This window comes from Mesoplodon densirostris, chromosome 18 (assembly GCF_025265405.1).
Source record: "Mesoplodon densirostris isolate mMesDen1 chromosome 18, mMesDen1 primary haplotype, whole genome shotgun sequence".
Lineage (NCBI taxonomy): Eukaryota > Metazoa > Chordata > Mammalia > Artiodactyla > Ziphiidae > Mesoplodon > Mesoplodon densirostris.
In genome coordinates, this window is record NC_082678.1 from 19649958 (window position 1) to 19717869 (window position 67912).

At 57.1% G+C, this 67912-nt stretch overlaps 4 protein-coding genes across 4 annotated transcripts in view; 1 reads left to right on the plus strand and 3 right to left on the minus strand.

The window, feature by feature from the left end:
• Window positions 1-16732: 16732 nt before the first annotated feature.
• On the minus strand, window positions 16733-19288 carry GPR142 (G protein-coupled receptor 142). Its single transcript, XM_060081567.1, has 3 exons — window positions 19236-19288; window positions 18238-18396; window positions 16733-17604 (listed from the first exon to the last, which is right to left on the minus strand). The coding sequence occupies exons 1-3, from the start codon at window positions 19258-19260 to the stop codon at window positions 16733-16735; spliced, it is 1056 nt and encodes a 351-aa protein (XP_059937550.1). The 5' UTR covers window positions 19261-19288.
• Window positions 19289-24335: 5047 nt separating this feature from the next.
• BTBD17 (BTB domain containing 17) lies at window positions 24336-28848 on the plus strand. Its single transcript, XM_060081566.1, has 3 exons — window positions 24336-24420; window positions 26005-26281; window positions 27580-28848. The coding sequence occupies exons 1-3, from the start codon at window positions 24336-24338 to the stop codon at window positions 28652-28654; spliced, it is 1437 nt and encodes a 478-aa protein (XP_059937549.1). The 3' UTR covers window positions 28655-28848.
• A 1062-nt stretch (window positions 28849-29910) lies between these two features.
• Window positions 29911-54706, minus strand: KIF19 (kinesin family member 19). Its single transcript, XM_060081565.1, has 20 exons — window positions 54599-54706; window positions 52779-52859; window positions 42473-42583; window positions 41754-41841; window positions 41294-41430; window positions 40088-40213; window positions 39540-39734; window positions 38041-38187; window positions 36561-36683; window positions 35147-35312; window positions 34299-34473; window positions 33995-34193; window positions 33133-33403; window positions 32914-33035; window positions 32312-32445; window positions 31952-32057; window positions 31691-31787; window positions 30646-31043; window positions 30274-30433; window positions 29911-30041 (listed from the first exon to the last, which is right to left on the minus strand). Exons 1-20 carry the CDS (start codon window positions 54635-54637, stop codon window positions 29911-29913), a joined length of 3006 nt encoding a protein of 1001 aa, XP_059937548.1. The 5' UTR covers window positions 54638-54706.
• A 7836-nt stretch (window positions 54707-62542) lies between these two features.
• The window catches only part of DNAI2 (dynein axonemal intermediate chain 2), a 19990-nt gene continuing 14620 nt past the window's right edge, over window positions 62543-67912 (minus strand). Inside the window, exons 8-13 of the mRNA XM_060082714.1 lie at window positions 67410-67633; window positions 66506-66641; window positions 65694-65840; window positions 64653-64880; window positions 62736-62829; window positions 62543-62568 (exon numbers count right to left, since the gene is read on the minus strand). Coding sequence (XP_059938697.1) covers window positions 62543-62568; window positions 62736-62829; window positions 64653-64880; window positions 65694-65840; window positions 66506-66641; window positions 67410-67633 — 855 coding nt within the window. The remainder of the gene's footprint in view (window positions 62569-62735; window positions 62830-64652; window positions 64881-65693; window positions 65841-66505; window positions 66642-67409; window positions 67634-67912) is intronic.

The window sequence follows — 67912 nt, forward strand, 5'->3', positions numbered from 1 at the left end:
TCACCTGTAATTTGTCTATTGATAAATAGTTTGTTCCCAAACTTCCTAGCCCAGTGATTGGAGCTTGGGCCTCTGGCAGAGGCTACATGGACAAAGATTTCGATGCCTCTGTGTGAACGAGGGGCACAGCCGGAGTGCAGGAGGAGGCTGGAACCCCAAGGTTGTGGGTGAAATCAGAATCATGCCTTTCCCTTCTCACTTGGGTCAACATGCATGACCTGGAACCATCACCGTGTAGACACTTATATTGTCAAGTAACAAGTCACCACAAGCTTAGAGGCTTAACAAGCCCCATTTATTAGCTCCCAGTTTTGTAGGTCAGAGGTCGGGGTGGGCTTGACTGGGTCTCTGCTTAAGACTGAAGGCCAAAATCAAGGAGTTGGCCAGGCTGAGCTCTTACTGGAGGTTCTGGGAAAGAATTCGCTCCCAAGTTTATTTAGGTTACTGGCAGGACCAGTTCCCTGTGGTTGTAGGACTGAGGTCCCTGTGCTTTTGCTGGCTGAGACAGAGTCTCAGTTCCTAGAGTCGGCTCTCAAGTCCTTTCCTTGCAGCCCTCCATCTTCAAAGCCACTGACTGTGCATCAAATCCTTCTTTTGCTTAGAATCTCTGACTCTCCCTTTGCCATCAGACGAACTCTACTTTTTTTTTTTTTGGCCACACTTCGCGGCATGAGGAACTTCCCTGACTAGGGATTGAACCTGCGCCACCTGCAGTGGAAGAGTAGAGTCTTAACCACTGGACCACCAGGGAAGTCCCAAAACTCTCTTTTAAAGGGCTCTTTCCCTGGTGGCGCAGTGGTTAAGAATCCACCTGCCAATGCAGGGGACACAGGTTCGATCCCTGGTCCGGAAAGATCCCACATGCCACAGAGCAACTAAGCCCGTGCGCCACAACTACTGAGCCTGCGCTCTAGAGCCCCCAAGCCACAACTACTGAAGCCCACTCACCTAGAGCCCATGCTCTGCAACAAGAGAAGCCACTGCAATGAGAAGACTGCGCACCGAAGAGTAGCGCCCACTCCCCGCAACTAGAGAAAGCCCACGTGCAGCAACGAAGACCCAACACAGGCAAAATATATATATATATATATATATATATGTATATATATATATATATATGTATATATGTATATATGTATGTATGTATAAAGGGCTCTTTCAATTTAGGTCAGACCCACCTGGGTAACTACTCTATTTGAAGGTCAACTGATTAGTAATCTTAATTCCACTGAAAATCCCTTTTGCCATTTAATGACAAATAATCTCAAGGGCAACACCCAGGGGACATCTTAGAATTCTGCCTTCCACAGTGCCTGTTGCTTTGGGTCTGGGATTCAGAGTGGTGTCCTTTAGAGCTAAAGAGACTCGACTTCTGGCCAAAGAGCTGCCCCACTTGGTTCCACCCAGCCATGGTCGGGCGACCAACGTGCCTGGCCCCAGCTCTTTCCAGATACACTCTGGAATCTGGGAATAGAGAGGAAAGGCACTCCTCTCCCTCTGCTGCAAATTCCTTTCTCTGAAAGCCTCATGGAGACAGGACCGTCTTCCACCCCCCAAACAGAAGCTCAACATTGCACATAGCTCTCTGCCCTCCAAGAGAAAGCTGGGCCTTGCCTGTCGGCTCCAGGCTTCCTTGAAGGTCTGCCCTTAACTTGTTCCCATTTCTAGCTCCTTTCAATGCCTGTTCCTTGTAGCAAGGCCAGGTGAGGTGCCTCTCCCTGCCCCCAACATCTGGGGCCTGCTCCCCTTTAGCTATTCAGGAATGTAGGTGCCTGCAGCAAAAACCACTAAAAATGTTTTCTTAGCTGCAGGCCTCCCCGCTGGGGCCCCTCGTTGCAGAAGGACGCTTTGTGCAGATTTCTACTCCTTCCTGCCCAGGAGCTGGCATCTCAGACTCACCTCAGATTCGACCTTGCTCTCTACTCCTGTTGGTGAGTTTCAGGGCCTGGAGGACTCAAAGGAGGCCCTGTCCAGGTAGTCAAACAATGTAATCCAGAGCTCCCATCAAAAGCCATCTGTTGGGCCTGCAGCCCTTCCTTTCCTCTGGGACCCCATGGAGGGCAGCCAGCGACAGACAGGCAGCAAGGGATGGGGGTGGTTGAGGCTCAGGCGGCCACCCAGTTCCCTGGGGCCCAGACACTCTCTGTAGCGTCACTGGACAGAGTAACACAGCAAAGGCGCTCAGGCTGGTGTGCATGCAGGTGCCGCCTGCCCTGCCCGGAATTCCAAAATGAAAAGGAAACTCTCCAATTGGCCAGATTTCTTGTTATCATTTGTGCACTTGGTACGAATTTAATGGATAGTAACATCCATTTGTCAGGCACTGAGGAGGTGTTGGGGATCCGACAGCTTGGCTGGAGTGTGGTTGGGAGGGAGTATGTGGGGAGAGATGGGCTGAGAGGCTGGGTGCCAGGCCCCGGAAAGGGCAGGACTTCACCTGAGGCAATGGGAAGCCAGCAGAGGGCTTTGTGCAGTGACTATATGCAGGGTCAGGACTGCATCGAGAATAATGACTTGGGCTTCCCTGGTGGTGCAGTGGTTGAGAGTCCGCCTGCCGATGCAGGGGACGCGGGTTCGTGCCCCGGTCCGGGAAGATCCCACATGCCGTGGAGTGGCTGGGCCCGTGAGCCATGGCCGCTGAGCCTGCGCATTCGGAGCCTGTGCTCCGCAACGGGAGAGGCCACAACAGTGAGAGGCCCGCGTACCGCAAAAAAAAAAAAAAAGAAAGAAAGAAAGATGACTCTGGTGGGACTTCCCTGGCGGTCCAGTGGTTAGGACTCCACGCTTCCACTGCGGAAGGCACGGGTTCGATCCCTGGTCAGGGAACTAAGATCCCACAAGCTGTGCAGTGTGGTCAAAAAATTAAAAAAAAAAACTAAAATAAATAGGTGACTCTGGCTGCAGAGAGAGGAGGGGACACACCTGGAGGAGGGAGGCGAGGGGACCCACTGATGGAAACCTGGAGAGGTGACAGAGGCCTGTGGACCACGGCTCCCTTCTCTCCATCAGCACCAATAATCCACAACTGAGTCTGTAATGAAAACTGCGTGCCCTTTGCCAAATCTGATTTGGCACCAAGCAGCTCCTCTGCCGAAGGAGAGGTTTGTCTCCCGAGTCCAGTTTCTTTTTGCATCTTCTCACCCTGTCTCCTCTTCGCCTCTCTGGCTGCTAAACGGGTTACAACTTCCTTTTCTCCCAGAACTCCACCCTCAGCATCCTCAGCTTGTTTTCTGTGTCTCTCCTCCGTCTGCCCAGCCTACATGATGCTTTTTCTTTTCCTTTTCCAAAAAGAAAAATTTCTTTTATTGAAGTATAGTTGATTTACAATGTTGTGTTAATTTCTGCTCTACAGCAAAGTGACTCAGTTATACGTATACGTACATTCTTTTTATGTTCTTTTCCGTTATGGTTTATCCCAGGATGTCGAATATACTTCCCTGCGCTCTACAGTAGGACCTTGCTGTTTATCCGTTCTATATGTAATAGTTTGCATCTACTAACCCCAAACTCCCAATCCTTCCCTCCCTCCCCCTTCCCCCCCTTGGTAACCACAAGTCTGTTCTCTATGTCTGTGTCATAGATACTTTCATTTGTGTCATGTTTTAGATTCCACATACAAGCGATATCATATGGTATTGGTTTTTCTCTTTCTGACTTACTTCACCTAGTATGATAATCTCTAGTTGCATGCTTTTCTCTTTCCTTAGCTTTTCAGGGACCAAGCCCTCTGTGGGATGCCTTTCTGGAGAATAGAAAGAAGAAAGTTGAAGGCGGCAGAGCCACTGAGATGTCTAAAGGCGGCTGCTTGGAGGGCCCCGTCCATTCCCTTTCTCCTGCAGTGAGTTGTGTCCACCCGGAAGTCAGAAGGGCCGTGAGTGAGGGTCGCCGAGGGGTCAGTCACCTCCCCGGCCTGTGCTCAGGCTCCCGACGCACGCACAACCTTGTGTGCGGTGAGCCAGGTGCCTGGATGCTCCCCAGGCTGTGGGATTCAGAAGTCTTTATCAGGGGACCTCCCTGACGGTCCAGTGGTTAAGACTCCGCGCTTCCGACGCAGGGTAAACGGGCTCTATCCCTGGTCAGGGAACTAAGATCCCCCATGCCGAAAGGCGTGGCCAAAAAAAAAAAAAAGTCTTTATCACACCCCTCCTCCTGCAGAGCCCGGGAAGAAAGCAGAACCAAGCCCTGGGAAAGATCAACGGCCACACATTTTTTTTTGCTTCATACGTGCGGCCCTTCTACCCTGAGGTTGTAGAGTAACTGAGGCTGCAGAGGGCGGGGTGGGGGGCTGGGGCGAGGGGATGAGGGGCCCTGAGGGAATCACGCGGGCCTGCGGATGCCACACCCACATCCGGAAATGATTTCTTCTGCTTGTCTCTTTCCCCGGGGCCAAGGAGCCACCCTACACCCACCTGACCCGAGTAACCCAGGGGAGCTGGCCTTAATCCTGGCCTCAAAGGAATCTGGATCATAATTGGTAAGGTTAGATTACTCAGGCCAACGCCTCCCTTCACAGATACAGAAACTAGGGCTCGTGGAGTCTCAGGGCAAGTACAGAACCCGCTGGCAGCCAGGTCACCTGACACCCCCCCCCCCCATGTGTCCGAGCACCCCCATCACCTGACCCATCAGGCCACCTGCCCTCAGGCCACTGCCCTTGCCCTGCGGTAGGGTTCTCTCCACACTAGGAATCTCTCTGACTGTGTAACATGATATAATTATGGAATAACTCTTGAGGACAGAGACGGAGATCACGAGGCCACTTTAGAATTTTGCCTCCAGCAGGCCCCCAGGCTCCCATCCCCACCACCTGGCCATGCCCCCAGGCCAGCTCCTGGGAGGAAGTGTCCTTCTCATCTCTTGGCTGTCCCTTTCACTCAGTGAGGTTGGACCAGACCCCCCCAGTACGCTGATTATAACGGGGGTGGACAGGCCCGTGGGCAGACAGCTCTTGTCTCCCAGAGGCCGGTTCCCTCCCGGTCCAACTGGCCCAGACTCACAAGTCTCAGCCTGTGGTGTCAGCTTCCAAGCAGGGAGTGCAGAGATGCTTGCGGGATACCCGAGGGGAAGATGGCCAAGAGCTCGGCAGTTCTAACTCAGGTGCCTCTTCAGCCAGGATCCCCTACTCTTTACTATTTTATTCTATTATTTTATTTGTTTGTTTGGCCATGCCACATGGCTTGTGGAATCTCAGTTCCCCAACCAGGGACTGAACCCGGGCCATGAGAGTTAAAGCCCGGAATCCTAACCACTGGACCGCCAGGGAACTCCCCGCCCCCCGACTCTCTCTTTGCATTTCTGCTTGGTTGCCTCAAACATTAGTATGAGTTCCTTTAATAAATATTTATTGAGAGCGTGCTCAAAGTACTGGCATAGGAGCTGGAGGCTAGGGGGCAGGACCCTTGCCTTCAGAAGACTGAAGGGGAAAAAACATCAGCACAAAACCAGTGGGCTCCTGTCCAAGTTCTGAAACTTACTGGCTCTGGGACTTCGGCAGGTCAGTTAGCCTTTTCGACTCCTAGTTTGTTTGCCTGAAAAACCAGAGTGATATTCACGGGTTGTTGTTGAGAGACTGACTATACAGATGGATAATGGCCAGAGCATCTATAAAAATAGAACTCTGACCCACAATCAGCGGCAACCAAGCCAGGAAGCTGGCCTGCTAGCTGTAAGTCAGACTTGCAGGAAATCAGACCGCCATCTCGAACAACCGGTCCAGGAAGCCAAACAATAACCCCTGTAGCAATCGCCCCAAATGGCCAGAACTGATTAATGATTGACAGCTTCCCTAACTCTCATCCCTGCTTCCAACTTAGGACCAACCAGAGAAAACCAGGTATGCACCTCTGACCAGTCACATAGGACATCCCATTTCTATTATTATTATTATTATTATTCTTTTCGCCCGGCCGTGCAGCTTGTATGATCTTATTTCCCCGACCAGGGATTGAACCTGAGTCCCAGCAGTGAAAGCACCAAGTCCTAACCACTGGACCTCCAGGGAGGTCCCAAGGACACCCCACTTCTAGTGAGCCCCCCCCTAAGCTTCCCTGTGCCCATAGCCTCCAATCAGGTCACACCTGACACCTTCCCTTTGCCCCACTAGGACACCTTTCCCCTCCCTGCCCCGCAATGGTGACCGACTTCTTGTGTAGCACACTCTGGATAAATAGCCTCTGCTTACTCTCATTTGAGTGGCCTTCGTTTTTTCCCATATTGGGGTCAAAGGAGCTAGGGAATGTGGCTGAGTTGGGGAATTCTGGGCTTCTGAAGAGCCCAGAATTCTAGGCACGTAGGGTAGGAAGATTCAAGGTGGAGAGGGTCATGGCTAGGAGAGGTGCTCAGAGAAGGGAAGAGGCTCCAGCTTCTTGATCTCAGCGGCCGGCCCTTCTCCAGGCCACTGTTCTGAGCTCCGAAGGGGGCGGTGTTTGGGTCAGTCTCCCCCGGGCCTGTGGCTCCTTATGTGTAACCGTCACATGAGCCCTATAAGGACAGGTCCCAGCGCCACCGGCACTAGTAATGCCAGCTGTGGCAAAGTGAGCAAGGGGAGGTGAGTGGGGGGGAGGCCAGGCCGCCAGGGCTGTCGGGGGGATGGATCTCTGCTCACCCCCAAGCATCCCTTCCCTTCAGACCACCTCTAGGTACCTGTCCAGAGTCTGGAGGGACACCTTTGAATGCCTGGACTCAGGGCTAAGCCCTGACAGGCACAGGCTGATAAGTGGGGAGGGGAGAGAGCTGAACCCCCCAACTTATGTAGCGGTGGAAACCCAGGGTGTAATATAGGGACCGTCTTTGGGGGATTATGTCACAACACAGGCAAAATATCCTCCTCTGTCTCCACGTGCAGCCTCTTCCACAACCTTCCTTCTCCCCAGAAGTGTTCCAGGGGCCACAGAGGGGGTGAGCTTTCCCTCCCTCTGTCCCTAGGTCTCCTCCAAACTCAGCATATTCTGCAGGAGCACCTGGGCCTCTGTCCTGGACTCACACTTTCTAGCCTGGACCATCCCAGTGGTCTCCTAAGGGGCATCCAGCCTCCTAACTCATCGATCCCTTGTCTAGGATGCCGTCGGTGAGATCTTTCTAGAACTTGATCCTAAGAACCTTTAGAAGCTCAGCCTGCATACGAAGAGCAGCCTCCATGCCGGCACCAACCCACCTTTCCAGCTTCATCTCCCACTGCCGACAGCCCCCTCCCCGACCCACCAGTCTCCGGCTGCACCAAACTATTAATACTCCCTGTTCTTACCTGACTCCAAGAGTGAGAGTAAAGAGATGTGTGCTCGTGTGTGTCTGGACGTGCAGACTATGCGCTGTACCTCCCTTCTGGACCTGGGCTCCATGCTAACTCAAGCGTCTCCCTGAGCCTTGCACAATGGTTAGATATACAGAATGCAGAGGTAAAGGGGCCTTGATCCGAGTCCTGCTTCCTTCACTAACCAGGTATGTTCTTTAGGCCAATTGCTTTAACTCTTTGACCCTCAGTATGTCCATCTAGAAAATGGATGCAATAATTCCTCCCTCTGAAACAGGAGGGAAGGGGGCAGGGTATAACCTTCGAAAGAATGACACAGTCTGAGGACAGGACGTAAACTGATTAGAACCAAATAGGTCCAAGATGGCAGAGGAGTCGGCTTCCACTAGACCTTGAGCCTCAGTATACACTCATTGTAACATGTCAGCTAAATGACACACCCGTAGGTGCCATGACAGTTCCAAGGCCAACCATCAAGGTCAAAAAGTGAGTGGTGGCCCAATTCCTGGAAATCCCACCCCTTCCCCAAAAGAGCTGGAATACTCCTCCCACTCATTAGCCTATGAAATTACCCACCTCTATAAAAACTGACAACCCGTACCCTGGGGCCGCTCTCGCCTTCTGAGATGGCCCACACTCTGTCTGTGGAGTGTGTTTCTTTCTGAATAAATCTACTTCTTACCTATCACTTTGTCTCTCACTGAATTCTTTCTGCGGTGAGACATCAAGAACCTGAGCTTCATTAAGTCCTGAGACCAGGTGTGCGATCTCAGTTAAAAGAACATGGGTTCAAGTCCTAATCTGAGTTCCACGGTTTCACCTCCTGCAGGTTATTGTGAGTAGTCTATGAGACGGTGCAAATAAAATGTGAAGTCTGGTGCCTGGTCCGTGGAAAATGCTCAGAAGATGCTGCCTATTCTGTGAGATGCCTCCCACCCAGCAGGCTCTTCTACGTTGAACTAAGGTTCATGGAGAACTCAGGAGTTTGCCAAAGGACTTGAGCGTTGGTCCCATCTGGTCCAACCTCCACATTGTACAGACAAAGTAACTGAGACCCCCGGGGTTGGAAATGACTTTCCCAAAGTCACACAGTGCGTTGGTGTCAGAGAAGGGCCTGGAACCCAGGTCCCCCGGTGCCAGCCCAGTGGCTTCCCCACCGTGTCCCACCGCAACACTTGTGTGCTCTTTGCATGAAACAGCAGACCAGCTCACTTGCATCCATCTCCCTACCTTTTTTTTTTTTTGCGGTACGCGGGCCTCTCACTGTTGTGGCCTCTCCCGTTGCAGAGCACAGGCTCCGGACACGCAGGCTCAGCGGCCATGGCTCACGGGCCCAGCCGCTCCGCGGCATGTGGGACCTTCCCGGACCGGGGCACGAACCCGTGTCCCGTGCATCAGCAGGTGGACTCTCAACCACTGCGCCACCAGGGAAGCCCTCATCTCCCTACTTTTACAGTCTCCCCCCAGAAAGAATTATCAGGTCAAACCGCATCCTCATAGTTTGTAGAGAGGGCACTCTGGGGAAGGGGTTTGGGTTAGTTAACTTCACGAGGGTTCATGACACAGAAAGTTCTAGAAGGGTGGTGACCCCTGGTCAGGGGAATCCAAACAGACTAAGACCTGTAACCACTGGCATGTCTTGATGGCAGGTGACCCCTGGATCTTTTCTGGAAGGGCCCATTTCTCTGCTGGCTGAGGGGGCCCCACCCAGAGATGCGTGTCCCCCAGGCCTCAGTGGGTGTCAGTGGGTCAGGGAACTGAGTTCTAGGCCAAGTGGGAGGCTCTCTGGGATCTGGCTGGACTGCTCCATTGACCCAGGGAAGAAAGGAGGGCCCCTGGTAACAAGCCCTGGGGATGAGAGGTAAAGATCTGCAGAATTCTCCCTGGGTCTCTGGGAAGGGTGCAGACACTCCGATTAAAAAAACAAACAAACATGCAAACAAAACACAGTCCCCAAGAACAGAATGTTCCAGAGGTTCTTGGGGGAATTGGATTACTTGCTTCACAGTTTCCACCCTCTCCAAGTCAAAATACTCTGCCATCAGCCCACCTCCAGTTATTTCTCAACATTACGCTCTCGAGGGCAGGGCCCTTGGAAGTGCTCTCTGTGGAGAACTTAGAAAAACTCTTCTGTTCTAGCCCCACCCCATGCAATGTCTGGTGGCAACGTCCGCTATCCCAAAGTGGACAGGCAGCTCCCGGCACAGTGCTCCCCAGCCATCTCACCTCTGGCCACATCCAGCCAGCCGGGGGGTTGCCTGGACCAGAAGGGGCACCCTGCCAGAGACCCTCCGTTCCCACGGCCCCCTGGCCGGGGCCAGCACTGGGGCTCAGTAGGTGGAAGGAACTCTCCCAGCGAGCCCGGCCCCAGTGCCCCGCCACAGTGAGCCCTCTGATCCCAGTCCTCTTTTCCACAATCCTCCCGTGTCCCTGGGAGACCTGGTCACTCAGTCCTTCTCCCTGGAAAAAGAGCAATGTCCTGCCCTCTCCTACTGGGGCCTCGAAGTCCTCTCTGAGACCACAGCCTTCCATTTAAAGCCAACTCACACATCCCTTGCCCTCCATCGCCCCTCCCCCGCCCCACCCAGGAGTGGTGTGGCAGATCAGGGGCTACAGTGCCAGGGCATCTGGGCATTCCTCTCCCTGGGCCTTGCCCTGTCTGCTAAATATACATCCAGGAGGAGCCCGGAAGGAAACGCCACAGACCTCATTGTTAACTCTTTCACCTCCAGCAGCTGTAGGGGGTGGGGACTGGCAATCTGGTGGGAGGGGCGCCCAAGGCCAGACTGGGGCGGTGGGGGAGGACCCAGCCCCTCACACCTGGCCATGGGGATGGGGACCTGGGCTCAGAGGTCAGGGGTGACCTGTGGGAAGGAGACCAACTGTGTCCTCACCACCCCTCCCCACTCCTGCCCAGAGGAGGAAACGGAGGTCAAGGAGGGCAGGTCAGCGGGACTCCGGGCAGCCCTGAGGCTGAGTCAGGCCCTCAGCCACTTTCTCCAGGAGGACCTGGAGGATGGCCTGAGCTCTCCTTTCATGGAGAAGGTGAGGGAGTGCCAGGCGGGCAGGTCCCCTTCTCCCCAGGGTGGGTCCCCTTTCCAGGCTCCTTGAGTAGAGGTGTGAAGGCCTGGGAGCTGGCCTCAGACAGGAGGATGCTCTGGATTCGCCCCCCACCTTCCCTTCCTCCTTCCCCTCAGCGTGGCGCCCCTCAGCCCAGGCCTGGCTTCCTGCCCCTCAAGATGCTCCCAGAGCCTCCCCAGGTCCTCCTGGCTAGAGGACAGGGAGCGTCGTTGGAGCCCCACCCTGGTTCCCTCCGCCCTGGGTCCCAGCTCTGCTCATGACTCACTGTGGTGTTTGGCAGGCTCCCTCCCCCCTCACCTTCCCAGCCCCCTTCCATCCATCCTTGTCATGTGCCGCTGGTGGCAAAACTCAAACTCCCTTAGGGGGCAGGATGCCCAAGTGGTTGCTGTGGACAGGAATCGCTGGTGGAACTTGGGACCCCAGAGGACTGACTGGAGCCCTGGCGCTCTGAACCCCGGAGGGCTGAGTTCCGCACAGTGGGGAAGGCAAGCAGCTGAATCTGAGACCAGGGGGAGGGGCTGGCCGGACCCTGCCCCTGGAGAGGGGAGGGACGAGGGTGATGAAAGGGCCCTTCATAGAGTGCCTCGAGCAGGAAGCCTTTCCAACCACCAGAAGGATCTGAGAAAACTGCAGGGACCTGCCGCCCGCCTCCACCCCCAACCCCAGCTGGAGGAAGCATGTGGCTTTGTGGCTTCAGGGTGGAGGGGGCTGACCAGGGGAACAGTGGAGTCCTCCCACCCAACTGCTCCCAGCCGGTTGTGGCTCGCGGGCCAACACAGTTTCTTTGCAATGACTCGGATCTGCCTAGAAATCTGGCTTAAAGCCCCGCCCCCAGGCTCCCAGGCCAGTCTGTCCATCCCTCCAGTCCTGCAGCGCCCTCTGCTGTCTGAGCCCATAGCGACAGGCCAAAGGGGGAAGTTGGGCCATAAGGTCCTCTAAGGAGCCCAAGCTTCCCCACTGACAAAGGAGCCAGGGCTTTGGGGCTGGGGGAGCCAAGATCCCCAAGACACTCCCATGTCAAAGACTGTCCCATTGTTTCTGCCGGCACATCTATAACCTGGCCGACCAAGGCGCTCAACGTTTAATTCAGTGGAAAAGTATAGTTTTGCTCTCTGGGGGGGAACCCCTTCCCTGGGCCAGGTTGCTGAAAACAGCAGATCCTCCAGAAGCCTGGCGATTTGTCCCCTCCCACCCTTCCCCATCCCAGGAGGACGTGGACAGCTGTGACGCGCTTTACCCAACTAGCCCAAAGCGGGCTGGACGGGAATGTAAATGGGGCGGGGTGGGGGTGGCGCTGGGGGAGTGAGATTGCGCCTCAGAAGCCCCTGGGAGCACTAAAACGCTATTGGAGGCGAGAGCACTAAAGGGAACCCAGGAAATGTGGCAAACAACGCATTTATTCTCCTGCCTGAGGACAAATAAGAGCGGTAGAGGGAAAAGGGGGCCAGCAGCCCAATCACGATTAAGAAAATGAAAATTCTTCTGAACGAAAAGGTACTCTCAGTGTGGAATTTAAAAGCTCTGTAGCGGACTTCGGGAAAACTTCTTGAAGGAAGACACTTGTCCTCAGATACATCGTCATTATGGTTTAATCAAGATCTTCCAAGAATCCAGGGAGAAAGGAGAGGTCGTGTTGAAAGATACAAGACTGAGGCTGAATCCTGCTACACCAGCCAGAAGAAAAAGTGGAGGGACATTTCCTATAAAGCTAAGAGAAAAATTCCTTTCATCAGGAGCTGGATATGCAACCAAATTAACATTTTTCTTTAAATTAACCATAGTGGGGAGTTCCCTGGTGGCCTAGCGGTTATGGAGGCCCAGGTTCAATCCCTGGTCTGGGAACTGAGATCCTGCAAGCTGTGTGACACGGACCAAAAAAAAAAAAAAAAAAACAAAAAAAGAAAGAAGAAGAAGAAGAAAAGAAAAGAGAAGAAAAATAACCTTAGTGTATGGGTCAGATTGTGTCTCCCTAAATTCACAGATTGAAGCCCTAACCCCCCTGGACCACAGAATGTGAATTTAAAGAGATGATTAAGTTAAAATAAGGCTATTAGGGTGGCCACTCATCCAATATGACTGGTGTCCTTAAAAGAAGGAGAGACACCAGGCATGTGCCCGCAAAGAGGAAAGAGCTTTTTAAGACACAGATAGGAGACAGCTATCTGGCAGCCAAGGGAAAAGGTTTCAGAAGACACCAAACCGGCCAACACCTTTCTCTTGGACTTGCAGGGTCCAGAACCTTAAGAAAATGAATTCCTGTTGTTTAAGCCACTCAGTCTATGGCTTTTTTTGTTACGGCAGCCCTAGGAAACAAATACACATGGATGTAGAGACCAGAAAACAGAAAAAATCATATATAGACTTGGAAAGATGTGAAAGACACTAGAAAAATAATTGTCTTTAAATATTAACAAAGAGTTAAAAATAGAACATAAGATCAACTGTCAAATTATGTGTGGGGCAGGGGTTGGGGGGGTACCTATAAAGAAAAAACTTAGAATTCCAAAAAGGATTTCCGTTAGCCAAGCTATTTCAGCAGATGGGATGGAGGTGGGAAGGGTAACACACACCCCTGCTGTCTTGTTCTCCAGAAGCCATTGAGAGTTTAACAATAGAAATGCATAAAGGAAACACGAGCAGTTTTTTTTTTAAGATTTTTAGAAATTTCATGTAATGTCGAAACATTTATATTAACATATTTCTATACAAATAACCCAAAGAAAGTTTAGTATTAGTTGTTTTGTTTGTTTGCTTTTTTATACTGCAGGTTCTTATTAGTCATCAAGAGCAGTTTTTTTTTGTTTTTTTGTTTATTTATTTTATTTATTTATTTATTTTTGGCTGCGTTGGGTCTTCGTTGCTGCGTGCGGGCTTTCTCTAGTTGCGGCAAACAGGGGCTACTGTTCGGTGCGGTGTGCGGGCTTCTCATTGTGGTGACTTCTCTTGTTGCACAGCATGGACTCTAGGCGCGCAGGCTTCAGTAGTTGCAGCACGAGGGCTCAGTAGTTGTGGCTCGCGGGCTCTAGAGCGCAGGCTCAGCAGTTGTGGTGCATGGGCTTAGTTTCTCCGCAGCATATATGGGATCTTCCCGGACCAGGGCTCGAACCCGTGTCCCCTGCATAGGCAGGCGGATTCTCAACCACTGCGCCACCAGGGAAGCCCAAGAGCAGTTTTAAGAATACTTTTCATTCCCATTTCAGTGACATGCTTATCACAGTGATGATCTCGTCCTTTTATTAAAAGTTACAAAAATATTAAAAAGGAACTGCTACCTAATGCATCTTATTAGAGAAATATGATATTGGTTCCTGAATCTGTTAAGTCCAGAACCAAAAATTGTAAGTGATGCAAACAGCCCTGAAGCTGCCCTTCCTCTAATCTTCTGCACCTGAGACCACCTGCAAGGTGACGGGTGGACTGAGAACGAAACAGGGACCAGTAGACATGAATTTGAGTCTCAGTGTTGCTCTTGACCAGCTTAGGGCCACGTGCATATCATTGAACCTCTCTGTGCCTCCGTTTCCTCTGTCTGTAAAATGGTTGCAATACTCAGGATACTGGGTTATTTGAAAACACTGATGTCGTGCCACCTGTGGGTACAAGTGAGGTCACATTAATAGGGACACCCACATTCCCATGGCTTGAATTCCCCACCAGTGCAAAATGCTACCTGCCTCAATAGAGCCTCCTTACCTGTTTCTGGAACTACCTGGTTTCCCTGGTGTTTGGGAACAAGTGAGTGAATCTTTCTGTCTCCTTGAAGACAGCCCAACAGCCAGTTGAAAGAGGCTTCCCATCTTCATTTTTTTTTTCTTGGCTGCGCTACATAGCACACGGGATCCTAGTTCCCTGCCAGGGATTGAACCCATGCCCCCCTGCAGTGGCAGCACGAAGTCCCAACCACTGGACCACCAGGAAAGTCCCAGGCTTCCAGTCTTTCCCCACTGTAGTTGCCTTCCATGTCAAGGGTACCCCCTGGTACTGGGCAGCATTCCTGCAGGGCCCCACAGGTTTCGTATAGAGGGGGAGGGGGGGTCTCTCCCTCAAGACATTCCATTTGATTCTGCATCAAAAGCACCTTTCCTCTGTAGGGTGGACATGGCCCCTGGGGCTGGTATGGGGAAGGCATCATCTCACCTTCTTGTGCCCCTTCTTGGGATACCTGGACTTGCACCCCCTCCCCCTTAAGCAAGGAATGAAGCTCTGGTGCATCAGCTCTACCCATGGACACATCTGTGTGCACATAATGTTACCGAACCAAACTTGATTCCACTTGCCTGCTCACAGTAAAGCCAATCTACTGACACTGGTTGTGGTGAAGGAAAGTGCAACGTTTATTGCAGGGCACCAAGCAAGGAGTCCAGGCAGCTAGGGCTGAAAAGGCCCGAACTCCTTATCTGGTGTGTTAAATTACATGGAAATACATTTGTTGGAAAAAAGGAAAATACTCAAACAAGACAAAATAATAATAGTTTAGTCGTTAAACAAAGTCAAGGACCTTTAGTTCCTCCTCAAGGGCTATAGATAATATTCTGTGCCAAGTCCTTTGAGCTGTTTTGCAGATACTGAAACCCCTACCAGGTGGAAGAAATTAACTGTATGCTGCCCACAAGCATGTAGACTCCAGACCAACTGGAAACAGAAGGTTGATGATGTTGACTTCTGATTACCTCACTACCCACCAATCAGAAGAGTGTCCACAAGCTGATCACTCACCCTGCAACCCTCTCCCTCACTCTGTCTAAAAACCGTTCCTTAAAAGCCATCAGGGAGTTGCAGCCTTTTGAGCATTAGCTGCCTGGACTCCTTGCTTGGCGCCCTGTGATCAATGTTGCCCTTTCCTTCACCACAACCAGGTGTCAGTAGATTGGCATTACTGTGAGCAGGCAAGCGGACCCAAGTTTGGTTCGGTAACAGTGGGGGAATCTGCCATGCCCCAGACCCACTCAGGGCCCGCTGAGACCTTGTTGTGGCAAAAGTGATGGGACTTACAGGTCCTCAATCCTCTCTCTGAACTCTTGGGACCAGAGGTATCTCAGGATTCAGAATTTTTCAGAATAGAGGAAGGTAATGTGTGGTTTAGATAAAGTAACAGATCTCTATTCTGGCAGGGTGTAGGGCGTTGTCACAAAATCACACCTGCTGAGAGTCTGCAGCGAACCTATGCAGTGGGCAGCACCAAGACATACGTGGTCTTGTATCTATCCTGGTGTGTTTGTGGCAAACTCAGGAAAACTGTCTTTGTTTTCAGAGTTTTTGGAGTTCAGAACTGTGGATAAAGGATTGGGGACCTGCCTTTTCCTCCTTCTGGGTGTGGCTGAAAGTCCCTTCCTGGACATTTCTGCTGTGGGGAGAAGTAGAGAGGAAAGCCAAGTGCATTTATTTTGCACCGACTGTTTGCCCAGCACATAACTGGCTCTTTCCCTTCTGTGATCCCATTAAGGGGTTGGGTGCAGGTGGGGGCCCACCTGGACCTCACATTCAGGGGAAAGGTCAGCTCAGTCTGATCTAAAAGCAGAAAGGAGACTGCTAATGTGTTTACCCAGTGCCTGGAGCAGGTGGGAGGTTTGTCTGCTAATCTCTCCCAGCTGCCTCTCCCGGATGGCATGGCTGAAAGGAGAGAGGCTGGGAGGGGCCGAGCAGAGCCCCTCATAGTCTCAGATGGGCTGAGCCATCTCCCTTCCTCCCCTTGGTGGAGAAAGAGGTTTCTTCTCCAAGAGGAGTGAGCTCAGGGGTGTGGCCGGGATCCCCCTTCCCGCTCTCGTGGCCCCTGAGCTAAGAGGGCATTTTCTTTCTTAGTCCTGGCCCTCAGCAACCATGAAAAGTGCAGCCCCAGGGCTGCTCTGGGCCCCTGAACCTGTTCTGGCTCCAGGGCAGGGATTTAATCAGTCCAGGATGCTAGAGACCCCAGAGGTTATGTCGCCCCAGGGCTGGGGCATTGAATCTGCTTAAGACCACTCCCTTTCAAACAAACAAAAAAAAGACCACTCCCTTTCCCAGGCAGCCCCTCTCCCATTGTTCGGCCCCCTGCATTTGGTTCCCGCAGCCCAGGAAAGGCCTGGAATCCTGCGGACATCTCCCTTTCTTTCTCCCTGGCATTGCCACTAGGAGCCAGAGAAGTCATCAACTCAGGGTATGAGAGGTGGGCTCCAGGAAGGGGTGGCCTGGAAACAACTCATATTCATCCATCCATCCATCCATCCATCTATTCATTCACTCACTCATTCATTCATTCAACCAATGTTAATTTAGCTTCCTGGGAAGCCACCCCTGAAGGAAGGGGCCTCTCCTTCCATCCCCAGATTGCAAAGTAGGGTGTTGATAAAGTTTTGTGGGAGCAACCACAAAGACCCCAGTAATCTGGCTGTGAACCACCCCAAGCTCCCTGCATGGGCTCCTCCTCTACAGTTCTGCCCCTTTGGGGAGTCCTGCAGGCTTCAGCACAGGTTCCGCCACCACGCCCGCTGGCTGTGACCGCAGGGTGCAGGGCAGGTGGGCGTCATGGACGACCTCGTGGACAGTGGCCCGGAAGGTCTTGCTCACAAGGCAGTAGAGCCCGAGGTTGACTGCTGTGCTGAGCATGGCCGCCATGTTGGCCACATCCAAGGCCAGGTGGACCCTCCAGTCCCGGTAGACGGGGGCCACGTACAGGTGGTAGAGCATGACAAAGGTCCGGGGCGCCCAAAGCAGGGCGAAGAGCGTGGTGACACCCAGGAGGATGGCGGTGCTCTTGCCCACCCGGGGCCGAGGCCCACTCTGGCCCCTTCTCTGTAGCTGGCAGACAATGGCCGAGTTGGCGACCAGGAAAACGCCACAAGGGATGAAATAGACGATGAGGCAGTGAGCCCACTTGAGGACCTCGTCCAGTGTGCTGGGGGGGTCCTCGTCCCTCCACACGTCCATCCACCAGTAGAAGGGGATGCCAGTCAGCAGGGCAGCACCAAGGACAGCAGCGATGGCCCGACGGGTCCGGCCTGGGGATGAGGTGGCCCGATGGTGCAGGGGGTGGCACAGGGCGCTGTACCGGTCGACCGTGAGCAGGACGGTGATCCAGACTGAGGCGTGGTTGGCAGCAAACTCCAGGATGTTAGCCACGCGCACCACAGCCTGGGGCACCTTTCGGGCCAGCACCGCTCCCTGCAGGAGGAAGCCCACGAACACGATGACTACCTGGGTGATGACATCCGAGGCCGTGAGCGCCAGAAGGTAGTAGTAGGAGGGTTTCCTGGTCCTGGTGGCGAGGCGGGCCAGGGCCACTGTGGTCAGGAGGTTGACTGGTGACAACCGAGGTCAGGGGAGGGAGAGGTCAAAGGCATTAGAAGGGCTCCTCGGATCTGCTTTCTCATCGTCCCTCCCCACCTGCTAGTTCTGGCTTCTCTTTTCCTCTTTCCAGACCCTTCTTAAACCTCACTTTGTCTGGAAGGTTAACCAGATCAGCCCTGCCTTGTCCAGTCATGCACCGTAGGCCACTGCCTTACACACCAGCTTCCCTGGCAACGGGCAGGGATGGGCAATTCCCTAATTCCACCCGTCCTTTCCTGCATCCACACCCCACCCGACCCCCAGCTCTGCTCTCTGAACGCAGTGGATGGTACAGGAAGCTTTTGATGGAGCTGGGGGCGGTTCTGTACGAAGTCAGTCATCCTAGAAGATGCCCATTCCTGGGGGTAGAAGGGGGCTGTCTGCTGTGGTGAAAACTTGGGTTTAGCTATAGAGCACCCCAACTCCTGGCCCCTCACTTTTACTCCCCACTATGCTTGGCTTTCCAGTGACCCAGATCACCCCACAAAGGCAAGGAGAGCCCTGGGGTCTATGACCCTGGGTTTCAGGGGTCAGCCCAGAGGATTGCCACCCATTGAAGGAGGCCTCCAACTTCTGGGCGACCCCAGACCCAGCTCCCCACTCACCAGGCAGCCCCAGGCCCAGCAGGACGCTGTAGTAGATGACAGGGATGACCCCGGCCACACATGGGGACCTCTCCGGGATCTCCGGCCAATGGCCTTCAAACTCCTGGCTCAGCCCACTGCCATTGGGTGTGAGCGGCGGCGTCACCTGTAGCTGGCCAGCTAGGAAGCGCAGAGGGTGGGTTAGAGCATTTGGTTCCTTTCCAGCCTGGCCTGGCAGCAGCCCTACCCTGACCCTGACCCTGACCCTGACCCTGAGGGCTTTACTTACCCCCACTCTGTGCAGACCCTCTGGTCAGGCCCAGCCAGACGGTAATCCTTCTTGCCAAGCGCACTCCACCCCAGCCCACCCCCGTAGTGGCCCGGTTCCCCCGTTGATGCTGACATAGAGATAATTTCTCAATCATATTGTTCCTGGTGGCTCTTCAGCCTGCAAAGCAGGGCCCTAAACGGGCTGCTACTCACGGTCGGGAGGGGGTTTGGGGGTGGGGCGCTTGTGAAATACCGGGGCCCTGGGCCTTGCTCCAGGCGGCCTGAGCCAGAGGGTCTGCACCGGCGCTTGGGCAGCTGTGTTTTTAAAGCATCCCGGGTGATCCTGACCCACAGTAACTCACGGCAGCTGCACTGCTCTGCCAAACAGCCACCCCCCTCTTTAAGGAGAGATGTTACTAAGTTCTGCTCCTTTCTACGCTGGAGAGCACCCTCTTCTGGTGCTATTGGAGCTGGAATGGCCCCGGTTTTCAGATGGGGAAACTGAGTCTAGAGGGGGTAAGGTCACATGCCTGCCATCACACACAGCTGGCAGGTGGCCAGTCTGGGATGAGGACCAACCCCATGCTCTGGTCCCTGTCCCTCTTAGCCCACACTTTAGGATTTTAGGTTTCACCTTCCAGCTTTTGATGTTTCCATATCCGCTTCAAGCTCCCCACTCCCGGACTCTAGATTCCTTACTGGCTCTCCCACCTTACTCTCCCCACCTGCCCTGGCCCTAGACGCTTTACCTGTCTCTTGTCCTGCAAGCCTCATGCTCCTGGGTCCTGAGTCTTGGGTCACCCCGTGGCTTTTTCTGGTGGTCCCAGCAGCTCGCTCTCATCACCGCCAGCTCTCTGAGCGGTTGTTTGCCCCAGGATTATTCCAGCGGTCCGGAGCCTGCCTGTCGGTGCAGAGTGGTGGGGTGGAGGGGGGAGGGAGGAGGAGGAAGGGGAGGGCGGGGCAGAGGCTGAGGGGAAGGAGTCTGTAAAGTAGTCGCTGCCTGGAGCAAACCAGGATGGGGAGGGTGCCCAGGCAGGGGAGGGGCGAGGCTGGGAGGCAGACCTTGGGGCGGGGGTAGCATCAGGGCTCTGGTTGGGCTGCCTCGTGCTCCAGGGCACTCTGGGAACCGGCCTGGCCTCAGTCTGGCGGTCAAACCCTGGGCGTGAGGCCTTTGGGGAAAGGCAGACAGATTCCAGGAGCTGACACAGAGGGGGCTGGGGGGAGGGAACCAGTGCTGGGGAGGGAGAGCTGAGGCTGCCCTGGGCAGGACCCAGATCTGGAGCGAAGCCTCACGGGCCAGGTCTGAAGGAGTCAGTGCCGTGGTGGCTGTGGGTGGTAGGACGAGAAGGAGACTACCCAGGGGGGCTGCTGGCCTGGAAGGGTGGCAGGAAGCCATGCCCAGTGCCAGCCGTGACGGCCAGGCCAGCAGAAGCCTGACCAGGCTGCCAGCAGCGCTGGGAAACCCAGACCCAGCGGCTCCTTGCAACCGTTGTTTTCCTGGCCCTGGTGAAATGGACCATCCTTTAAGGAAAATTAGTCACCGGCAAATCAACAGGCAAATCAACACCATCCGGCGTGGCTTGCGCTCTGGAGAGGCTGGAACCTGCACCCGGCCGGCTCCCCAGCCCCATGAGGGGAAGAGAGACCGGTGCAGCCCACAGAGGGCACCCAGGACAACGTGTGGAGTGGCTCGCAGGAGAGCTGAGGCCCAGCCAGCACTCGCTTCCCATGCTCACCCTCTGGGAATGTCCCAGAGCTGGTTTCCCTACGTTAGACCCCAATTCCGGGGCTGGAGCTACCTGGACGCCCACCCCCAGCCTCACCTCCACGCGCAGCCCTGGAACTCACAGAGGCCTTGCTGACCCCTGCTGGCTGGGGCCTGACCCTGAAGTCCTCGGAGAGTCCTCTGGCTTTGGCCAGGTCCCCTGGGAGGCACAGTGGGACCAGAGTAGGCACTACCCACTCAGGTCCCCAGGCAGAGTGTCCAGGACTCCAGCCCCAGAGGGTGCAAGTAGTACAGATATTTCCTCAGGCCACCACCTCCCTGCGCCAGGAGGCTGTGGATGAGCAGGGGGCCGTTTACAGCCGGGTGTGAGGGTCTCTGCTGACATTTCCTGAGGACCTACCCTGTCCTACATGTGTCACCCTCCCGGCAGCCCCTCAAGCTAACTCAGGTTACCTCCGTTTCACACAAGAGGGGACCGAGGCTCAGAGAAGTCCAGCAACTATGCTAAGGCCACAGAGCTAGCAAGTGGAGGTTGGAAATTGAACGTGGCTTTGTCCCTCCCCCAGAGCTGTTCGCTGGTCACTCCCTCCCACCATCTGCTCTCCGGAAGAGCAGGGGCTCAGGCAGCACGAGGCCACTGTGAGCTCGGGCTTTACGGGGAGAGGAAGGGGCCAGGCGGACGGCACTCAGATGCGGAAGGTCCTCCAGTCGGGGGACAGCAGGGTGGAGGCAGGAAGGCAGGAAGGCAGGTGTGCCACCGCGGGACAGCCCGGCTTCAGGGGAAGCTTTCAATATCATGTCAGTTACTTCAGGGAGCAATTCCTTCCTGTTTAGCTTTGCTGTGCCCCCCTGAATCCATGTGGCCTGGAACCTAAGCTCAGGATTCCCTCTTCCCCAATCTAAGCGTTTGGGGGCTCCCTAGCTCAGGAAGGGAGATGTCACAGGTGCAAGGGAGGCTGCAGCTGGGGTGGGGCTGGGGCTGGGAGCCCACCCCTCCGCCATCCCGTGTCTGATCACTCATGCCACAGATCCAGAAACTCTACATCCTGCCCCAAGCGTGCTTTTCCAGCACTAGAGATTCCTTGCCCCACGGGGATCATCTATGGCTACTGAAACATTGGGTTGGCCAAAAAGTTCGTTCAGGTTTTTCCATAAGCTGTTACCCAAAGGGCCGAATGAACTTTTTGGCCAACACAGTAGCTTCCCAGAAAAGACAGTACGGGGCTGTGGAAAGAAAAGTCAAGCAGCGAAGCAGCACTTGAATCCTGGTTCTGCCCATTCTGAGCCGTGAAACCTCAGACAAGTCACTTGAGTTATAGATACCCTTGCCTCGGGTGGGAAGTAACACTGCTCTCTGTTCTAGCTCAGACTTGCTTTCAAGGAATTATGGAGCTTCCAGATCGACAGGGCAAAATGAAACGGATTGTCTCAGATCTTCCATCTCCAAGACTGGGCAGCGCGAACGCCCTCCTGCTTCTCTCCAGCTCCAAGACTCTCACGCACACCACGCGCACAAACACACGCATGCAGGGAATTCCCTGGCCGTCCAGTGATTAGGACGCCGTGCTTCCACTGTAGGGGGCACGGGTTCGATCCCTGGTCGGGGAACTAAGATCCCACATGCTGTGCGGTGTGGCCAAAACAAAACACATGCATGCACACCTACACACCACACATACATACACGTGTGCACACATACATAGCGCACACACATACACACACACGTGCATGCACACACTCCAGAAAACCTCAGACTAAGAAAATGAGAACGGAGAATGCGTATTCCTGGAAAGCCAGTTTCTAAATCAGTAGAGGGGTTTCAGGGATGACAGAAGTTAGAGCTAGTAAGAGGTGGAGCCTCTCAGAGATGGGGAGTCAGAGGTGACCCTCCTGAGTCTTCTTGGTAACCTGGAGCCTCCCCGATCCCTGCACACTTTTTTTTTTTTTCGCGGTATGCAGGCCTCTCACTGTTGTGGTCTCTCCCGTTGTGGAGCACAGGCTCCGGACGCGCAGGCTCAGTGGCCACGGCTCCCGGGCCTAGCCGCTCCATGGCATGTGGGATCTTCCCAGACCGGGGCACGAAACCGTGTCTCCTGCATTGGCAGGCAGATTCTCAACCACTGCGCCACCAGGGAAGCCCCGATCCCTGCACACTTGAAATGCCATCCATGTAATTCTAGCAGGTAGACCTTAGCTTGGGGTGTACATGACAATCGCCGAGATGCTGAGAAGACACAGGTGCTCTGGCTCCTAGGTGGTGTGGGAGATTCCAGTGCAGGCAGCCACACCTCTAGGGGCTGATGCAGAGCCTCAAGGAGGCTGGAGTTAAGAAGTTAAGACCATTTTCTGAGTAGTGGGTTCTCTTAGCGTCATCTTTTTATCATCATTCCTGTCGGAAAGCATTGCACGTGGAAGCCGGGATGCCCTCAGAGGCCACGACCCCCGTCACACGGAGGCTCTGTTTTTCTGAGCTGGGCCAGGGTGGTGGTGCAGCCCACGGGAAGGGCAGGCGGGCAGCCAGTGGGCAAGGGATGGTGGATCTGGACAAGGGGAACCAGGCGTGAAGGTCAGGACAGCCGGGAGGGGTTTCCGCTGGGCTGGACAGCTACATCTTTGCCAACCCGGACGAGGCATGTGCCAGACCCAATTCCTGCTCTCTCTGTGGCTCCAGAGAGGGGGGTGGAGCTGTTGGGTCTCTCTGTGCCAGCCCGGGGCAGAAATCAATGCATGGAGCTGGTCCCTGGTAGCCAGAGAGCAAGGGAGGGTGGGCTCCCACCCACCCCCAGTTAAAGACCCAGCCTCAGGAGAAACTCGGAGCTGATCTCTCAGGAGCACACCCCACCTCCACCATTTCAATTCATCAACTTGGAAGGACTCCCCCCCATGAAGATCGGGGCCAGGGCCTACTTGCTTCTGGAAAAGGTGAGGCCTCCCCAGCACCTGCCCACCCATAACACACACCCCTTGGGCTCTAGACGCCACCCTCCTCTCTCTGTTCCTTTGTCCTTAGAAGAGCTCTCCTCTGTACTAACCCAGCTGAAACGGCCATCTAGCTCTCTGCCTGTTTCTCCAACTGTCAGGGTGGGGTACTGGGTCTGCTGTGTGTCTCCTTGGAACTCTGAGATGGGAAAAATTACACTAGGAGGTTGGACAGAAGCTGGTAAAAGAAGCCTTCCAACAAGGTGAACCAAGAGACCTGAGACCTCTTGGGAAGGTGAATTAAAGGAAGGAAGTGACCAGGCACCTCCAGTCCCCATGCCTGGATTTGGGCTGCTTGGGCGGGGGGTGGGATGCCTGCCGAGGACCAGCCTCCAGCGAGGCGGCCAGCTCTCTTCTGGGCAGGGGTGCTCCGTGCAGGGGTGCACAGGCTCGGATGCAGCTCCTCTATGCCCAGCCCTGCCATCTTAGCTCACCTTGACCCTGGGTGAGGGGTGTGATGGTCACAGCCCCCATCTCCCTAAAGGCCCATCACCGTCCCAGGAGCATTCTTCAACGAAGAACATGAAAATGATATCAGTTACCCCGTGGGCCCCTATTTGAGACCCTTGCCCTCCTTTCTGGAGAGCTAGCCCACCCCAAAATGGGAGAGGGGGAGGAGTGGGAGCCTGAGCTGCCGCCATGTTCCTCTTCCAGGCCCTTCCTTTGCAGCCGGCTCACCATGGCTCCCCAGCCATGACGCTGGCAAGCTTGTGCTCTGTGCCAGGGTGGAGGCTGAGCCTGGGATCCGGGGAGGGGGCCGGCGACCCTCTGGGCTGGTGGCGGCCACTGGTTTTGGAGCCCTCTGCCTGCCCTTTGAAGAGCCTTAAACTTCCCAGGAGAGGAATGACTAGCTGTGCCATGTGGTAGGAGCTATGGGGGAGGGTGCCGGATCTGTCCCCCTCAGGGGCCCACAGGCAGCACAATAGCCCCTGGGGCTGCTGCTCTCTGGCTTAACTCGTTGCCTGGGCAACAGCTGGGGCCCATTTCCACCAATCCACGGCAGAGGCTGGGTGGTGGGAGGGAAGCCAGCCAGGGAAGGGAGGGCACCATCCCCTTGGGCGGGACCCTATATAAGGAGGAGGAATGTGAGTGGAGAGGTCTGGGCTTGCTCTCCCTCCAGTGGGCTTGGGGGCAGGGCACAAAGATGCTTAGGCTGGGCTACACCAAACCTGGGTCCTGGGCCAGCTTCTGGGCCATCCTGACCTTAGTGGGCCTGGTCACTCGTGCAGGTGAGTGGGCAGGGGGCAGGGAGAAGGGACAGGACCTTCCGGCTTTAGCCACACACGGCCAGGAGGGGGCGGTGTCCAGCCAGCCAGGACGGTCGCAGAGTGGATTTGATCACACAGCTCCGTGGAGGAGGGCAGCCTGCCTCCGAGGGGACGAGGGTTGGGCAGGCAGGCAGGAGTCTCAACGACAAGAAGACCCTTCCACTGTCCATTGTCCCAGGCAGCTGGGCCCAGTTAGAGGCGAGTGGGGTGCCATCAGCATTCAGGGCGTTCAATGTGACAGCTTGGAGAGGCGGGGCTGGGAGATAACCTCGGGCTCCTCTCTCACCCTTTCTTCCTCCCTCTGTCTCCCTCTTGCCGACACAAAGATGCTCTGCTCACCTGTGTCTCCTCTCCAAGAGCGCACATGGGCCTCGGGACTGTGAGTGTGTGTGCACGCGCGCGTGTGCGAGTGCATGTATGTGTGTGCACGCACGCGCCCTGGGGGGTGGGTGTGCCATCTGCTGCCGTCAGCTCCTCACACTGTGGTCCGCCTGGAGAAGCTGCTGGCAGTGTTTTCTGTCACTGAGTTTTCTGTCGCCGAGGGCATGTCCCCAGCTGACCCTCACGGTATCCCTGGAAACATGAGAGAAGGGCCCAGCGCGGCCAGCCTGCAAGGGGGGAACACCAGCCTCAAGGCACAGGTACCCCGAGAGTCCTGTCCAGGACAAGCTGGCCCTCTGTGCTTTCTCTGGTCTCCTGCAGGCCAGTGTAGACGGGACCCAGGAGGGCTGCTGGGCCTGGAAGCAGCTTCCCCTCCAGGCTGCAGCCTCCTCTCACAGCCAGCCCCTCCCCTCCCGCTCAGCGCTGGGGCGGATCCTCGCCCCCCACCCAGCTTGCCAAGCCCATCCTCTTCCAGGGCTTCTGGCTGGCTTCTCACTGCTTCCTCAGGGAGCCTGTCTCTGATTCCTGCACCTAAAGGAGCTGCCCCCCCACTACTGGCACCTCCCTTATTTACCACAATCTAAAACTAGAGCGCTTATTTGTGTATTTATTGCCTAAGGAGCTAACTTGTGCTTTTATGAGTGTAAGAAGCTGGCTTGTTTTGTTCACTGTGCTATTCTGAGCTCCCAGGAGCGTGTCTGGCTTGTAGTAAGTGCTCAATTTGTTAGCGACCGCACTCCTTTGGACAACTCTTCCGAGGGGTGAGGTGCACAGTTCTTCAGGAGGTGAGAAGGGTGGGAACCAAGAGGTTCCTCGACCCTCGCCTAGGGGTCTGGCATCATGGAGACCAGCTCTGGACATTTTGTCCCATGCTGGGTCACGAGCTCTCCCCGCCAGGAATCTGCCCACCTTCCAAGAGCATCCTCTCAGGGTCTGCTCAGCGTCAGGCTTACAAGCTTCTCCACCCAGGATGTGCTTGTGTGCACACACATGCATCCACGCACTTCATGGGCACAAACAGGTGAGCACACAGCCTCCCCAGCCTCATCTACTCTCTGCCCACATCCAACCACATGCATCTCCAGCTGGTCCCTCTGCAACCCCAGCACGCTGCCCGGGACCCGCGTGCCTTCTCAGGCTGTGCCGTGTTCCTTCCTGCTGCAGCCCAGAAAACTGATGTCGGTGGGGAATCAACGGGCACCTCCATCAACCACTCCCAGACGCTGCTCCAGCGCCTGCAGGAGCTGCTGCGGCAGGGCAATGCCAGCGACGTGGTGCTGCGGGTCCAGGCTGCGGGCACCGACGAGGTCCGAGTCTTCCACGCCCACCGCCTGCTGCTGGGACTGCACAGTGAGCTGTTCCGGGAGCTGTTGAGTAACCAGAGCGAGGTGGTGCTGCAGGAGCCCCGGGACGGTGCTGCTGTCTTTGACAAGTTCATCAGGTGGGGAAGATCAGGGGGAAGACTCCAGGACTTTCCAAGGCCCTGGCTTCTCCACTCACAGGGTGATGGAAGCCCTGGCTCCGAGCAGACATCATGTCCATTCCCTGGATGTCATTAGGATGACCGTGCAACCGCCTCCTCCTTCCCTCCTTCCACTGCACTCCTGCGAAATGCAGCGTGACTACCCTGCCCTTGCCTGGAGGCTCTGTGTGGTTTGATGTCACTTACCAGTTACCCTCAGAGCTGTTTCCAAATCTGGCCATGAGAGCTTTTAAAAACTGTAGATTCCCGGGCCCCACCCTGGATCCTGGGCTTCCCGTCTAGGGTTGGGCCAAGCAGTCGTTTCTCTCCTTTTTAAAAAAAAATTGTTTATTTATTTATTTATTTGGCTGCGCCAGGTCTTAGATGTGGCACGTGGGATCTTTAGCTGCGGCATGAGGGATCCAGCTCCCTGACCAGGGATCGAACCCACCCCCCGAGTTGGGAGCACAGAGTCTTAGCCACCGGACCACCAGAGAAGTCCCCCAAGCAGCTGTTTCTTATTTTAATGTCTCCGGGTGGCTTTGGTGTCTGGCCCCGTTTTGAACCAGAGGGCTAGGGAGCTAAAAAGGTTAGCCATCTCTCTGCCCCATCTCCTGCCTCCTGCTAGTGGGGCACCATTCACACTCTAGTCTGAGAAAGTGACCCTGATTTGACGGCTTAGGCAAGACGGCTGCGGAATTCGGGTCATTGCTTCCAACTTCCGGGCAACGGGAAGAGGGATAACACAGAAGGGCCAAAGGTTCCCCCCACCACCCGAGTCAGTTCTATTTAACCAGCCTTCCCCCAATCCCACTGTGTGCCTCTGCGGACATCTCATTGGCTAGAATTTAGTCACATGACTGCACTCGCTCTAAGGGAGCCTGGGAAACATCTTTTAGTGCCAGAGGCAAACAGCGAAGTAAAATGGCTTGCCCCCTTTCATAGCAAGCAGCTGGCGGCTTATGAGTCCAGATAGTAAACCCTGGAATGGCAGGAGCTACATCTGTCTTGTTCTAGCACAGAGCTCGGCACCTAGTAGGTGCTCAGTACATGCATGCTATTTCCATGTCCCCACGAGAAACGGAAAGAAGAGGCCGCGAAGTCGGATGGGCCTGGGAGGGTCCTTCTGTTGACGCCCTTGACCATGATGCGCTCTGACCAAGGCCGGGGCCCTCTGGACCCAGAAAGCGGCTCTGGGTGGGGTCGGGGTGGGTCGGGGTGGGTCGGGGTGGGCCCGCCCGCCCTGACCGCGCCCCATCTCTGCGCCTCTCCGGCAGGTACCTCTACTGCGGCGAACTGATCGTGCTGCTGGCGCAGGCCATCCCCCTGCACAGGCTGGCCACCAAGTACGGCGTGTCCTCCCTGCAGCGGGGCGTGGCCGACTACATGCGCGCGCACCTGGCGGGCGGCGCGGGCCCGGCGGTGGGCTGGTACCACTACGCGGTGAGCACCGGGGACGAGGCCCTGCGCCAGAGCTGCCTGCAGTTCCTGGCCTGGAACCTGTCGGCCGTGGCGGGGAGCGCCGAGTGGGGCGCCGTGAGCCCCGAGCTGCTGGCGCAGCTGCTGCCGCGCTCGGACCTGGTGCTGCAGGACGAGCTGGAGCTGTTCCACGCGCTGGAGGCGTGGCTGGGCCGCGCGCGGCCGCCCCCCGCCGTGGCCGAGCGGGCGCTGCGCTCCATCCGCTACCCCATGATCCCGCCGGCGCAGCTGTTCCAGCTGCAGGCGCGCTCGGCAGCCCTGGCGCGCCACGGCCCGGCGGTGGCCGACCTCCTGCTGCAGGCCTACCAGTTCCACGCCGCCTCGCCGCTGCACTATGCCAAGTTCTTCGACGTCAACGGCAGCTCCTTCCTGCCCCGCAACTACCTCGCGCCCGCCTGGGGCGCCCCGTGGGTCATCAACAACCCGGCCCGCGACGATCGCAGCACCAGCTTCCAGACGCAGCTGGGCCCCAGCGGCCACGACTCGGGCCGCCGGGTCACGTGGAACGTGCTCTTCTCGCCGCGCTGGCTGCCCGTCAGCCTGCGGCCCGTCTACGCGGATGCCGCGGGCACCGCGCTGCCCCTCGCGCGCCCCGAGGACGGCCGGCCGCGGCTCGTGGTCACGCCGGCCAGCAGCGGCGGCGACGCGGCGGGCGTGAGCTTCCAGAAGACCGTGCTGGTGGGGACGCGCCAGCACGGCCGCCTGCTGGTCCGCCACGCCTACAGCTTTCACCAGAGCAGCGAGGAGGCCGGCGACTTCCTGGCGCACGCCGACCTGCAGCGGCGAAACTCCGAGTACCTGGTGGAGAACTCCCTGCACCTGCACCTTATCGTGAAGCCCGTCTACCACCCGCTCATCCGGACCCCCAAGTAGCCAAGCGGGGCCCGGGGCGGGAAGCTCGGCGTCCCTGAGGCCTCTGGATCGGGAAATACAGGCCCGGCAGAGATGGGCCAGAGGGACTAGGAGTGGCATGGCCAGTGGAGATGCCCACTCTGGCCCCCTGGGTGGAATCCAGCTGAGGGGTGGTAGACCAGATGCCTGGTTTCAGGAGCTGATTTCACGCTGACTTGAAGGTAACACTCTTGGTAGAATAAACCAATGCTCAGAGAGGCGAGGGGATGATTAAACCACCCAGTTCACGGGTAAAAACCGTCCAAGGAGGGCTGCACAGGTCAGGGGCTCCCCATCTTTCTTTAGCTTTTCCCTGAGGGCCCCACCTCCACAGGGAACAGGGCAGGTAAAAGCATCCAAATGGTCAAGGCACTAGGTACCCCTGTGGGAGCTTTCTCACCTTGAAGCTGGGGGGCTTAGCTGGGCAACTTCTGAGTCCCGACTCGCAGGGGGTGGCCACTTCATTTGGGATGTGGACCACCCCAAGTCTCTGGCCTCTCCTGGGAGGGGGTCTGGGGAGGGGGGAAGGCTGGTGGGAGGGGACGTGAATGGGCCTTATAGTCCCGCCCTTCCTGGGGAAAGACCTCAGGGTCTAGAGGAAAACTGCTTTCCCCCAGGTGTTTGTAGGTTGGTGCTGTACAACCAGCCAGAGGGCACTAGGGGGTGATGGTGGTGGTGGTGGGGAGTTGGGTTGAATCTTAATCAGTCACGGCCACTCCACATTTCAGACAAGGTCTAGTTTCCAACACAACAATCAAAACTCAAATGGGATTTTATTGTTAATAAGGGGCTTGGTGGGGGCGGAAGCCACTGCTAAGTAACAAAACCAGATTCCCTCCCCGACCCCAACCACAGCATGTGAATGCTCCTGCCCCAGATGTGGGCCCAGGAGCCCTGTCCCATTAACAGTTCCCTCCCCCCCATTTCTGAGGCCAAGTCGGGCCACAGGTCTCAGAACAGGGTTTTGGCAGCAGGGTTTTCTGTCCAGGGCTGGGAGGCCAGGGAGCCCTGCCATCCCGGCCGTGCCTCCTGGGCTCACCTCCCCTTCCCAGTGGCACCGCAAGCACGGAAGTGTTGGGCAGGCGCCCTCACCGTTCCTGGGTCTCAGGAGTCCCAGCCTTCTGGGATCCTGAGCTCCTGCTCGCAGGTCACCCCCGTCTGCCCAGCCTCCATCTCCCATTTCCTGTCACACCCCATTCAGTCTTGGGGGCAGGAGGGCCGGTTCCAGGCAGGGCCCCTCAGTTATGCGCGAAGCGTCCATCTTTGCCATGGGTGCTTGTGCCATGGGGCAGGCGGGGCCCCCGGGTAGCCCGTTGGGAAACACCAGCTGGGTTGGAGGGGACAGCGAGGGGTGAGGAGTCCCCAGGGCCTGCAACAGGGGAAGGGCCACGAGCAGTGCTTCAGGAATGCCTCTCCATCCCCTCTGATCACCCAGTGGCTTTGAACTCCCTAGGGGCACAACCCCAAGGTGCCAGTCCCACAAATATTCTTCAAGAACCCGGTTTCCAGCAAGGGGCAGCCATAGGGCAGGGAGCTCAATGTGCTTCCTCCCTGGGCTGACCAAGCGCTCCCCTCCCATTCCCTCCTTTGCTGGTACTGACCTGTGTTCTGGCTTGGAGAGAGTTTGACCTTGGCCATAGGCAGGGTGACCTTTCCCAGGTGCCGGGTACCAGGGGCTGGGTGCCCGCACACTTGCACCCTGTGGTCCGAGATGCTCTGCACGGGATGGGGCCCCAGGAGGTGTGTCTTGGGGCGAGAGAGCTGTGTTGGTTGGAGAGCAGTGAGGTGAGGTGGGAGCCGCATGGGGATCCGATACAGGGGTCTGCCCCAGCTGCTATGCCAGCTTGGGGAGATATGGCATGGAGGGTGGTGCACAGCTAGGGGTACCCTGGGGCCACTGGAGCAATCCAGCCCTCAGAGACCCACCAGCAAGGCAGGGGCCCAGACCCCCCAATCCTTGCCCCTGGACTCACCCCTTGCCCTGTGACCTCAAAGGACTGGGACCTCCGCTTCCTCCTCTTTGCCTCCAGCAACTCCTCCCGTTTCTTGCCCAGGCTTTTCTTCTGGCCACGCAGCCAGGGCCCAGGGCCATCGCCACGATGCTCGACTGCCCGGGATGGGGCCTCACTCGTGTTGCTGGACAGGTTGTCCTCACTGGCAGCGTGCTGCAGCATGGGGCTGGGTGGCCGCTTGCAGGCCAGCAGGCTGGGTGGCCGCGCGTCGTCCGCCTCGCTCAGCGAGTGCAGGGACAGGCTGCTGCGCTCCATGCTGGGTGCCAGCAGGTGGCGCCCCTCGGCGCCCAGGGCCCGAGAGCGTCGCCGGGCAGCCTTCACCGAGATGCACTTGGTGCCCGTCAGGATCTCCTTCCTCTCTGCGGCGGGACAAAGGAGCACCCAACCCGAGATCAAGGCCACATATTCCTCCCCCTCCTGCACCTCCAACATCCCTTCTCTGCCAAAGCATCCCCCCTTGCTTGCTGTTTAAGAAACTTTGGGCAAGTTTCTGAGCCTTACTTTCATCTGTAAACTGGGGATGGTAAAACTAACCCCACTGAGTTGTGAGGATTTTTTTTTTTTTTTTTTTTTGGCCGAGCCTTAGTTCCCCGACCAGGGATAGAACTCATGCCCCCTGCAGTGGAAGCGCAGAGTCCTAACCACTAGACTGCCAGGGAAGTCCCAGGTTATGAGGAGTAACTGAGATAATGGGCATAGCCTATGGCCAGGGGGTAGGGATTCGGTCTATATTTGCTATTACAATTATTTCTGAGTGGGAAGGTGGGGCATGATCCTAAGTGCCATGTGTTCCCCATTCTGGTTTCTGACTGTGCCCCCAGCTTTGTGTGGACAGAGCAGGTCATTAATCCTCTCTGGGCACTGGTGCCTCTCTTTCTAGAACGGTCAGCACCCGACGCATGGGTGTATTTAGCAGTGCAGAGGGAAGGAAGGGGCTCTGGGCTGGGTGATCTGAGCAGTTTAGACGATGCCAGGCTCAGGCTGACAGGGTGGGCAGGGGGCACACCTTTGCAGGACAAAGGGATCTCTGACAGGTTCTCACTGCTGTCAGGGGAGGAGTTGATCCGGCTGCTCAGGCTGCCCAGGCTGTCCTGAGTGGGGGCCTGTGAGACGAATTGGTTGGGAAGAGAAGCCACTGGACACAGCAGGGACCCTATGTCCCCAGGGGGCTGTTCTGGAAAGGCTCCATCCCAACCACTGGGTGTCCACCCTGGTACTCCCACCTGCAGCAGAGGAGCCCATCGGGCCAGCGGTGCCCAGTGCTTACCTCCTGCGTCACCAGGCTGCCAATCTGGATGGGGGGTGGGGTGGGCACAGAGGAGCTCTTCACCTGCCAGGCCCCGTAACTGGCCTTGAACACGTGGCTGGCTTCACTGAGGTTGGCAGAGGAGGATGGGCATCTGTTGACCAGGCTGGTCCCACTGCGGTCCCACCCCCACCCTAGGGGGGAGCTGTTGTGTAAAGGGAGAGAGGACCCAAAAGTCCTGGCTCCAGACCTGTGCCACCTCCCCGCTTTCGTTCCTGCTCCATCCTCCCCAGGAAGCCCTAATCTGGGCTGGCATCTCTGGGACACAGCCCGTGGTGGCTCAGGCAGGAAGGACTGGCAGAAAGTGGCCCCTGGCCTCACCTCTCTGTGCTGATCGGAGGCAGAGAGCTGCCCTGCAGGAGCTGGGCTTCGGAGCTCAGCGTCTTCACGCTCTCTGGGTCAGACTCGGGGGTCAGCAAGGTTCCTGCTCTGCTAATTTTGGGCAAGGAGCTGTCCTGGAGACGGGGAGAAGGGGCAGTCGGAAGACTTGGTCCTGGGCCGGGTAACAGCACAGGGTGACAAAGTCACACAGGGTGTCTGGGGCTGTAATATGGGCTGGGAGCCCCAGAGGGCAGTGGCTTGTTCTGGGTCCCCAGGGACAAGCTGTGGTAGGCTAGGCATCCCCCGTGGCACTGCCTGGTGTCCTGGTGTCCTGGGAGGGCGTCTGGGGCCATTTGTCATATCTCAGATAGCCAAACCGGACCCTCAGACCCTGGGCGGGGACAAGTGCCAGAGAAGAATATGCCGAGAAAGGAAGCTTACTCAGGCTGGGCAAGCCTTTGGGTGGGATAAGAAGGAAGGAGTCAGCTCCCCGGGGACCAGCCAGCCTGGTCCCACCGCCATGCCAACGACCTGCACGCACTGCCCTGGGCATCGGCCCCTCCCTTAGCACGTGTGCACATGCTCAGGCCCGAGGCGCCCACCTGCAGGGCCCCAGAGGCCACGCGGTCCATGATGGCGGCCCGCTCCAGGCTGCCCTCGTCCTGCGCTCGCACGTACACTTCGTACAGCTCCTGCAGGCGCTGCGGGACGGCCAAGCTGTAGTCTGCCAGGGGAGGGGCAGGGCTCAGCGCGTGCCCTCGGGCCCTCCGCGGGTCGATGGGGCCCATGGGCGGCTCGGACGCGCGGGGCGCGGGCCCTACCGTCGATGATCTGCCGCTGGCCCTGGATGATCTCGTCGCAGAGGCTGCGGTGCTGCTCCAGGCGGCGCAGGGCCTCGCGGCGGTGGCGGAGCGCGCCGTCGCGGAGCAGCGCGTGCGACTGCATCTCGGTGTTCTCCACCTCGAGCTCGTGCACGCGGCACAGCAGGCTGAGCACCTCGCGCTGCTCCTCGGAGCCGATGCGCCGCGGCAGCGTCTCCTCTAGGCGCCGGCCGCGTGCACGCAGCTCTCGGCAGCGCTGCTCCAGCGTCAGCTGGGGACCAAGCGGGGTGATCGCCAGGCGGGCTCTCGCCCACCGCTGAGCCTGTCCCCGCGCCTCCAGTCCCTGGACTCTGGGCTCCCGGCTGAAGCCCCATTCCGAGGCCCACCCTCGAAGCTGCCTCTCGGGCCTTGCAACCAGGGGCTGCTCCTGAGGGGCCCGTCTGTGCCTGCTTTCTTGCCGTCCTGACCACAACCCATCCCTGGAACCAGCTCCGTGGATCTGCTGAGCCCCAGCCCAGCTGATGCCCTCTGGGCTCATGGTACCCTGAAACCCCCTGGCGAGGATATGCTCCAGAACAGAGGGCAGAGATCGGGAAAATCCTAATTATGATATTGGCTACCATTTTTTGAGTCCTTGGTATGTGAAAGGCATTTGTTTAATCTTCCCAACAACCCTACTAGGGCTGACTACTCCCATTTTACAGATGAGTAAGAGAGGCACAGAGAGGTGAAGGAGTTTAGTGAGGTCACAGGGGATTTGTGGCCTGAGCTCCCAGCTCCCACTGCTCCCACAGGCCTCCCCCAGCCCCTTCCTGCTGGGGCCTCTCAAACCCACTCTCCCAGACCCCCAGACCCCAGGCACCTTCTGCTTTCGCAGCTTCTTCTGCTCTCCCATCAGAGCAGCGATGCTCTCCCGGGCGCAGGCCACCTCGGGGGGCTCCAGGATGTCTGGCTGGTCATCGCCTGTGTCCGAGTCCTTCTCACTGTCGTCCTTGGTGTAGGACTCCTTGCGTTGCTCCTCCCTCCACTTGAGTGTCCTGCGTGACTTCTCGTGCTCCCAGCTGCCGCAGCCCCACCCCCGAGGGGGACCCGGGATTCAGGCCACGGTGGGAGGCACAGCATGCATCTCCAGCTCCCAGCCCCTGTCCCAGGCCGGGGGTGCTTACCCCGCAATGGTGAGCAGGTGGCGGGAGGTGTCGATCTGCACCTCCATGGCGTGGTTCTCCAGCTCCAGCAGGTGTCTCCGCACGTCCATCTGCTCCTGGAAGGCGCTGATGAGTTGCTCCCGCAGCTGTTCCATCTCGGCCTGCTCACCCTTCTCGCTGTGCAGTTGGACCTTGGCTGGCCGTTGAACGGCAGGTGGGGGAGGTCAGTGGAGGAGGAAGGGTCAGGCCAGGAAAGGCTGGGCTACCTGGGGCCCTCCCCTCTCTTTCTTCCCAAATGACTTCCTGTGCAAGCGCCTCCTCCAGAAAGACCTCCTAGATTACCACACCCCTCCCACATCCCACTTCCGCATTGAGTCTTCAGGCCATGACCCAAAGGTGATTCCCAGCTTCTCTGTATGAACTGGGCTTCCGCCAGCCTTTAGAGCACCTTTCCGTCAACCAATAAAAGGTGCCCTTTAGACACTTTACTGCCACCTGTTGGAAAATCATCATAGCAAATACAGAAAATGTATGAGCACCGTATCCCTTCTGGTGATGCCAGGCACAGTCTCAGAGCCCTGCACTGCAGCCCCGAGAGTGACGCCCCGCACAGCTAAACGCCCACGTGCCACTCACTCGTGTGATACCACCTAATCCTCAGGTCGAGTCTCTGAAACAGAGATCATGATTCCATTTGACAATTGAAGGACTGGAGGCTCAGAGAGGTTGATAACTAGCCCAAGGCTACCCAGCCAGAAAGAATCTGAGTCTAGCTTTGAACCCAGCCCTGCCTGACCCCTGAGCAATTTGAGACGGCCTGGACAGGCTTCGGGAGACGGGCTCCCACGGACACAGACCCACACACACACCTTGGATGTGACAGATGTCGCCCCGCTCCAGCCGGCCATGGGCCCGGCCCCGCCCACCCTGCTTGTCGATCTTGCACTTGAGCCTCTGGATCTCGCCCCGCAGGTCGGCAATGATGCTGGTGTACTGCGCGATGTGGTAGGAGACATTGAGCAGGTTCTGCTTCACCTGTGGGGATGGGAGGGGAGCAGGTACGGTCACCTGGACGCCGGGGCCTGCCTGCGGGTTCCTCTTTTCTCTTTCTTACCCCTAATCTTTCTGACAGTAATGGCCTCCTTGCCTCTGAGCCTACAACCTCTCAACACTACGTGCCTCCGCCAGAGGCATACTCCTAGAATGCTGCCTTCCCTGCTCAACCTCCAGTGGCTCCCTACTGCTTGGGGGGATGCCCTAATTCCCCCACCACTCTCTCTAGATATTCTTTTGACTCACTGCTCCATCAGGAACATTCTGCTCCAGCCAAGGAACCATTCTACTTGCCCCACTCCCACCACCAATACCATCTCCTTCCTGTCTCTGGAACCTCTACCCTTATTGTTCCCTCTCTTCCTAAATTTCCTCCCCATCCTTGTATCCCTCTCACAGTCTCCAAAGAACTACATGGGATCCCACCAGCACCCCCATCCCCGATCGTTGGCATCATTTCCTGCTGTTAATAATATTCTGAACTATCAATTCAGAGTAGTATTATTACCTGTCTCCTCCCATCATTAAGTTCCTTAAGGGTTGGGATAAAACATAAAGTGCCTGCAATAATGGCTGGTGAATTGTAGTGTCGGGAGAATGTTCATGAAATTCTGTCTTAGAATTCCCATCCCTCTACCCACACGGGTGGAACCAAACGTCCTAACAGGTAGCGAGGATTCTAACACGTTCACCGGAGAGGGTGAGAACGTGGGCTTGGAAACCAGGCAGACACAGCTCTAGTCTCAGCGTCATCACTGCCCTGGGACTGGGAGGTCACTTAACTCCCTTCAGCCTCATTTTCCTCAGCTGTGAAATGGGGATAGAAATAATGCCTGCCTCATTTGAGGATCAGATGATATGATTTGATAAAGGGCCCAACATAAGTGCGTAGTAACGGTCACCTCTATTATGTCTATTAGGATTAGGGGCTTTGGAAAGGTGAACATCTGAATGAGCATCTGAAGATGAAAACGGGAAGATGGAAGGGGATGACGGGGCTCGGGGCGCACAGACCTTGCACAAGAAGAAGGGGACTCTCAAGGGCTGTGGGCTTCCCGGCAGGCAACAGGGAAGGGCACAGGGGTGACGCTGGACTGGGGAGTGGGGCCAGTGCAATGGTGGCTGGTTCCAGAGAATGTGCGGTGCGGTGACAGGGCCTGGAATCAGTCCAGGGGCTCGAATCTTGGCCCAGGAAGGCGGGCCCTGGGGGACAGACCAGGGGTCCCTCACCCTGGTCTTGATGTTCTTGGCCCGGCCAGCGTAGGTCAGGGTGTTCCGGGATTCCTCAAAGGCACTGCTCGCTGGGCTGATGTGGGCGATCATCACCGTTCGGCTGTTTCCCCCCAGGGAATCCTGGATGGGGCCAAGGGCGGGCTGTGGTCAGCAGGGCCCTGCCTTCCTGCACGCTGCTCCTGCCAGGCTGTTCGTGATGTCCTTGTGGTGTGTGTGTGTGTGTGTGTGTGTTTCCCTCTCTGTATCTCACACTAACACACACGCACGCACACACGCACACACTCTCACAGGTGCTGAAGCCGAGCATCACAGGACTCTCCCCTCCTCCTCTGCTGTCCCCCCTTCTTCCCTCTTCCAGCTTCTTCGCCAAAGTTCATATTTGAAAATTTCGAGTATCCAGGTCAGGGTCTCCCGGCTTCCCTTCTCCTCCCCTCATACGTGAGAACGAGGAAAGGCAGCGGCCCTGGTTGGCTGGGAACCAGAGGGGAAAGAGCCCCGTGGGGCCCTGGGCCCCTCCCCCATCCCCTCTGGCTTCCCAGGTCCCCCTTTATCTGACTGCTGGTGGCACTGTTGTCTTGGCTGGAGTGAGGGGGGTGATGGGGACCTCTGTATGAAGGTTGAATTTGGCCTGTGGCCACTGCCTCCCTTGCCCTGGGCTTGCCATGCCCTCCTGGACAGACAGAGAGTGCACAGCGGGGCTGCGGGCTTGGCGGGAGACAAAGCCCTTGGCTGCAGCAGTTACCAGCTGGGTGACTCCAAGCAAGCTCTATCACCTCTCTAATCCTCAGCTTCCTTGGGTTTCGAGGGTGGCAGTAATTAACTGTCCTACCTCCCAGGCTGTAAGTGCAGTGATGCTGGCAGGCCGATGGCCAGCGAGCATTAAGCCACCTGCAGCTCTGCTATCAGCCTAGACAGACCTCTGCTGAGACCCTACGTCCAGCACTTACTAGTGTGAGGCCTTGGGAAGGTTACTTAGCCTTTTAGTGCCTCCGTTTCCCCATCTGAAAATGGAAATAGTAATCCCCTAACTCAGACTCGCTGACAAGATGAAAGGGACTGGGAAGTGGGTGCTGAGGCACCGAACACAGAGCCCAGACAGGAGCGGGGCCTCCCAACAGCAGCCTCTGGGAGCCATGATGCTGACTGACCACCTGAACCCCCAAATCCAGACGACCCCCAGTTCCCCTAGACCCACAGCCCTGGGGTGGGAAGTTAGATGCAGCCCAGTCTTTGGTGAGAGTCACCAGATAACATGCAAGACACCCAGTGAAATCTGAATTTTGGATAAATAACAAGTGGGTTTTTGTTTTTTGTTTTTTAGTATAAGTATGTCCCAAAGATGGCATGGGACATACTTATACCCAAACAGATTTTGTTTATTTGAAATTCACATGCAGCCAGGTGTCCTGTATTTTTCCTTGTGACGCTGGCAGCCCCACCCTGGGTGCCAGGCACTGGGCCCGGTGGCAGCTGGTACCTTCAGGAGCCGGGTGAGCTTGCTGTCACGATAGTTGATGTACTTGTTGCTGCTCTTGTCGCTCAGCGCGTTGATGCAGTTGCCCAGGGCCAGCAGCGAGCGATTGATGTGGGCCCCCTCTTTCATGCGCTGCCCACGGTTCTGTGTCTGGGGGGCGAGCAGTGAGCGTGACTCCCTGCCCCGGGCCATCCTGAGTTGTAAACCCCTCCCTCTCCCCCGGGGCCCTGCAAGGGAGAGATGCTGAGGGCCTGGTCCCACCCTCTGTCCTGCGGTCAAGGAGGGCATTCGAGAAGGTCAGAGAACCGGAAGGCCTCTGAACAAGAGTGGGGGACAAGAGGCTTCTGAGGAGGGCTGAGACCCTGGCACTTTGTCTGCCCTGGGGCTAGCCCCGCGGCACAGCTAAGGCAGCGCCGAGAATGCGATGGAGGTGGGTCATGGCTTCCCAGGCAGCTCAGCTGAGAGCCGGCCCGGCCATGGGCACACGGCTCTAGAGGGTGCGCCAGGCTTCAGGGATGGAAGAGGGACGTTTGTGTGTGTGTGTGGAGGCGGGGAGTGAGTGTGTGTGAATTGCATGTGTATATGTGACAGCATGTATATGGGTATAAGAAAGTCTGTGAGTGAGGAAATGGGTTGAGGTGTATGTAAGTGGGTGTGTGAGCAGGACAGTGTCAAGTCCCAGGAGGCTCTGCCTACAGCCGCCCTCGGGAGATGTCTTTGCCCAGCCTGGTGAAGCTGGGACCCACTCACTCCAGTGGCCGCGGGGCACACCCTCTCCCCCCGCGGGGAGCTGGCTGCTCCCCTGTACTCCTCCTCCAGGAAGCCCTCAGGCCTTTACTGGAAGAGAGTGGTGTGTTTCTCCAATCCCACCCTGTTTAAACCAACCCCACATGTTCAAACATGAAGCCCTGTTACATCTCCCTAGCGCTGTCCTGTCCCTTGCATTTGCTTCAGTGCTAATGGTGACATCACCCAGCCCCAGCACTCACGTGACCGTGAAACCTCCAAGTTTGCCCGCAGGAGGGGGCCTGGGCCCAGGCTCAGGGCCAGGCGGACAGGGCTTAGTGATGGGGGACAAATGCTGAGAAATGGGTGATGGATCTTTTTCTCTCCCTGATGTGGTTGGCAAGGGCCTCCTCCCGGGCTCTGCCCAGGGTGCCCCCAGTCGGGGGACGTTGTTTCCCCCCTGCCCCAGCTCCTCATTGGGCCCATTCATTCTCTTGCCTGGCCCTCCCTCCTCCGGGGCAGCCATGTCTCCTTCCCTGGAGAAATCCCCACGCTCCCAGGCCCCTTCCCACAAACAGCCCTTGAGTGCTTCCCCAGGGTCCCCCCCATCCTTCTTGCTCATCGGAGACGTTCCTCAGTCGCTTCCCCTCGGGATCCCCCTCATCCCTGCCCTCCCTGGGACAGTCCCCACCCCCACCCCTTGGGGAGCTGGGCGGCCAGCATCCCTGCCCTGTCCCCCAGGCTTTCTCCCCAGCCCCACGGGGAGCTAGCCTCACCTGGGAGGCCCGCTCAGAGCCAGCCAGGTCAATCATGAACAGGCGGCCCTGCCGCACCTCCTGCAGGATGTTCTTGACCCGGCTGCGCTGGCGCACGGACACCTGGAGCACGGCGTGGGAGCGGGAGGACGTCTGGTTGGCGGCCGTGGGCTCCTGGGTCCTCTGCCGGTTCCCCTTCAACAGCAGCTGCATGATCTGGGTGGGTGGGACGGGGGAGGGAGGCCACTCCTGGGGACCCGTGGGGATGCTCCCACGTCCTGCATCTGAGAGGTTGGGAAGGGGCCCAGGCAGGGGTGGGTCGGCCCCCTGTGTGCTGCGGGGCCTGGGAGGTCAGGGTCTGTCTGTAAACTGGGAGGCTGGTTGCCTGGTCAGCCCCCAGGGTCTGCGTGGCTGGGGGTGTGTCATCCAGGATTCTCTGTGTCTGCCCCAGCCCCAGCCCAGCTGAGCGGGCAGCTGCTCCCTGGCTGCAGGGCCCAGCCCGCTCCTGCCCATCCCCACCGGGATGTTAGTGTCCCTCCCTACTGCCCGGCTGGCTACACAAGACTCGCCTCTTTGGCATTGACGGTGGAGACCTCAGTGATCCCGGCCACCTGGATCACCCCTTTGGAGTCTTCCCTCAGCTCCAGGTACCCCAGGGCAGGGTTCAGCAGGTCCCGGATCATCTCGTTGTAGATCTGATGGGCCAGGTTGGGAGGGGCAGGGGACAGATGTTAACGGGAGACCAAGGGCAGAAGGTTCAGGCAATGGCCAGGCTCTCTGTCCCTCCCGGGCGCTCCAGGCTCCTCTCAGAGAAACCCTGGTTAAGGAGAAAGACCCCTTCCTTTCTAGGGGGTGGGCATAGGGGGCTTCAGCATCCAGAGGGAAACATCGGGCTGCCAGAGCCAAGGGTACAGAAGGCATCAGAACCAAATGGAACTCCCTTTGCAGGCTGGCCAGGCACGGGACAGGGGATGGGACCTGACCCATGGCCAAGCCCTGTTTGTTGCTAGGCAACCCATACTCTACCTTCACCTGCTCCCACCTTGCAGGCCCCCAAAGTGCATCTTGCTGGTTGAGTCAACACCACGCTGGCTGGAGCAGCTGCTGGCAGTAATATCTCACTGCCCTTCCTGAGCTGTCACCCAGGAGATTATCAGCTCCCGGAGGGAGCCGGAGAGGCCAGGAGCCAGATGGCATCTAGCCCACTGGCTCTCCTGCCTCTTCTGGCTTCTGTGTGTCCCCCGCCCCCCAGCCACCCCCGCTGACCCATCATTGCCTGGTGGTAGCATTCATACAGGTGGGTATCAGAGGCTGTGGCAAGATAGTGAAGGCTGGCAGGTCCCAGCCTGTCCGTGTACGTGCAGTTCCCACCTGTACCTATATACACTGAGTGCCTGCAGGTAGCCTGGAAGGGCAGACAGGGTTGGCTTTCAGGAGTGTGCCCAGGAGGGTGGCGTCTGGGAGGATAGCTGAGGTCTGTGCTCAGCGACAAGGCTACTTTGGAGTGTGGCACAATGGGCACGGCTCGGCTTTAAAGCCCTGGGGTCCTGAGTTTGAATCCCTGCTCCTTCACTTACTGTGTGACCTCGATCTAGTTGCCTAACCTCTCTGAGCCTCAGTTTTTATAAAGTGAGGCCGACCATCTGCACATGGGAGAGCAGCAGTGATGAGCACCCCAGGAAACTGCCCCGTGACCTGGCCCCAGGGAGGTGAGCCAGCCCGGTCCTATGGACCTCTTGTCCAAGCCCACGGGACAGGGTGGAGGGAGGACTCACCTCCAGGTAGGACATGGACACCTCATATTCCATGTCATTGCTGGTCTCCTCAATGGCACAGAAGAGGTCATTGAGGGTCCGAATGTAGATGCCGGGCTCATGGTCTGTGCCCAGCATGGTGTAGGTTTTCCCGCAGCCTGGGGCAGGGCAGGAGGGGCGGGTGAGCAGGGCAGTGGCCGGGCGCGCAGGGGCTCCTGGCAAACCTGGGTCTGTCCTCAAGGCTGGACCCTCCCAGGTGGCCAGGGAGGTGGCGGGGGAAGGGGAGAAGATGGTATCCTTGGCTGGGGATGGGGCTCTGGGTCCGAAGGGCCCTGGGGGAGGGTGGTTTTAATCAGCCACATCCTCGGATCCTGCTCTGGTTGGGGCCAGACTAGCTCTGCGGTGGAGGGGAAGGGGGCTTGATTCTCAGAGTGGACAACCAGGGCATACAGTCCTCTCCGTGGGCTGGGCTCCCCCTCACCTGTGGGACCATAGGCAAAGACAGTGGCATTGTAGCCTGAGATGACGCCTTCAATGAGGCTCTTGGTGGTGGCCTGATACACCATCTCCTGCAGGAAAGAGGAGACCCGTCAGGGGCCTGGGCACAGGCAGGGCAGAGCACACAGGCCCACGGGCACATCCTGGCTCCCAACAGCAGCAGCTTCTGTCCCTGGAGCCCTTGGCCCCAGAGAAGTGGGGGTGGGAATTGGGGGATGGATGTCTCTGCTTTCACCCCATGGGGGGATGCCAGCCTGAAAGAGAGCTCGTGACACCTGAGACGCCTCCCCCTACCGCCGGCTCCCAGCCCCCAGCCCCGAGGATGCACGCGTTACACCTGCCGCTGGGAGCATCCCGCAGATGGGCAAGATGGGGGTCCCTGGGAGGGTGTCAGCTTCCCGAAGCTCCCCTCCCAGCGCCAGATGGGCTTCAAGCACTCTCCTCCAGCTCCCATAGGGGCCACCTGTGGGGTGTGCTGTGTGGGTCCCCGTGTAGGGTGGCCTCTGCGTGCTGACCGGGGTGTCCACGCAGGAGGCTCTGAATGCACCACGCAGGCACACGCACACTTGCGTGTGTGGGGAGAGAGCAAGTGATGGAAGGAAGGCTGAGGGTCGGTGGCAGGGTCCCCCAAGGACTCCCTCCTGAGAGGGTCAAAGGGCAGAGAGAGGATCTTGCGTGTCCCTGGGCCCAGGCCCCCCTCACCTGGGTGGCAGTGTAGTCAAAGGCCACGTCGAATAGGTAGGACTTCTCCCGGGAGCGATGCGCCCGCAGGATGTCGTCGGGGTCTTCCATTGGGTCCATAAGAACCACCATCTGCAAAGGTACCCGAGGGGAGGCTGGTGGTCACCCGGGAGCCCCAGGCCCATACCAATGTCAACACTGACCACTGACCTCACCCCTCCTCACTCAAGACATGGGAAGGAGTGGGGATGATGCTCTGTGTCCAGGAACGCCGGGCTCAAGGAGGTAAACTGAGTCCTGACAAAGGACAAGGCACTGAGGGGGATGGGCTGTCCTAGAGCCAGCCAAGGTCGCAGAGACGGTGATGGCGCTCCTTTCCTGGGTCAGCAGGGGAGCCAGGGCCAATGACAGCCCAAAGAGGACCTGAGAGCAGACAAGACATGAGGGGCAGCCCCTTGGAGGGGCAGAGGGAGCTGACTGACAGAGGAGGCTGACTTGGGAGCCCGGCCCGGCTCCGTGGACCTGGGAGATCCACGTGTCCCTGTGGGTGCACCCCCGTCCAGCACCAGGATTCAGGAGGCCCAGTGCTGGGAGGACCACAGCCTTGGAGCTCCCACCAGACTCATCCCAGTAGGTACACAGCTGTGCTCACTGCGTCTAAACTGGCCTAAGACCCCTGGGGTCCCAGCAGGGCCCCCTTCTGGGATTCTCAATGGAGGAGAGAAGAAGGAAGAGGTAAGAAAGCTCCCTAGGAGGCCCGACCCAGGACCCTCACCCAGAGGTCTTATCCAATCAGATGGGATTCCAGGTAAGCCAGTTAGAGGGGATGCTCCAGACAGGCTGGGCTGGGGCTTTGTGCAAGGCAAGAATGAGGCCACTGACTGAGGCCCCCTCACAGCCTGCCAGAGGCTGGGTGGCCATGGTGAGCTGAGTGCAGGGTGTCGGGGCCTGCGGCTGTACCTGGGGTGCCCACCTGTCCCCAGCCACCACCTCAGGGCTTCAGCCCCAGTGCCCTGTAAGCTTGTCCCAGGATCCAGTTCCTGGTTCAGGGCTCTAACGCCAGCAGCAGGAGCCCTGATCAAGTTTCAGACCCAAATGAAGATACACCCGCCCGCAAGTCCCCAGGTGTGGGTGCCAGTGGAACGCAATGGAACTTGACCAGATGTACAGCTCTCACCCTCGGTGCCAGAACTCCTGTGCATACTGGCAGCACCAGCGGCCTGAGGGCCACCCTCTAGGGATCTTGGATGCAGGAGTGGGTGAGCTGTGTGCACTGATGCCCAGCACCCACTGATCACCTTCAAATGACCTCTGGGCACTGCCAAGTTTATGGCACCATCGGCATTTGGTTCTTCTGACATCCAGACTCCTGAGAATCAGGACATTGTCAGCACAGCTGCTACGATCCCCTCTTAAAGAGGGCTTTGTCTGCGTCTCCATCTGTCTGGGCCCCAGCCTGCGCCCCACCCTTCAGAGCATCACCCCCAGCCTGGTCCACTCTGGCATACAATGGAGCCCTTGTGCCCCTCAGCCAGGTGAACTGGAGCTGAGCCGCGGAGGGCTGGGGTGGGGTGGGGTGCTGTGGGCTGCACAGGGAGTTCAGGCCGGGTGACCACGACTGCTGGGCACCTTCTATGGACAGGGCATTAAGTGGGGCCCTCGAGGAGAGAGAGAAAATGAAATGTGGTTTCCTGCCTCTGACATCACAGTGGAGTGGGGAACAGATCATTGTAATAACAAGCGCCGAGCTCCAGGAGGCAGTCAGAGCATAGTGGAGGGGCATGTGATCCGTGATCCAGGTTTTCCCCTGCAGGAGGGCTTCCTGGAAGAGGTGGCGCCAGCACTGAGGTTTTTTTTTTTTTTTTTTTTTTTAAAGCTTATTTATTTATTTATTTATGGCTGCGTTGGGTCTTTGTTGCTGCACATAGGCTTTCTCTATTTGTGGCGAGCGGGGGCTACTCTTCATTGCGGTGCGTGGGCTTCTCATTGCAGTGGCTTCTCCTGTTGCACAGCACGGTCTCTAGGTGCGCAGGCTTCAGTAGTTGTGGCACACAGGCTTCAGTAGTTGTGGCTCACAGGCTCCACAGCACAGGCTCAGTAGTTGTGGCACACGGGCTTAGTTGCTCCGCAGCATGGGGGATCTTCCCGGACCAGGGCTCGAACCCGTGTCCCCTGCACTGGCAGGCGGATTCTTAACCACTGCGGCACCAGGGAAGTCCCCAGCACTGAGCCTTAAAGGATGAGTAAGAGTTGGCTGAGGAATGTGAGGTGAGGAAAGCAGACGAGGGAAAAGCACTAGCAAGGCCACGAGGTAAGAGGCAGGCTGTGGACAGACGGCCTCAGCTCAGAATCACTGGCGATTCTTGTGAGAAAGGCAGGAGGGATTTTTCCTCCTGTCCTCTCTGCCAGGAATCTCGACAGCACAGACCCAAGGTGGCCACAGAAGGAGACGTTGGGGCCCCTCTGTGAGCACATGCTGTCCCCGCTCTGGGAGGCTCCTGTACGTCCTAAATGTCACCCAGGCTGACACCCAGCATCTGCCCAAGGAATGTTTTCTCAATAAAGCTGCACAGAGGGAGCTTTGAATGTGCCACATGCAGTGCTACGTGCTTTGCACGCACTTTCTCATTTTCCCCAACAGCTTAGAGTAGGCACTTGTATCATCTCAGGATTATCATGAGGAATCAGATTGGTACCCAAAAGCTGCACTGCCAAGTACAGAGCTTGTTGGATTCAGAGCTGTTGGGTTCCAGAATCCAGGCTCCTAACCACCAGGCCCCCCGCCCCTGCCTCTGGACCAGCAGCTGCCTTCCTGGGGCCTGTCCTGGTTGAACAGTGTCCTCCCCAAATTCAAATATTAAAGTCCAATCCCCCAGGATTGGAGATGACGCCTTCAATGAGGCTCTTGAAGAGAATGTGACCTTATTTAAAAAGAGGGTTGTTGTACGTATCATCGGTTAAGTTAGGATGCGGTCCCTTTATAAGGACTGGTGGTGTCCTTATAAAAAGGGGAAATTTGGACACAGACACACGTGGCGGGAAGATGATGGGAAGAGACACAGGGAGAAGATGGCCATCTGCACGCCGAGGACAGAGGCCTGGAACAGATTCTCCTTTGCAGCCTCGGAAGGAGCCAGCCCTTCAGACTTCTGGCCACAGAACTGTGAACGAACATATTTCTGTTGTTTAAGCCCCCCAGTCTGTGGTACTTGGTTCCATCAGCCTTACAAATTGATACACTACTGAAGGCAGGCTCCTCCCTCAGCCCTGAGGGAATGGGCTAGTCTGGGAGCTCTCTTTCACAATTCCCTGCATCTTATATTTTTTAAATTAATTAATTAATTAATTAATTTTATTTTTGGCCGCGTTGGGTCTTCGTTGCTGCGTGCGGGCTTTCTCTAGTTGCGGCGAGTGGGGGCTGCTCTTCTTGTGGTGGCCTCTCTTGTTGCGGAGCACGGGCTCTAGGCGCACGGGCTTCAGTAGTTGTGGCTCGCGGGCTCAGTAGTTGTGGCGCGCAGGCTTAGTTGCTCCGCGGCGTGTGGAATCTTCCCGGACCAGGGCTCAAAGCCATGTCCCCTGCCTTGGCAGGCGGATTCCTAACCACTGCGCCACCAGGGAAGCCGCTCTGCATCTTAAATGTTCATGCCTGTGGCATGCTGGGCACCTGACTCTGGGAGGTTTCAAGGGGCACGTTGACCACACAGGACGCACAGGGCCCTCCCGATGCCGGTGGGAGGGTTGGAGGCAGGGCCGGGAGTGGGGAAGGTGGGTGGTGCACAGCAGGGCTCTGTCCCCACTGGTCCAGGCCTCCTAGCTCAGCAGAGGCCCCCGGGCTTGACCTCTCCCTGCCCCCACTGCCTCCAGCTCCAGACCTGTTTTTCATTCAATGCTGACTGTAACCTTTCCACGGTTCTAGCTTTGGGCCTGGAAACACAAGACCCGCAAGGGAAGTAGGGGGCCTCAGGCTCAGGAGAGAGTGTCATCCATAGCCTGTGTCCCCATTAGGGACCAGGCTCCTCGCCAGCATCTCCTAGGTGAGAAATACCATGAACAAAGTGTGTCGGGAGTTCTTCCCGCTGCACACCGCTCAGCTGCCGGGCTTTGATTGGCTTTGCAGTTTTAACCGCTTCTTTCTGGCCTCCAAACGGCTAAACTGAGACCAGGGTTTCACAATCTTGGCACTATTGACACTTTGGGCTGGATCACTGTTATCAGGAATTGTCCGCTGTGTTGTAGGATGTTTAGCAGCAGCCCTGGCCTCTACCCACTAGAGTCCATGGCACAGCCTCGTCCCAGCTGTGACATTGCCGAATGTCCCCTAGGGAGCAAAATCGCCCCCAGTTGAAAACCTCTGACCTAGACTATTCCTCCTCAAGCCTCCAAACTGGCAGCAAAGATCTCCAGGGGAGGGGATGTGCAAATTGGGTTCAGGCTCCATACTGCTGTGTGACCTCGGGAAAACTGCACCAACTCTCTGGGCCTCAAGTGCTTCCCAGTTGGAAGTCTGGGAGGACCAACAAGGCCGTAGCCTTGAGAGAAGAAATCGTGCCAGCACTCCTCGCCTACTCAGGAAGCCCCAGCAGAGAACGGGTATCTGGGGAGGCCCCAGCCTAGGAGACATCATTTCCAGTCCTGGGAGCTGAGCCCATAGCCCCTGTATTCTCAGGGTGTAAACAGGACCCAGCGAAACAAAAGCCTGATTCCAGGTGGCTATCACCCCTGTAAGGCTGTTTCTAGATTTTTGTTTGTTTTTTCTTTAAGAAGGAAAATTCATGGCTGGTCATAGTTCTAGTTGTAAAAGTACCATCCTGTGGGTACTCAAGAAAGGAGATTTTGATCTCAGGAAGGGTGTCCCTGGGCCCTGACAGCCTTCAGGCTAGATGGAAAAGACCAGAACGCTGAGCTCATAAAGCCACCAAGGCCCAGCTGGCTGCTCAGGACAGAGCCACACCTGGCTGATGTCCTGGCCAGGTCCCCACATGCCTACAGGACTCTGAAGACCCGGAGGCCTCGGGTGAGAGGACGTGTGACCAAGATTGTCTAGGGCTGCATCTCTCATGGGTCTACAGATGCCTTCATCAGTGTTGCCCTGGGAGCTTGAAAAATACAGATTCCCAGGCACTACCCAGATTCACTGAATGAAAATCTCTGGGGAACTGGGCCCACAGATCTGCCTTTTTAACCTGCACTCTTACCTTGTACCCATTCAGGCACTCAGTGTAAGAATCCTTGCATCCTGGCAGCATTATTCATAATAGCCAAAAGGTAGGAAGCAACCCAAATGCCCATCAACTGATGGACGGGTCAACAAAATGCAGAGTAACCATAGCCTGGAATAGTATCCAGCCACAAAAAGGAATAAAGTTCGAACCCAGGATACAAGGTGGATGCAGCCTTTTTTTTTTTTTACTTTTTGGCTGCACCCCGTGGCCTGGGGGATCTTAGTGCCCCAACCAGGGATCAAAGCCCCACCCCCTGCACTGGAAGCGTGGAGTCCTAACCACTGGGCCGCCAGGGAAGGTCTTACAACGTGGATGAACCTCGAAAACATGCTCAGTGAAACAAGTCAGACATGAAGCACCACATATTGTATGATTCCATTTCTACAAACTGTCCAGAACGGGTGACTCTATAGAGACGGAAAGTGGTTTCCTGGGGCTGGGAGGGGGCTGGGGAGATGGGCGGGGTGGTAGCTAAGGGTGGAGGGAAAGACTTCTTGAATCCTCTCCCAGAGACCCTCCTTTGGGGTCACAGAACCAAGAAGCATCCAGATGGTGGGTGTGCACCGGGGGCTCCGCCCCCGGGCAGGTGAGTGGGGCTGAAAGCGCCCGGGCTGCTCCCACAACACTCACAGTCTCTGACTCTCGGCATCTGTCACCTTATACTTTATTCACCTTTCACAATAGCCTGCACTTTCATGGCACAGCTCTCCCTTACAGGATTGCCTCTAATCCTCTCAACAGCTCTTGGGCTGGGCTGAGCAAGTTCTTTTTTTCTTTTTTAATTAGTTAATTAATTAATTTATTATTTTTGGCTGCGTTGGGTCCTCGTTGCTGCGCGTGGACTTTCTCTAGTTGCAGTGAGCGGGGGCTACTCTTCGATGCAGTGCGCAGGCTTCTCATTGCGGTGGCTTCTCTTGTTGCGGAGCACGGACTCTAGGCATGTGGGCTTCGGGAGTTGTGGCTCGCGGGCTCAGTAGTTGTGGCTCACAGGCTTAGTTGCTCTGCAGCATGTGGGATCTTCCCGGACCAGGGCTCGAACCCATGTCCCCTGCATTGGCAGGCGGGTTCTTAACCACTGTGTCACCAGGGAAGTCCAACAGTGGAGCAGGTTCTTAACATACTGTCTTCTGATGAGGAAACGGAGACCAGGACCCAGAAGCCCCTTGGTGGCTCCTCCGACAGGACCCCAGGGGCACGGGGCGGGGGATGACAGTTGGGCTTTGAACAGATAAAGGCTAATTGTGGGATTATGCATATGGTCAGGTGACTTAAATCCTGTCGACAAACATGGTCTGGAGGGCTGGGGGGAGGATCAGCAGGCTGCGGGCTCTGTGGGGTGGGGAAGGGAGCTGTTTGTTCTGGAACTTCTGGGCCCCAGCGACCTCTCAGGCTGTCCCTACACCTTGCGGTCATCAGTGGCATCCCTGAGGGGTCTGGTGTCAGGGTCTATTCCTGCCCCAGATGCTAGGAGACCAAGCTCCTACCTGACTCTTCCATGAACACAAAGGTGTGGCCGTGACAGATTGGGGACCACCAGACAGGGAGCCCTGAAGCCAGAAGTGGGCGGGCAGGAGGTGGACCAGGGTTTCACTTACCTCTGGGGCCTGAAACCATCCTGGAGGTAAACTAACCTCTGTTAAACGCTGACTGCGTGCCAGTTGCTGAGTAAGCACTGGGCATGCGTTAGCCCATGAAGACTTCTAAGACGGCACTGTGACAATGATCTCGAATCAAATGGGGCGATGGGGGTGGGTAAGACCACAGGCACCGGACCACCTCATGACAAATCCAAACCCTAACTCCAGCTTCCCCAGAATCCAGGCACACTGGCCTCTTGTCCCCAGAGGACACTCTGCCGAGTGAGTGTCCACCTCTGCAAAGCTAGGGGAACAGTGTCTCCCTCATCTGCAGGAGAATGACGCCTAGCTCTAAGCAAGGCAGTCCTAGGACCCCTCACGGTGGCCCAAGCCAGTGGGTGGCTGAGGCCTCGGTCCACCTCTGCCCGCTCAGAACCCACCGGCTGATGGGCTTTGGCAGCATCGCCTCCCTGCTGACCACCAGGGGCTGGGCTTCAGTGGTGACCTCTGGGCTGCTCTGCTCGGCGGCTCCCCACCCGCTAGCCCGGGACAGCACGAGCAGGGGTGAAGTAAGCCCTGCATCACGGAGAAGGCAGAGCCCAGAACCCCAGGCCAGCAGAGGCTGGCTTGGGGAGCCCTTCTGCAGGGCTGGGCCGTGAGGGAGGGCCACAACCAAGGGAGCAATGGAAGCAGCCGGGTAAAGGGCAGATCTGCTTCCCAAGCAGACGTCTCTTTAGCGGAGGCCGGGTGCTGTGTAGGACGCTTGGGCCCAGCTGCACTTTTGCTGGGAAAAGACTCGAAGGCCCTGTGGTCCTGGGGATGCTCCCAAACTCACCCTGCCAGCCCACCGGGCTCTAGACCTCAGGGAAAAGGACCAGAGCAGCTGGCCCATCAGTGAGGCTGGCCGAGCCTGCAGCCCCCAGCCTCCCTCAGGGCCAGCGATGCAAGCCCGGGAGGCCTGGGCCACAGAGAAGCCACAGGGGTCACCGGAGAAGGATGGAGGTCAGGGGGCAGGGCCTAGCCAGAGGGCGAGGCTATCCATTTTACTTTTTGGACTTCACCTTACTGGTCAGAGGGACCGAGCACTTGAGCGGGGGCTGGTTTTTCAGAGGTTCCCAGCTTGCCACTTGCTGTGGTGTCTCCCAAACTGAAGCCCAAGCAAATGTATCTTTGGGGGTTTTTTTGTTTTCTTTGGCCCCACCATGCAGAATCCCACGCGGGATCTTAGTTCCCCGACCAGGGATCGAACCTGGGCCCCCTGGCGTGGAAGTGCAGAGTCTTAACCACTGGACCAAGGAAGTCCCAGGCAAGTGCATCTTTGAATCCAGCAGGGAGAGAAGATGCTGGGGGCCAGAAGCTTAGCATTCTCCCTGCAGGGCCTGGAGTCTGTGTTGAGAGCCCTGAGCCCACGCTGCTCAGACCACTCTCTCCATGTCTAAGCTGACAAAAGAGCAGCCCCGTTGGGACTGCCCAGCCCTTGGGACCTTCTCGGAGGCGCAGCTCAGCCTCCCTCTCCACTGGCAGGGACAGAAAGGAGCCAGTGTTTGCTGTGCGTGGGCACACAATGGGCTGTGCCCTGGACCAGAGCGTTTCCATCAGCATCAGTTAATATCTCTCAGCCCCCACTCCGGCTGGGAGCCAGGAGCAGCCCAGAGAGAGAGCATCATTGTCCCACCTCTGAGGACCTGATGTCCTTGGGGACAAGTTGGACAAACAGGGAGTGGCCTTGCCTGGAAGGAGGTTTCTCCTCTCGAGTTCTCTGGCCGTTCATGGTTGGCCCCTCTCATCAGCCAATCCAGCAGCCCTGGGCACTCTCAGTCACTTATAGATGATAACTCACAGCTATTAAATGCCTAATGGGTACCAGGCCCTGGGGAAGCACCGTGCATACATTTGCGGCTGAAGACCCTCCAGAGGAGGCATTATGGTTACTGTCCCCACTTACAGAGGAGGCAACTGAGGCTTCTGGAAGCAACCTGGCCCAGGCCACACAGCTGGTAAATGATAGAACCTACACTACATGGCCGTTGTGTGCATTCATGCTGCTCCCACCAGGCCTTTAGATGGGTTCTTCCCGGCCCTCCCCTGCCTTCCTTCAGGTCTTTGAGGAAGGCTACCCTTTTCCAAGAGGAAGAGAAATCAGGAGGCTGGTGCCACCCAGCTCTGTTGTGGCCACAGCTCACTTGGGCTGAAGGAAGAGGCTGGGTGGGGTGAGCACTTGCCCCAGGGACCCCGAGGCAGGCAGGCATCACAGGCTTTGTCCACCTATGGTCTTCTTACCATGGCCCTTGGGCTTCCTGAGTCCAGCCTGCCGGGCTCAAGGCCAGCAGGTGCCCACTTTATGCCTCTCTCTGCAATGCACTGCGCCACCCTCACTCCTCTGGCCTAGCACATCCTGCCACCTTGATGAGCCTGGGCACTCAGGAGAAGCTAGCAGCAGCAGCCACAGAGCAGAGGCAAGGGGTTGCTCTCAGGGTCCCCAGAGGCCATATCACCATGATGCTTCTACCCAGGCACCAAGCCTGCCCCCACCACTGTGCCCATCCCCACCCCAAACCTGAGTCCTCAACTGCCTACCCCCAAAACCATCCTGGCCGTGGTCTACAGAGTGTGCGGCCTGGCTCCTGCCCACGCCGCCAACCTTATCTCACTCCTCTCGCCCCTTCTCTCTCTGGCTTGAACCACACTGGCCTTTTCTCAGTTACCCAAGTGTATCACAATCCCTCTCACCACAGGGCCTTGGCACATGCAAGTCCCTCTGGTTGAAATTTCTCCCTTCTGCACACTCCTAATGACCTCTTCTTCATCCCTCCTGTTTTAGCTCAAGCACCCTTTCTCAAGGAAGCCCTCCCTGACCTCTGGGTCTAGGTCAAGTTCCCTCTTATTCTCATATCTCCACACATTTCTTTGCAGCCCTTGCTGGCTACAAACTCATACGTTCATGATTCAATTCTTTCGTTTAAGTCTCATCTCCCTGCACTGGCAACGGAGGGAGGACAGGGTCTCTTCTGTTCACCGTGGTTTCCCGGCTCCTAGCACTGTCCCCAGCGTGTTGTGGGCACTTGATAAATATTTCTTGTCTCCTGTGTAAACGGAGGTGGGGCTTGCCCTGCCCACCTCATCACGTTGACAGGAGAACCAAGAGAGCAAATAGACATCCAAAGACTTTGCAAAACATGAACAGTCTGGAGGTGAGCATTAGCTCTAGACCCTATGAACACGTGCTCTACGGGTAGCAGACCCATTAAGGTGGGGAAGTCAAGTCATGGGTACATGGAAGGTGTGTGAATTTTTTCAGGGCTGGAGGGAGGGGCTCAAGCTCCCCCTCCCCCCCAGACCAGGGAAGCTTTTAGCTCTCCTTGGATCAATCTAGGGAGGCTTCCTGGAAGAAGGACTGTGGTTTCCTTGATGGTGTAGTCAATAGTACAGCCAGGAGTTCAGAGGGTAGAGGAAGGGCCCTTCCTGCCCCCACCAGGTGTGAGCAGACCTCTGCCCTGCCCTACAGCTCCCAGCCACAGCCCCATGTACCTGCTCGTCTACTTTATGGGCGATGAGGGTGGCTCCTTCTTCCAGCTCCGCCACGCTGATGGGCCGGACCCGGAGCGCCACCTGGGAGGGAAGGCCAGACCCCTGGGATTAGATGGAGAGGGCTGTGCCGGGCCGCAGAGACAAGGGTGAGAGGACCCCAGGAATCCTCCCCTGGACCAGCCCCATGGGTTCCTCTCTGTTCAGCCATCCAAGCCTGGTTCATCTTAAGGAAAACTCAGTGGTTCAAGGCTACCATCTAGGTCGAGGGTACCAGGTCCACAGAGTGTGGGCTCTGTCTGAGTCTATGAACTTCCCAGGAGCCTGTGCCCCAGGGAGAGCCCCAGCGGAGAGAGCTGTCTGATCCTCCAGGCTGCATCAGTCACACCCCAAATTAAGCACCTGCAGCTCCCCTGGGCTTTGAACTTGGAGGCCTTGGCAGTGGAGCAGCCTGTCTGTGCATCTGTGAATGATGTGGGCGGGAGGTGGGACGGGGGCCCAGGGGACATCCCCTCCTCATGCTGACAACCAGTGACTGCATCCCCACCTGAGGACAGTGCCATCGGAGGCTCCCACCTGCCTCTATCCTCCCGCCAGAGAGAGATGGTGGGTCTTCATCCCGGGCCTGGGTCTCCCCCCAGACGGGGCGCTCCTTCTTCTACTGATCAAGGGGAAATAGCTGCCCTTGTGGGGCACCAAGGGGGGGCGTGTGGGTATAACTAATGGGCCCTCATGCCAGGTGAGAACCCTTCACTCTCAGAGGCACTTCACTGCCTGTCAGGCCGCCCACACCGGCCTCCTCAGCGAAACTCCACGGGTGGCAGGGAAGGCCCCTCCATCCTTGCCCCTGGGGCGCACACCACACAAGCCAAGGCAAGCCATTTTCAAAGAGACAATTCTAAACTGCCAAAGAGGATGTTGCAGAGCCCCGGGCTTGCTCGGGGGCCTGGGGCTGAGGTTCGTCTTCGGAGCAGCGAGCTCACCCTACAGAGGCGGGAGTCTCTGGGGGCCGCATTATCCTCCAGTTACATTACCACCCACCTGCTGGTGATGGCGGCCCTTTCCCAGATCTCAGAAGTTAGGGGGTGGGGAGGGGGCTGGGAGAAAGCAGTGGCCTTGGGGTCACTGAGTCTTCCCCCCATCACTCAGTCTGGCCCCACTGATAATCCGAAACCTGTCTTTGTCTCCACCTGTCTCCCGTGCCCCCCACTCACACCTCTTCCTCTGCCCCAGTCCCCAGGGCTATGAGGGGCCATCTTGGTTGCTTCCAGCACTTCTCGGAAACGTTTCGAGTCCTTACTTGGGTAGCATCTGTGTTGCAACCCAATAACCAGCTACCTTCAACCCTGTACCAGCTTCTCTGGTACCTGGGGGCTCTTGTCTACCTACCTGTGATCCCCAAAGCCTTTAAACTCCTGATGCCACCGGGCTGGCATGCCCTGGTTCACCAGGAAACTCCCACCTTCTTTCCCCGGGCAGGTAGGTCAAAGCCCTCCCTGCCCCTGGCTTTTCTGGATCAGAGAGCAGTCTTGTTCCAGAGCCCCATCTGCACAGGTGGGTGGGTGGGTGGGGGGCCCTGCTGGGAAGGTGTAAAGGGGGAGTGGGACTGAAGTCAGGCTAACTTTCCAGGCCTTAGCAGGGTGGCCATGATGCCCTCCTTACTGACATGCACGACTCGGGGCAAGTTGCTCTGGACGCTCCCAGCCCCTGACCCTGAGTGTCCTCTTAGCGGGGACACACAGTACGGTCCGGAGGCCGCCCGAGGGTGTGGGTTCGGGGGACCAGGGATGGGGTCGAGGAGGGGGAGGTTGACGGGTTCTCACCATGAGTTGTTGGTCCTTGGAGTCCCCGCTGTCCTTCATGCTGGCGGCGGGTGGAAGGGCTCAGGCCGCGACAGCGGTCGTGGCCGAGCCGCAGCCCCACCGCCGCCGGCTCCCTCGCAGCCTCGCCTGCGCTGCGGCTGCCTGACAACCCGAAACCAACGACGCGCCCGCGGCCGAGGCCGCCGACAGGGAGGCGGGGCCGGGGGAGGGCCCCGACGGCGCCTCCCGCCTCCCGCGCCCCCGCCCCTCCGCGCTGCTGCCGAGGGCTGGCCGCCTCCGCCGGGGAGCCGCCCTAGCCTGCTCCGCTTTCCCGGCGAGTGTCCGCCTGTGCGATCCTCCGGCCTTCGGCACGACCCTGCGTCCGTCCGTTTGGTAGCTCTCGGCGCCCCCTCCCCGCACCCCGGGGCTCGCGGCCTGGGCTCCTCTTCCACGGCCCTCCAGGGGGCGCCCGTCCGGCCGCGTGGCTCGAGAGACAGACACGCTGCCTCCCGCTCGGGCCGCGAGCATCCTCTGCCGGTCTGTCTGTCTGTCTGTCTGTCTGACTCAGCGTCTCCAGGGCGGCGGCTGGCAGCCTTGTGTTTCCATGGGCGCTGCGTGCATCGTGGCTGTGGGCTCGTGTCGCTGGCGTGGTGTCTCCACCGCGTGTCCAATGACAGAGTGGGCAAAGAGTTGGCCCTTTGCCCCGGCTGCCTACCCGAGTGTGCAGGGGAGCACCTATGGCACTTGGGTTGTCACAAAAGAGCCCGCCTCTCAATGTCCTTCACTAGCAAATCAGACCTGATCCGTAAACCCAGAATCTAGGTCAAGATGGTTGGGTCTGTGTGCCTTCTGGCTCCCTGCCTGCTGTATCAGCTACGACAGTGTTCAAGAAAGTATAGGTCAGACACTGCAGTCTCCATCCTTGGTGAGAACAACAGCAATTACACACTCAGGGAGCACAGTGGAAAGATTCCCGGCCTCAGGGGCCCCAGGAAAACAGGATTCTGGTCCCAGCTCTGAATCCAACTTGCTGAACCACCTGGAGTCAGTGTTTCCTGTACTCTCTGGGCCTTAGTTTCCTGGGTGATGGTGGAGCTCCACCTGCTTCTGATGGAAGAAGCCGTCATCTTTCTTGTCTTCTCCTGCCCCCACTGAGGCTGAGCCAGGCAGCCCCCCTGCAAAGACTGGGCAAGGGGAGTCCAGTGGGGTTCACTTCCCTTTTAAGGAGTTGGGTAAAGGAAGAGCCGCTTATCCCCTGCGGCCGTCTCAGACGGCCTGGCACACATCCAGAACATGATGCCAGCCTGTGTCCTGGGACTGGCTTCTCCGGCTGACCCCAAGGAGCTCGTGTTAGGTATAGTTATTAATAAACAGTGGCAGAAAGCTGCCGGTGGCTTTGGATTTGATAAATAGGTAAACCCAGTAAAGCTCGGTGGAAACCAAACACTCCAGCATGGGCTCCCAGGGTTTTGTCCCGTTCTCTGGCCCAGGCTACTCCGGGGGCTGCGCACGGAGGCTGGACAGTTCGCAAATGGGCGAGATGCGCGGAGAAACAGGTAAGTTTGAAGATGTGTCATTTGGATTGAAAACACCCTCCAGGGAATTCACTGGAGGCCCAGTGGTTAGGACTCTGCTTTCATTGCCGAGGGCCTGGTTGGATCCCTGGTCGGGGAACTAAGATCCTGCAAGCCTTGCGGTGAGGGAAAAAAAAAAAAAAAAAGAAAGAAAATCCAAAATTTGTTAAGAAAGAAAGGAAGGAAGGAAGGAAAGAAAACACCCTCCAGGCTTGCATTTCAGACCCCTGAGTCTAATCCATTTGGATCAGTACACGAGGCCTCTAATCAATTACACTATAGCTATTTTTTCTCTCTCTTTTCTGTTCCTCTTCATGCATAAATCCCACTCAGGATGGCCCATGGTGGTAAAAATAAGAGGACCTTCTAAGCAGGTGGTCTCAGCCCATATTACTTAGATTCTGACTCATCACAAAGTCATCTCTATTCTCAAACGTCCCCCACTTGACTCCAGTGTTTCTGTCAATGACACCCTCATCCTTAGAGCCCCACACCTCTAAGTCATCTTTGACTTCCCCTCTCCTCTCATCTCTATGTTCCAGTCCTGGCGGTTCTACTTCTGCAAATGCATCTCCTCTTCGATGTCTCCTGGCCATCCCCCCGCCCTCCCTCCCCTCCCCGGCCCTGCCCCGGGCTCCAGCTTTTACCTCTTCTCACCTGGACAACATCATGGCCCCTTGTGCCCCCTGCCTGCACTCTCCTCCACTTCTGAAACCTGCAGCTCTGACCTGGAAGTAGAAGCCGGTACCTCGCTCACCACACCTCCTTTTCAGGCCCCTGCCCAGCCTCACCGACCCCCGCCAACCCGCACACTGATCTGCATCCACCCATCCTGACTGCTTGTTTGCTCTCAAACACATGCTTGTGCTGGGTCCTACCTTGCTCATGCTGGTCTCTCTGCCTGCTACGCCCTTTCCAACTTCTGTTGAATTTGTTTGTCCTCCATATTAGACCCCTCCTCTCCTTCTCCACAAATCTCCTTTCTATGCCCTCAAAGAGCCATCAAAGTAGGCTCCATCAGGGCAGGGGCCCGGGCACTTGGTGAGCGCGTAGTACATACCCTCCACGTACTGGAATCCATACCACGCTGGGGTCTGATCGCTCACCCAGTCCTGCTGCTTCTGCCCCTCCTCTGCATCCCCACTGCCACTGCCCGCAGGCTGGGACCTCAGAGTGTCCCATCTGGGTGGCCGCAGCAACCTGCCTGCTCTACCTCCAGCTTTGCTTTCTTCCCATCCACTCCCACCCTCATTGTTCTAAGAGACAGGTCAGTGTCATCACCTCACTTGAGATCCTGCCACGGCTCCCTATTGCCTTCCATACGGACTCGGCCCCTTAGCCTGGAGCCCCGGCCTTGCCCGCATCATCTCTGGCCTGTCCCCTCCTCCTGCCCCTGCTCTGGCCATGCTCAACCACGGGAAGTATTCTGGGTGGGCCACGCTCTTCAGTCACCCCTGGGCTTTGTTCCTGCCTTTCTGTCCTGGCTGTCCATCATCCATTTATTTTTCTGGCTAACTCCGCCTTCACAACTCATCTCACATGGCCCCTCCCCCTTTTCTGAGCTCATTGAGATCTTGTCATTCACCTGAAGTTTCCAGTGGGCAGAAGCTCCCTTACCTAATAAAAGGCCCTTGCTGCCCTCCTGAGTGTTGATGTGATGTTGGCAATGACTATTATTTGCATGCAGCAATGGTATTTTCTTTCTTTCTTTCTTTTTTCTTTTTTTAGCTTGCAGGTCTTAGTTCCCTGACCGGGGATCAAACCCGTGCCCTTGGCAGTGAAAGAGCCGAGTCCTAACCACTGGGCCGCCAGGGAATTCACACAACGGTATTTTCAATCAGAGGTATGTGACGTTCTCCACTGTCCTCCAAACCCACCCCCGTTGGAACCCACTGGTCTCAATGAGCCCTGAGCACTTTCTAAAGCCCTCCTGTCACCCTCGAGGGCCCAAGGGATCAAAGTCCCCCCCTGCCTGTGAGCTGGACAAGTGTACTTATAGCTTGGGAGGGGACATGAAGGAGAGTCATTGGGAAACAAAGCACCCATTGAGGATTTTTCTCTTAGGAAGAAGCCCCAGCGTCCCCTTCCATGGGGTTCAGCTGCTGAAGGGAGCCCGACAAACCATTTCACACATCATCCTAGTAGGTTCTCTTATTAACCTGGAACTTGTTGCCCTTGGTGAAGGCTGCCACCAGAGTCTTTTTTTTTTTTTGCGGTACGCGGGCCTCTCACTGTTGTGGCCTCTCCCGTTGTGGAGCACAGGCTCCGGACGCGCAGGCTCACGGGCCCAGCCGCTCCGCGGCATGTGGGATCCTCCCGGACCGGGGCACAAACCCACGTCCCCTGCATCGGCAGGCGGACTCTCAACCACTGCGCCACCAGGGAAGCCCCACCAGAGTCTTCTAAATGAGAGAGGTAATAGACACTAATTGAGCATTCACATTGAACCCAACTGTGGTGTTACGTTGACGTGTTATTTCATTGACTCTCCCAGATAATCAGGTAGGTAACAGAGATACAGAGAGGTAAGTAAGTCTATAGCCATCGCCTCGCTCCAAGCTGCCATCTTCTCTCACCCGACACCTTGATATCCTCCAACCAGGGTCCAGGCCACCTCCCTCCCGGCATCATCCGTCAGCAGCCCAGTGATTTTGTAAAAATACAAACCTGATCACACCACTCCCCCGCTTCTCAGTGATACTAGGAGAAAGGTCAAAATCCTTCCCGGGACCGTCAAGGTCCTGGCCGCCCGCGCATCTTCCAGGCTCTCTTCCAGGCTCTCTCCCCATCTCACCAGCACTTGCTCACTGCACTTCCGCAGCAGCGACTTCTGCCTGCTGGCCAGACAGCAGCTCCAGCATCCTCTCTCCTCGGCCCGACTGCCCCCTCCATTGTACACCTCCACAATCACGCGTGTGCGTTTACGGGCACACGGATGAACCTGCACCTGCGTACACACTGCCTGGCTGCCTCACGCTTGTCCTGGGTCTCGGCTTCACTGTCACTTTCTCACAGAGGCCTTGCTGACAGTGCCTTCCCCACCCCCCGCCAGAATCTAGGTTAGTTCCTTCTATTATCCGTCTCATACGGCCCTGTCCCTTTGCACAACTGTCATTCTACATTTATCTGTGTATTTGTCAGGGCTCCATTTCTCCCACTGGTATACCAGCTCCAGAATAGCAGGGCCTGCATCTGGCTTATTTGCTTGCTGCTCTGTGGCCGGGGCCCAGCACGATGCTGAGCAAAGTTGGCGTCACCCAGACAGCAAGCACCTGAGCTGGAGGCAGACTCCAAAGCCCAGACCCTCTCGCCTGTCTCTGAGCCCCATACAGCACTGCTCCTGTGTGCCATTCTCATTCCTATCCTGAGGGGTAACCACCAGGCCCTTAGCACCCCGGTGCTGGGCCTCTGGGCCTCTGGTTCTGGGAGACAGAGAAGAGCCGAAAGGGGGTGCTGATCTGACCCTGCTGGGTTACCAGCAGCCACCTTTGCCTCCCCTTGGGGGCAGTGCCATCCCAGGGGCCTCTGGACCCCAGGGAGCCCTTTATTTTGTTTCTAATGAAGGGCAAAAGGGGTTCCTTCTTCAGAGTCCTGCCCAGAGGCCCACGGTATCTGGTTGCCACACAGAAGGGAACGTGGGACAGTGATTCCCCTGCAGCGCATGGGGCTGTTACAGCTGCCACCGAAGTGTCATCAGTAAGCGGCGTCGTAGCCAGTCAAGGCAGCTGAGTACAACAGGTCCAAGAGGAGGAGTGCACTCTCCCCTGGGTGTGCGTGGACCGGGGGGGCCTTAACTGTGCTGTGGAGGCTTCGGTCCGGCCACTTTCCGACCCTGCTTGGATGTGTCCCCGCATCCAGGCTCTGTCATCCACGTTCCACATTCCACGCCCACGTGTTGAGTCTTTCCAGCAGCGTCTGCGTCTCCAGTGATGCATCATGGTTTTGTTTTGTTGCTTGTTGGGAAAGACTAGGCAACGGGCTCCAGAGGAGGCTGGTGAACGAGGAGGGGATGGTCTTCGGTGAGGATGGGCAGCGATGGGCATCGCATTCACAGAGCTCATGCCACCCTTTGCCCTGCGATGTCCGGGGGGACCGCCTCGCCTCTCCCACGCCCATTCCGCAAATGCCATCCGGCACAGTGGCACCCTCTGTACTACAGCGAAGGGTTTGAGGCCCCAGAGGTGGCCCCCCCACTGCCAGCAGAAGCCAAAGGCCCAAATTCTAGTAAAGCAAAAGAATGTTCTCCCTTGGGGCTCATCAGCCCAGCATCTCACCCAGGGGTCCATCGATGTGCCCGGGGCTAATGCAGGGAGCTCTGACTTTCTCCAGGACGTTTCATTTGGATAGACTTTTTTTCTCTAAGTCATGGTTTCTTGACCTCTGCACTGTTGACATCATGGGCCAGATAATTCACGGTGGTGGAGACTGTCTTGTGCACCGTAGGATATTTTGCAGCATCCTTGGCTTCTACCCACGGGATGCCAGTAGCACCCTGCAACCAGCTTCGTCAATCCAAATGTCCCCAGACATTGCCAAGTGTCCCGCTGGAGACAAAAACCACCCCCAGTAGAAACCACTGTTCTTCAGGCAGGACTGGGGCTCCCTGTGTCCTCCCACAGTGAGGGGCCTTATCACAGGAGATCCTACAAAGCAGGATGCGCGATGTGCCGGCACCCTCTGCCTGGATGCAACCCCGGGCGGGGAGCGGAGCCGGCCCGGCCCACTTCCTTTCCTGGGGGACCTGAGAGTGGGGTGCAGGTGGGCGTAAGCTCCGAGGCCAGACGGTGGGCTGCAGTCCCAGCTGTGCCACTTGCTCCCATGAGACTTGGCCAATTCCCTCCCTCTCTCTGTGTCTTGCTTGGCACATCGTGACTCAGGGATTGTAGGTGGTGATATCACTCCTTCTGGGGTTAATGCAAAGATCAAGTGCTCAGTCAATGTGCCCTGCGATGATTGTTTTATCAAGGTCTAGCCACAGTGGCAACTGGATTTTTTTTTTCCTTTGGGAACAAGGGGTGGCTGACCCTGTGTCCTTCCCCAGTAAGATTCTTAACACAGTCATTTTTTATTTTTTATTTTATTATTTATTTATTTATTTTTGCTATTTGCGGGCCTCTCACTGTTGTGGCCTCTCCCGTTGCGGAGCACAGGCTCCGGACGCGCAGGCTCAGCGGCCATGGCTCACGGGCCCAGCCGCTCCGCGGCATGTGGGATCTTCCCGGACCAGGGCATGAACCTGTGTCCCCTGCATCGGCAGGCGGACTCTCAACCACTGCGCCACCAGGGGAGCCCCATTTTTTATTTTTTAAAGAGCACTCTCCGGACTTCCCTGGTGGTCCAGTGGGTAAGACTCCGCACTCCCAATGCAGGGGGCCCGGGTTCGATCCCTGGTCAGGGGACTAGGTCCTGCATGTGTGCCGCAACTAAGAGTCCACATGCCGCAGCTAGGAAGTCTGCAAGCCGCAACTAAGACCCTGAGCAGCCTAAATAAATACATACATAAATAAACATTTAAAAATAAAGAGCACTTTCGGTCACTGTCGGGGCCCACAGAATGAACACCCACAGAATGAACGGTGGTCAGGGATTTCTCCTGGTGCAAAGCTGCCTCTGAATTGCCCTCTTACCTTACCAGTGTTTCTGGTCACCAAACGCTCTGCTTTGCTGTGGTTTCAGGGCATCCCACTGCCCATGCTGGAGCCCCCTCGAGCCCTGCGCGGTGTCAGGCGTGAGCTGCCTGGGCTCCTGTCCCCGTGCTGCCCCTCATGAACCCAGTGACCCGGGCAAGTCCCCACATGTCTCCCAGAACCTGTTTCTTCCTCTACCGAGGAAGGATAATCAGAGCAGAAACCTTCCAGGGACTTTATCAAAAGAGTGACACGAGATAACATGAAAAGCTCTTAGTGCGGAGGCATAATAAACACTAACCATTAGCACTATTATTATTAATTTAATTTTACAAGAATGAAGACAGCAGAAAGCTCGCCCTGTGCAAGAGACACCCAGCTCATTTCATCCACTGACTCTCACCCTCTTGGAGGTCAATGCTCCCCAGAGGAGTTGCTTGGAAAGATGTCTTAGAAGTGGACAGACTTTCTGTCCCCCAGTCATGTGTGGGTGCGGAGGGTCAGTAAGGGAGAAGGAGAGACCGCTTCCTGCACCCACAGGCCTTCCCGAGGCCCGGCCATGGCCATGGCAAGCCCAGCGGAGGCTTTGCAAGCTTGTGAAGGAAGGTGCTTGTCGGGAAAGCCCTTGCAAAGCTCAACCCAAGGGAACAGGGAGGGCCAGGGGACCTGGGTGAGGTTGGCTGGGGTGTGGCTGAGACCAGGGGACCAGCGCGGGGATGAGCCCTGCCCCTTCCCTCCCTCCGAGGGGTCTCTTGGGACTGGGCTCAGGGAGTCACCGGGGACCGGGGATCTGTGGGGCATATGGGGGCTGGGTTGGTGCCCCTTTGCTCCTCCAGCCCTCCCTTACCCCGGAGACCCTTTAAGGGAGGGCGTTAGCACCCCGACTTGTAAAACCAGGGCAGTGCCGAGAGGTGGGAAGCAGGCGCGCGTGTGAGCGGGGCTCTGGTCAAGGCTGACCTTCCAAGGTTGGACTCTCTTCACCGTCTCTTTCTTCCTCCCTTTCTTCCTCTCCCTCCACCTCCTCTTCTGTCTCCAGACTTGGTCGTTCCAGCTACAGAAAGACAGCATAGACTTGTTGGTGGAGGGCAGGCCTCCCAGCACCCGGGAGGTTAACCCCTGAGCCTAGGTTGCTGGGCACCCAGGAGACCGCGCTGCCAGCACCACGGCCGTGAGAGCCTAGCGGGTGCTCAACACCTGTGGGTACGGGTGGTGGGCATAGCCTCAGGCACCTGCCGCTTGCTGCCTGGGCCACCTCTAGCTAGTTCCTCCTGAGTCTACTTGGTCCCCTCCCCTGTAAAGGGGACATGATTCCCTGCAGGGCTGTGGCTGGGATTAGAGATAATGCATGTGAGGACCCAGCAGTGCTTTCTCAGCTCTGACCCCAGAATGTCTGGCCAACTGCGGAGATGCAGAGACCGGCAGGAAGCGTGTGGTGGGCAGAAGGAGGGGGCCAGGCTCTGTGTAGCTTAACCCCTTCTGAGGATCAGCTTCTCCATCCAGAGCGTTCACGCTGCTGTGGGGAGCACGTCTGGGGCTGTCCAGCAGCAGACACAGGGTCAGTGGCCACATTGCACCGTGTCAGCATCACCTGCTGGAGGGCTGGAGGGTCCGGGGGATGGGTGGGAGGAGCCCGGGCTGTGGGTCAGAAAGGCAGGACTCCAGCCTCGCCTCAGCCCCACCTGTACCACCAGATGGTGTGAGAATAAAGCCGCTCAGATCCGAGTACTTCCAAATGCAAAATGCGCCCACAGAAATCACAGCCTGTCTCTAGACCCAGTGGGAGAGAGGCAGAAATGGTGAGTAGTCACGGGATGGAGCCGGTGAGCTTCTCTGCTCTCTTACCCACCTTCCGTCCCCCTGTCACTCCATCAGTGCCCGAGAACTGGACACACAGGCCGGCTTCATGGGCCGGCGCCCTGTGCGGCCACGCGGCCTGTGCTGAGCAGGGCTCCACGCTTGCTTTAGTGTCTGCTGCCACTGTCTTAAACTTCTCAACACTTTTTTTTTTTTTGGCCGCGAGGCATGAGGGATCTTAGTTCCGTGACCAGGGATCAAACCCGCAACCCCTGCAGTGGAAGCGCGGAGTCTTAACCACTGGACCACCAGGGAAGTCCCTTGAGCTTCTCAATACTTTTGAACTAGGGGCCCCATGTTTTCCTTCCTTCCCTAACTAGGTAGCCGATCTTGCTTACAAGGGCAGATGCTGGCCCACACTCGCTTGTTCTTTTCCCTTCCGTGTTGTGCTTTCACTCTTTCACATCTTAGCATCTTATCTGTGGGCCCCTAAAGACAATGGCCCAGACAGACCATGTCTTTTTCTTTGTCCCCTCGTACCTAAGAGGGCCTGGAAGGTGACACTACATTTATCACTCCATCTCCTCAGTTTCCAGATGAAAATTAAGGAACCAAGAAGTGAAGTGATGAGCCCAGGCGATACAGCTAGAAGGTGCTTTGGAGCCGGGGCCATGGATGGCTGAGCTCAGGACACATTTCACCCCCTGATGCCAGGAGGGGTCATCATGGATCTCACAGCCCCCGCCTCCCTGGGCCTCCAGGCTCCCTCTTCTCTGATGGCTCATGTAGCCCGGGTCACATGCATGTTCAAGGTCCCCATCGTGGTGGGGAGAGGAGGATTTCAAGAAGCACAGGGTACGGCTCCTGTGCTCAGGGAGCCTGAAGTGTGTTTGGAGACTTAGGATTCCTCTGGAGGAAGGGGGTAATTCCTCCCACTTGCCAGATGGACAAATGAAGGTCCACCCGGTGAGGCCACTTGCTCGCGGTCGCCCGAGGTCAGCAAGCAGGCAGCCCTGGCGCCGTGGCTCCCTCCCGGCCACGCCCCGCCCCCGCCCTGCCGAGCCCGCTCGAGGCCCCTACAGGCTTGGGCTTCTTCTTCATGGCTTCCGCCTCCCTCTTCTTCAGCTCCGTGAAGATGACATCAAAGAACTCCTCCTCGGCCTTGGTGACCAGCTCCTCCAGGTTCAAGGCAGGCTCCTCTTCCCTCTGGTGGCCATCCTTGCCCTCCGCCTTGCCCTTCTCCTTCAGCCGCATCTCACGGTGCCTGGCCTCCAGGATCTTCTCCCGCCGGGTCTCACGCTCAAATATCTGCGCACAGGGACAAAGAGGCCGTGGGAGAGGCAGGCAAGCAGCGCTGGCTCCCAGCACGGGGGCCGGGCGGGTTCTCCTTGCTCGACTCCAAGCAGCCCACACAGAGGCCTGTACTCTGGGCTAATGGCAAGAAAGGGGGGCTAAATATGGGGGTTGGGAGGCGGGAGCAGGGGTGCCAAGTTACTCAGTTCCAAGGAATTCCAAGAACACAGATGCAGGCGTGAAGAACACCCTCCGGGGCTGTGCAGCATGGCAGCCTGGGCCCACAGAGGACGAGTTCATTGGTGGGACCACAATCTCAGGCAGAGCCAGGAGGGTCTCCCAGGGTCTCGGCACCAGGGGTTTTCAATTTCTCTGTGTGCCCCATGGTTCTGGGGAGGCGCCTCTGGGGTGTTGGATCTCAGCCCCCAGGGCCCCTTCCCCAGGACGGTCCCCTTCCACCTGTCTTCTCTACAGGCATTCTGCTAAGGCTTCCTTGGACAGGTTCTGCTGCCCCAGAGGTATGTTGTTTGAAACTAGACAAACTGACCGAGTCAAACCACTTGGATTTGCAGCTGAAAAAAACTGAAGCTTGGAGACGTAAAGTGACTTGCCCAGGGCCACTTGGCTACTGAGTAGTGAAGCCAGGGTGGATTCAGACATTCCCAACATCCACTTCTCGGGCTCATTTCCTGATCTACCCCCAAATATCCATCCATTTCCCAGGAGGTGACGGAAAAGGGCATCTGTACTTCCCTGACTGGCCCGCTCGGCCAGGGGGCCAGGTCAGGACAGGAGCTGGTGCGCACCTCGCCCGGGGCCCGCACCTACCGAGGAAACCATGTTCTTCTCGTTCCTCTGCAGGGTGCACAGCCCATTCGAGACCTCCAGCAGCGTAGTTGTCCCCAGCTGGGAGCCACAGGCAATGAAACGTCCATTGTCTTGTAGCCGGAGGCAGAAGAGGGCCTCGTCACACACCTGTTGGAGGGTCAGGCAGACCCGAGAGGGAGGAGAGAGGAGCAATGTCACCCTTTGTTGGTCTGATTATCTGGCTCCTGGGGAGACTTAGCCAAGCAGCCCCATTCAGACACCCTTGGTGACTCCCCTGATTGAGGGGGACCCCAGCCTCAACCCACAGGATGAAGTTCACACTCTACGACTGGCTGTAAAACCCTTCACCCCCAGCCTCATCTTCCATCTCAGCCTGCCCCCCACACCCACCCCTTCAGTCCAGCCCCACTTTCTTTCTTTCTTTTTTTTTTCCTTTGCTGCACTGTTGGGCACGTGGGATCTTAGTTCCCCGACCAGGGATCGAACCCGTGGCCCCTGCATTGGGAGCGTGGAGTCTTAACCACTGGACCACCAGGGAAGTCCCTTCAGCCCCACTTTCATTCTGCAGTTTCCCCAGCCCCGCGCTTTCCCACGGCCCTAGCCTGCAGGTCTCTGCTCTGGCTTTGCTGATAGGATAACGTTAGCTCAGGCTGGAAGGGGTCAGCTGCCAGAAGCCTGCGCCCTGGCTTCTGAAGGAACAGGCCTGGCGGGAGGAAAGGCCGGGCATCTGCTTTTTAAATTCCCCTCAGGTGATTCTGCTGTGCCACCAGAGTCTGAGGGCCTGGGTGCATGGGGAGGCAGGTGCACATGACCTTCAGGCTGAGGGCGGGGTCACATTGCTTGAACACAAAGTCCCAGATGTCCAAGGTCCCGTCCATCTTGGTGGTGAAGAAAACCGCTGGCCTCACTGGGCTCCAGGCACCATCAGTGAGATAAGCCATGTGGTACCTGTTGGGAGACGGGTGCCACCGGTCAGGGACCCCTGTGGTTGGGAGGGATGGAGAGCCTGCTGAGCCGCAGCCCTACTCATCCAGCCCCGCCCCGGCTGCAGGGTTTCATTGCTGGGCAGGAAGTTCTTTCTTGTGTCTGACTTCTAGCCACACCAGCCTCACCACCCACAGCTCACAGTTTGCACTATTTCTTCAAAGAAGACATACAGATGGCCAACAGGTATACGAAAAGGTGCTCAACATCACCAATCATCAGAGGAATGCAATCAAAACCACAATGAGGTATCATCTCACAACTGTGAGGATGGCTAAATTATTACAAAAACAAAAGATGAGTGCTGGAGAGGGTGTGGAGAAAAGGGAACCCTTGTGCACTGTTAGTGGGAATGTAAATTGGTGCAGCCGCTATGGAGAACAGTGTGGAGGGTCCTCAGTCCCATTTCTGGGTCTTTATCCAAAGGAATTGAAATCAGGATCTTGAAGAGATACCTGCCCTCCCATGTCCACTGCAGCACTACTCACAATAGCCAAACATGGAAACAACCTAAATGTCCATCGACAGATGAATGTGCAGTTTGAAGCATCTTCCTTTCTGAAGGGGCTGAATCAAGCCACTGCCCAGCGTAAGCTTGGCTGTTTGTGGAGAAGTGTTTTCTCCATTTTATGGGTGGACACAGAGACGCTCAGAGCACTCCTGGCTTGGGCTGGGCCCCCTCTGTGCCCTCAACCCCCTGCATCCCTCTCCCGCCCCAACGTCCCCCCTTACTTGGTCCACATAATGGATGACTCCCGGCTGTCTTCTGACCAGATGCGGGCGGTCCAGTCGCCGACGGTCAGAAAGTTCTTCGGGTAAAATGGGTTTCGCTGCAGGGCATAGATGGGGCCATGGTGGCCTGAGAAGGTGCACACGATCTTCTCAGCCGATGTCTTGGCCTTGCGGTTGCAGGAGATGACGATGCCTTGCTCCGTGCCCACCATGAACTTGGTCGGCTGTGGAGGGAGTGACATGTAAGCGAAAGGCTCCATGGAACATCAGCTCAGGGTTTAGCTGGCAAGGCGAGCGGTTTTCCGGAGTCAGGGTGGTGGAACGGCAGGACGGCTGGGGGTCCAAAGGTGCTGAAAGTGCCTGCGGTTTAAGCCTCTGCTCGCGCTGTGCCCCGCCCCCTTCTAGGTAGCTGCGCCCACTCTTGCGCTTGATCAGATCCCACACTTCTTTAAACCTCCCAAGGGCCCCACAAATAAGGGCCCCCCGGGCTTCCATGGTGGCGC

What these genes read in the sequence shown, in the direction of transcription:
- KIF19 (XM_060081565.1), bottom strand. Translation starts at nt 54,637, where the DNA reads ATGAAGGACAGCGGGGACTCCAAGGACCAACAACTCATG. An exon ending in CTTTGCCTATGGTCCCACAG is followed by an intron (nt 41,431 to 41,753) that starts GTGAGGGGGAGC and finishes GCCCTGCCCCAG; the next exon opens with GCTGCGGGAAAACCTACACC. An exon ending in TGTCCATGTCCTACCTGGAG is followed by an intron (nt 40,214 to 41,293) that starts GTGAGTCCTCCC and finishes CTGGCCCATCAG; the next exon opens with ATCTACAACGAGATGATCCG.
- BTBD17 (XM_060081566.1), top strand. Translation starts at nt 24,336, where the DNA reads ATGCTTAGGCTGGGCTACACCAAACCTGGGTCCTGGGCCAGCTTCTGG. An exon ending in GGGCCTGGTCACTCGTGCAG is followed by an intron (nt 24,421 to 26,004) that starts GTGAGTGGGCAG and finishes TTCCTGCTGCAG; the next exon opens with CCCAGAAAACTGATGTCGGT. An exon ending in GTCTTTGACAAGTTCATCAG is followed by an intron (nt 26,282 to 27,579) that starts GTGGGGAAGATC and finishes CCTCTCCGGCAG; the next exon opens with GTACCTCTACTGCGGCGAAC.
- GPR142 (XM_060081567.1), bottom strand. Translation starts at nt 19,260, where the DNA reads ATGAGGCTTGCAGGACAAGAGACAG. An exon ending in GCTTGCAGGACAAGAGACAG is followed by an intron (nt 18,397 to 19,235) that starts GTAAAGCGTCTA and finishes TGCGCTTCCTAG; the next exon opens with CTGGCCAGCTACAGGTGACG. An exon ending in GCTGGGCCTGGGGCTGCCTG is followed by an intron (nt 17,605 to 18,237) that starts GTGAGTGGGGAG and finishes GGTTGTCACCAG; the next exon opens with TCAACCTCCTGACCACAGTG.